Below are 72,089 nucleotides of genomic sequence, written 5' to 3' on the forward strand. Positions count from 1 at the left end.
TCCATCTTGTAGCGGCCCTTTGAACTTTTTCAATCTTGTCTATGTGTTTTTTTAGATGAGGACTCCAGACTACTGATGTACACTCCAGGGTTGGTCTGATGAATAATATTATTATCTTTCTTAGCATGTCTTCATGTGAATGCAATTCTCATATTTGGAAGCAGTGTATACATGTTCCGTACCTTCTCACTGATGTGGTCAGCCGGAGATAGTCTGTTATTGAAAATCACACCTAGGTCCTTCTCTCTTTCTGATGTGTGTAGGGTTTTATTTCCTAACGTATAATCCCAATCAGGTCTTTTTCCACTTTTACCAAACTTGATTACATGACACTTGTCCACATTGACATCCATTTGCCATGTATTACTCCATTCATGAAGGTTATTTAATTCTTCTTGTAGCTCTTTACAAAAGTCTGTGTTAGTAATTCTCCTTTGTATTTTTGCATCATCTGCAAACATATTTAGATAGCTATAATTTCCAGTGTTACTGTCTGTATCATTTATATACACTAAAAACATGATTGGTGCCAGGACTGAGCCTGTGGTACTCCACTAGTCACTTCTTTCCATGATGAGTAATTTCCCCTTAGTACTGTTCTCATTTCTCTTTTTATGAGAAAATCTTGCATCCAGCAAAACAGTTTGCCTCGAATTCCTCCTTGATGGTACAGTTTCCATAAAAGTCCTTGGTGTGGTACTGTGTCAAATGGTTTCTTGAAATCTAAATAGATACTGTCCACCCATCCTTCCCTTTCCTGTATTGTGTCTGTTACTCTGTCATAGTAGCTCAACAGATTAGTTACACATGATTTTCCTTTTCTGAAAACTAACTGTCTTTCTGTTATCATATTGTGTTCTTCTAGATGATTTACCCAAGCTTTTCTTATAAGCTTTTCTAATACCATGCTTACAACACTGGTCAGTGATACTGGTCGGTAGTTGTGTGGATTTTGTCTATTCCCTTTCTTGAATAAGGAGACAATATTTGCTTTCTTCCAAATATCAGGTAGTTTACCTTGACTCAGTGATTTCTTGAAAATTAAAATTAATGGTTTACTTAACTCCTTTGCACATTCTTGTAGCACCCAACATTAAATTTCATCAGGACCATTTGCTTTTCCTGTCCAGTTTACTTAACTCCTCCTGTATTACTTTTTCTGATATTTGCATATCTGGTAGTATGTGTGGGCATGCATGTTCCACATAGTCCCTCTCAAAATTTTTTTCTTCTGTAAAAACTGATTGGAAATTCTTGTTTAGTGCTTCACAAATATCTTTCTCTTGTGTATAGGTGATTCCCTCGTCCGTAATGGATTGTATTATATCTTTTACTTTGGTTTTGCTTCTGATGTAGCTGTAAAATAGCTTCGGTTGATCACTACTTTTATTTATGATATCCTCCTCAAACTGTTTTTGGACTTCCCTCCTTATTCTTGTATAATCGTTTCTTGCCTGTTTGTAATTATTATATGCCCTTTCACTATTGTGTCTTCTGTATCTATTCCACAACAAATCTCTTCTTTCTTTTGATTTTTTACATTCTGTATTGAACCATTTCTGTATATTCTTATCTGCTTCTTTGTGCTGTGGAATGTACTTCTGGACTCCTATTTCATAAAATTCACAGAATTTTTTATATACAGCATTTAAATCTTGTCCTCTAAGCTCATTTTCCCAATCAACTTCTAAGAAACACTTCTTCAGGTCATGATAATTTCCCTTTTTATAGTTTAGGCTCTTTTTGTAACTTTCATTGCTATTAACTATGTCATATACTATCCTGAAGTTGCAATTTAGTACTGCTTGGTCGCTTTTGCCGAGTGGAGGGTGATATATTAAATTGTCAGTATCATTTTCTTGCCTAGTAAATATGAGTTCTAGCATTGAAGGTACATCGAGTCCTCTTTTTCTGGTGGTTTTCCTCACATGTTGCGTTAGGAAAAACTCTTGCACGAGATCCAGGAGCTTTTGGTCCCAACAGCTTTCTTGGCTTATTATATCTAGAGTATTCTAGTTTATATTTGTATTGAAATCTCCAGTTAGTATAATTCTTTCCGATTTCTCTTCCATTTTATGCAGTAATGCTCTTAAACTCTGAATTGTACTCTCTGCCAGGTCCTCATATTCGTCTCTTTCCCATGTGTTTGATCTGGGTGGCATATACAAATTGGCTACAATTACTTTCCCTTCAGATGTGTTGATCCCTACTTCAATCAGTTCTACTTGTGGGGGTATATCTAGTTTTATTTCATTGACTTTTAGATTTTTCTTAGTTAATATTATAATTCCTCCTCCTTTTTTTCAATTTTCTATCTCTTCTCCATATATTATATTCCTCTAAGTTTAGTATGTCATTTGATAACCTTGGTGTTAATTTTGTTTCAGTTAGGCATATTATATGTGGTTCATTTTCTCTGACATAATCATTCATCTCTAATAATTTAGATACCATTTCATCCACATTTGAGTAAATCAACTTAATCATCTTGTTTATATACTTGTGATGACATGGTTCTACTACCTTCCTCCTTTTTATTCCCTCCTGGTTATGTACCACTTTCGTACCTGCAATCTAATTACTTTGTAAAAAAATGTGTTCTTCTCTTCTTCTGATCTTCCCTCATTTTTTGTTTTTGCTTCCTCCCTCTTCTCTTTCAGTAATTCCAGTTCCTCTTGTGTTAGGCATCTTTGTATCCATACATTTTTGAATTCCTCTTTTTCCATAAGATTCTTTGCATTTTTTGGTATCTCCTTCACGGTGTTTACACTGGAAAGTTACCTTTGGAGGTCTTGACTTGCTTTTCTCGTATTTCCCTAACCTTTTGTGTTCCTCTATGTCTTTACTACAGATTTCCTCTGATACTTCTTTCAATAGACTCATTACATTTGCCATCTCCTTTTTGTCTCTTGAGATCTTGTTTTTTACTTCTTCCTCTTCTATACCAGTGATTACTATAGATTTGTTGATATCTACTGAATCTCTGGCTAACTTAGGATTGTTTTGGATTATTCTTTTCACTTCCTTTTTAATGCTTTTTTCTTCCACCCTTGTTTCTAAGTCTTTCTTTACTTTCACCATTTCAGCGTATGTGGTTTCCACATCATTTTTGTAGCTTTGCACAGCTTCATTCACCTGTGTTATCTTCTCCTCAATATCACTGCTCTGGTCTATCAGATTGCTTACTTGCCTAATTGTCTCTGTATCATTTTTGAAATCTTCCATAATACTCTCGTGGTTGACTACTGTACTTGCCATTTTACTCATTTTCCTCCTAAGTGTACTCACTTCCACTGTTAATTCACATATGGTTTTGTCTTTCTTGTTGACCTCCCTTCCTAGTTTTTCTATTTCTTCCTTTTGCAAGTGCATCTGCTTTTTTATTTCATCAATCTCATTCTGGGAGGCCATCTCCAGTCTGTGTACACGCTCCCCCAGTTTATTGTGAGTCCCCATTTCAACCAGTTCTTGGTAGAAATCATCATTCTGCTTTCTACCTTTATCCCTTTTCTTTTCCAAATTTGCTTTACTAAAGTATGTGGTCATTTTCCAATACTAAAAGCACAGAGTACTTACATTCCCTGGGGCAGTTGTAGTCTAAACAAACAATCAGCTGATCGTGCGCATTCTTTCGCTACTCGGTTCTCTTTTCTGTTTGAACAAGTTTTATTTAAACTTCTTTTTCTTTTTTTTAAATAATAAAAAAACATTTAGTCTAACCTGGTACAAAACTTGACTCATATAAAGATACTAATTTAGGTAATGCCACTGGCCGTGCTGGCTCGGTATGGAGCGCTGTCGGCCCGCATCTGCACTCCTTGGTGTCTCCTGTGTGTGTGTGTGTGTGTGTGTGTGTGTATTTTCTATAACACCAAGCTTCATCCGTAGTAGGCATGATGTTTCATAAAGGGTTGTCTCCATTTAGCGTCGATGATAGCTCTCCCATTCGTCATTGTGAGCATCGTCCCATTGCACATTGTTTACATCAAAACCATGGTTCATCCATATTTACCTTGTTTCGTATAACTATGTCCATATGGCTATGTGCTTTCTTTTCATTTCTTTATATACCAAACTAATGTGGATCAGTATCTCGTTATTTCACACACACATACACATAGAGCAACAAGATTGTTTTGTAGTCATGACTATTGGTTACGTGAAACCCCCAAAAATATTTTTCACATTTATTGTGCATAAACACTATAAACATATGTGATTATTGTAGTAACATATTTTGTCTGGGCAGATTTCCACGAGTTATGCATATTTATGCATAGACATTGTAAGCATATTTATGTGAAGTGACGTAAAACCACAAAGTAGAATACCTTGACATATTCCCGAAAGTTAGGAAAGAATATGTATGTGGTTCCAACGAGGTTACACGAGGCGCAATCTCTTCCGCCACCCACCAAAAGGCATCGTCGTGGGCAGAGATTTAATTCCTGAGTACAGGATCCCGAGACAAGGCTGCTACCACGGAGACACCTCGTGCCCCTAGGTTAATACCCTGTCCAACCTCCAGCTACTGCTATAACTTCATGCAATCTGGCGGGCATGGAATCAACCAGATTGCTGCAGATGGTCCGCCTCCTCCTTATTATGTGTGGGTGGGAATGTGTGTGTCTCCTCACCGCCTCCCTCGTTTTCTTCTCAACATCCCATTCAGCAACCATATGCTCCCTAAGATTTTCTATTGGATTACAATCGGCCCCTATAGGGGGCCAGTCCACTAGAATAATCTATGGGTGCGCCTCAAACCAAAGCTTGACTGCCCGACTTATACGCATTGGACTGTGGTCTTGCACCATTAGATAGGCTGCGGGTCTGGGATGGCATATGCTCGCACAAACCATGAATTATGAGAAAGAAGGAATGATCAAATAACGGTTTGGAAGAACAGGCACTCATACATACTCGGCTGACTGGCAGAGCTGGGAGGGCCCTGTGACATCATCACAGCCTAGTGGATGCATGCGAGTTAACCTTATCTTATTTAATCCTGCTCTAGGATGCAGTGCCAGACCGATAAGGTGCCAGATTCGGGCTCACTTCACGAATGCTATGTTTTTGTATTTGATCAGGATTGTAAATAACTTTTTCAAGCAACAGTGCACCTTTCATGTAGGGTATCCCCTCATTACGTCTGTCACATATTCTCAGTACGAGGCATTATGTTTTATATTCTCATGTCTCAGGAACAACCCCTTACGTAGTGATTGGTATTTAAGAAACAGCCTGTATATATAGGGAATCTGTTATGCTCCCCGGTCACCGGTGCGATAATACGGGGTGGGTTGCTGGGAGGATGGCCAGCAGTCCTGTTGTGAACTACCAGGTTGACAAAATAGACAACTCACAATCATACTGAAAGAAAACCCGTGGGTCATTCTAGCGCGTGCAAACACATTACAGTATTTACAGACCTATTTGTCCTTACGAGGCTGTTTTGTTATGCTGTGCTAACTAGTCTATTTCGGTGAGAGAATATATATATATATATATATATATATATATATATATATATATATATATATATATATATTGTAGCCGCCTGCACTCTTGGAGGGGGAAACAGGGCTATGAATCCCGCCCAGCTGGACTCGACTATTTATTTGGTCATACCTGGAATTGCAATTTTACTCTCTCAGTATACTATAATGGCGTCACTCATCGTTGTTATAAACACTTGGTTATACATAGAATTACAGTTTATTCTCAATATGCTATGTTATACCGCAATTTACTTCGTATACATATATCACTTTAAATTCTCATCCTCATTTTCCTACGTTTTTAATAATGTTGTGACATCAACCACGTGCAGATTAATAAGTATTCTAAAGGTAAGCAAGGGCAGCTCACCTGTAACGGGTCCATTTTCTGTCGTACAGTATTAGTGTGTTGATAGGGGGCGTGGGGTAGCAACACCAGCCCCTCACGAAACAAAAATAAGGCGTATCATTAACTCGACTGACGCTTGCCATAACTTACAAAAAGACCTCGATTCATTGTCCAAATGGTCTAAAACTTGGCAAATGGAATTTAACATTGAAAAATGTAAAGTACTTAACGTAGGCAAGATCATTGGAGACACTAAATACAGATTAGATAACAAACAAATTAGCAAATCGGAATGCGAGAGGGATCTAGGAGTCGTGGTTGGTAACGACCTTAAACCAAGGCAACAGTGTATTAATGCGAGAATAAAGCAAATAGGGTCCTAGGATTTATTTCGAGAAGCGTGAGCAATAGATCATCAAAAGTAACACTGCAACTTTATCTAGCATTAGTAAGGCCACATTTAGACTACGCAGTACAATTTTGGTGTCCTTACTATAGAATGGATATTAATTCGTTAGAAAATGTACAGAGTAGAATGACAAAAATGATACATGACGTTCGGAACCTGTCATAAGAAGACAGACTGAAAAGACTAAGTCTGCATTCGGTAGAGAGGCGTAGAGTAAGGGGAGACTTAATTGAGGTGTTTAAGTGGATGAAGGGTATAAATAAGGGAGATATTAGCGACGTACTTAAAGTGAGCATGCAGGATAGAATTGGAAGTAATGGTTTCAAACTAGAAAAATTCTATTTCAATAAGGAAATAGGTAGAAATTGGTTTGGTAATAGAGTAGTAGACGAAAGGAATAAGCTACCTAGTAAAGTAGTTGCTGCCTCTTCCATTGAGAGTTTCAAGCCGAGGCTAGATAAGCATATGACAAAAAAGGGGTGGATATAGAAAAAAGAAAATCTTATAACCAATACTAATTCATTATTTTTCCTTTTCAGGTTACACTATGATAGTCTCTGTTTTTCTTTCACACTTTCCTGTAAAATGTCGCCGCCAGTTTTTCTATACTGCATGAAGTTCTTTCTGACTTTTTCCTGCCGGCATCGGCTGGAGGGTTTGGAGGGCGGGGGAGAGCCTTCTTCTTTACTATCCTTATCTCATTCTAGTAGTTCAGTTACTTTTCTAGGAGCTGCCTAGCATGGACCAACCGGCCTACTGCAGTTCTTCTTACGTTCTTATACTTGTTCTTAATGTCCTTACTGGAATAGCAACTTCATAGGATGGTCGTGGAGTCACACATCTCGTGTGAACTTCACCCTTTGGAGTATCTGTCTAAATAATCCACAGGATCACTGCTGCTTTGTCCTTCACTCATTACGGCTACCCACACACTGACCCACACTCGCCCATACTGTAGTGTCTCTTACAGGGCGTGGTGTTCGCTCTTATCTTCAAGCTAATGGATGTTATGCTTACACTGCCATACCGTATACATAAACATTGTGTCAGCATCCTTCCCCCTTTCTCTCTCCTACATCCTCCCCTACACTTTCCCTCTCTCTCTCTCTTTACAGCGTCAGATGCAGTAAGACTCCCCCCGTTGGTCAGTTACGACCAATACCATACCCTTTCAATTGCCGCTCCCTTCCAGCAGACATAGCTTGTTTGCAGGGTGGGTCAGGGTTTTGCGTGTCGATGTCCTGACCTTCAAGTGTCTCACCACACCATCATCACTGGGATTCGCCTCTACCAGCCTTCCCAGAACCCAGTAATTACGGGATACATTCCAATCCATCACTAATACCAGGTCCTCCACTTGAAAATTACGCTGCCACTTGAACTGCTTCTGGCGTTGTCATAAGGATGGTAGGTACAGCTCCGGACAGATGAAACGGCTACACCCCATCCACCAGCGACTTGGTTTGGGTCTCAGTGGTTCTGGTAACAGTTGCAGGTGGAGGGAGGGGGGATGTGGGAGGGTGAGGAGGGGAGAAATGTGGGCGGAGTTATATAGGGGGCAGTGTGGGAGGGTGAAGAAGCAGCACACTCTGGCTGGTGGAAGGGGGAGACGAATGGTTGGGTAGCGGAGACGAGAGTCTGCTAGAGGGTAAGACAGGTGAGTGTGATTAGATGAAAAGAAATTACAAAAAATGAATTATTATAATATCTGCTGCATATATTGCATTTTATGTACTAAATAAAAACACTGTCTATTATTCACCACCGTATTTGGGTATCCTACTCATTATTATTATCCTTTGGATATTAGGCAATAAATAAAAATATTGGACGGTCTTTCGGACCCGAACCAATTTTTTCATAACTTTTTTCTTCAGCTATTTCCGTATTCGTATTATCCCTCGTGCTTGAAGTCCCCCTTTTTATCACTTTCTCCAACGCCCTACATTTTTTTTAGGCATAAGGCAGTTTAACTTTCTCTTTAAATAACCATATTTGTCAACAAATATTCCTTTCATTAATCTATTTAATTACCTGTTTTCTTTCAATATGCATTTGTCTAATAATGGGTGTTATACCTTAATTGGCGCCGCTATTTGACGTTTTGAATAAATTTGGTCTAAATTTACGCATATATTCCAGTCTCTCTCAAGTAGGCTGGCAACCTCACACATCCTCCCCCCTGCTTTCTCCTTCTCTCGCTACCCGTTCCCTCCTTTCCTTTTGTAGTACTGTTTATCTATTCTTTCTCATATTTTTAACCTCATTCCTTCTTACAAACTTTTAGTGCCATAGGAATTTCTCCCTTATCACCTACAGTCCTACTACATGAAAGTGGAAAAAACTGCCATCGGGAAAAGAATAACTGGAAATTTATGGCGAAGGTTACGATATTAGTTATTTAGAATGAAAGTGTTGGCAGATACGCATTCTTGACGTGATTATCACAGCCACAGCATTTCGCCTTCATAAAACAGAAGGACTATAGGTTTCATGCATTACTTCCTTACGTCCAGCATTACTGTGCAGAACGCCATGTATAACACATTAAGGACCACAAGGACAGTACTGGTAGTCATCGTGATTCTCATGAATCTCTCCATAGGCTATTGAAAACAGTGCTTTATGCTCAACTTCAGACTTATGTTCTCATCAGGGCAATGATAGGCAAAGATAATAAAAACAATATATACAACCAAATTATCATTTATTATACAACAAAGCTCAAACTGCCTCCGTGCTGCAGTCTCAAGGGTGTAACCAGCTCACACAATCACATGTAACCTGAAGAAATTAAATACATGATCCTATATATATATATATATATATATATGTAGATATATATATATATATATATATATATATATATATATATATATATATATATAATAACCATGAACAACAAAGTTTGATCTAAAATTTATTGTGTTGGGTAAAGCAGAGGACACTAACTAGCATGGCAACCTACCACACGGAAACCACCATGTTGCACTACACGCCACAGAAACCGATGCACAGACCATGATATCAGCGAAAAGACCATGAGAAGAGTATTGCACGAAGGAGGGTTGCATCACAGGACCCTAGCAAACGTTATGTTGACAAGCCAGAGGATTTTTGGAAGTGTGTCACTGAAGGCACAACTGCTGGAGAAGGAATAATACTCGGTGAGTATTATTTCTGAGGTTTTCGCTTGTATAAACTAAACTATTCAGTCATACATGACCATAAAAATATATTAATAATTGCTGCAGGGGGACAACCAGTTTCGTTACAACGTCAGTCCATGCAGAGGAAATTACGTATGGCATATAGGGTTACTCGATGTTAAATTTCATAAGTGTAGAGCCTGTATGATTATATATATATATATATATATATATATATATATATATATATATATATATATATATATAAAGTATTTCACGGCGAATTAGGCACCTTAGATGAGGGTGCAACCCCCGGTTTTACATCAGAGTTTCTACTTTCTGCTACGTGATCAGGAACACAGTTGGCTCGGAAAATTGTCCACCTACTCCACCGACCCGGGTATCAGTCTCAGATACGAGATAACCACCTCGTTGCCACCAGTTACATATTTATGATATGACAGTGACAGTTTCATCTGATTTTTCTGTGTAGTTTTCTTTATCTAATTTGTCTTAATAACCGCTCTACTTACCCCTACTCAATTTTTGAGGGCTAAACTAGGGAACGAGGCTTTTGGAAGAAGTAGTCTGGCATTAGATTTTACATGAATCATTCAACACAGTCGCACCTGACTTAATGTAGACCTGCAGTCCTTACCCTAACATTATCCGGGATGCGTGTTTTTTAGCTTAGTTGTCTACACGTTACAAATTTCATCCCTAAACAGTTACAATATATACTGTTTTATTTCGTCAGGCCTACGTGATTGTGGCATTATTTTGTAAATATGACACTATCGCATTGGCAGGTCGTGATTACGGAACATATGTTGATTACGTTTTACTTATTGAGATGAACAATTAAGTTATGCCTTCGTTAACGTAAGTTTATTACTCAACGACACAAAGATTAATAAAAATACATTTATGAAGGCATAAATTTTAAATATTTATCTTAACAAGCCAAGGGTAAAGGACCACATTTGTTCCGCCAATCACGAGCGTGCAATGCGATGTTACCATATTTAAACTTGCGTTGGCCAGACGGAAGGAAATAGAGTAAATGTATTATATAGTATGGTCAGGAAGAACATGATGTGGTGTTATTTCATAAACCTTATGTGTCTTTAACTCCTAAACTGACGGTTATGTTATTTATTATTAGAGGAACTATATCTACACTCACCTTCTTATCCACCTTTGGACAGTGTTGGTGGAAATTCCCAGGGTGTTAGCGATCGCTCGGATGGACTGCCCGGCTTCACGCATCCCTACAATGCGCCCTCTTAAACCAATCCTCCTTTCTCTTGCCTCTCTCCGTCTTGCCTCTCTACGTCTTGCCTCCATTCTGAATCGGTGTGACTGATGCCCCGGGGTGGCTGATACTTCTGTTAACACCTCTGTTCATGGCAGGAAACCTAACGACTTCGCATAGTGTCACGTGGCACAAGTTTGTCCTCTAACTACTATTTTATTTGTTTCTACAGGTAAACAAAGTCATTGTTTTTTTTTACTGTTTCTAAAGAATAACTAGACATGACAATTAATTCACATGTCAGTATGCCACTGTCTCAGTTGACGGAGAGGATCTACCTGATTCGGTTAGAATCATTCATCTCAGTATATACTGACAAAACATGGAACTGGTGGTCTGCCCTGAGTAACGGTGTTTATTGCAGTCCATAGAAAATACAAGTGAACCACAGTCGTTTCTCGTTGATGTATAAATATCCATGTGTTTGTGGTGTATTAGTCATTATGGCGTTATTCTCACCCCGGTACTCCATGTCTGAGTTTCAGGAAGTGGGTGAAGAGGTGGCCAGTTACGAGGATACTATCTGTTTGATAAATTTGAGCTCTATGCATCCTCCATACTATGCCACGAACCGGATCCCTCATAAGAAACACCAAGGTCACCTGCTTCCTGGCATACAGTCTAGAGTATTCATCGAGCTTCAATTTACGAAGAAGAAACACTTCTCATACAGTCTGTGGTATAAATTAGTTCGCTTTACAAATACCCTTCCGTCACAGAAAGATTTACTCTATCAGGACAGATTATCATTACTATATCATACTTATCACGTAATATAGACGATAAGGATATCTCTCTACCCATTTATAAATTTATATCAGTTATATCATCTACCGAAATGTTCCGAGACGCAATAACGGCGACATGCAGATCTATAAAAATTATTGTCAATAAACGGGGTCTCGAATTATTACTGTCCATTAGAATTTACTTCAGGTAGACAAAATTTTCCTTTCATCTCGTTCCCTTGCGACAATTATCACCGTCGTCATCCCTGTTATTCCCTTAAGCGCTACGACATGGCATCATCCCTATATATATATATATATATATATATATATATATATATATATATATATATATATATATATATATATATATATGATCAGGTATTTAAGTTTTTTCAGGTAGCACGGAGGCAGTTTGAGCTTTGTTGTATAATAAATGATAATTTGGTTGTATATATTGTTTTTATTATCTTTGCCTATCATTGCCCTGATGAGAACATAAGTCTGAAGTTGAGCATAAAGCACTGTTTTCAATAGCCTATGGAGAGATTCATGAGAATCACGATGACTACCTGTACTGTCCTTGTGGTCCTTAATGTGTTATACATGGCGTTCTGCACAGTAATGCTGGACGTAAGGAGGTAATGCATGAAACCTATAGTCCTTCTGTTTTATGAAGGCTGTGATAATCACGTCAAGAATGCGTATCTGCCAACACTTTCATTCTAAATAACTAATATCGTAACCTTCGCCATAAATTTCCAGTTATTCTTTTCCCGATGGCAGTTTTTTCCACTTTCATGTAGTAGGACTGTAGGTGATAAGGGAGAAATTCTTATGGCACTAAAAGTTTGTAAGAAGGAATGAGGTTAAAAATATGAGAAAGAATAGATAAACAGTACTACAAAAGGAAAGGAGGGAACGGGTAGCGAGAGAAGGAGAAAGCAGGGGGGAGGATGTGTGAGGTTGCCAGCCTACTTGAGAGAGACTGGAATATATGCGTAAATTTAGACCAAATTTATTCAAAACGTCAAATAGCGGCGCCAATTAAAGTATAACACCCATTATTAGACAAATGCATATTGAAAGAAAACAGGTAATTAAATAGATTAATGAAAGGAATATTTGTTGACAAATATGGTTATTTAAAGAGAAAGTTAAACTGCCTTATGCCTAAAAAAAAATGTAGGGCGTAGGAGAAAGTGATAAAAAGGGGGACTTCAAGCACGAGGAATAATAGGAATACGGAAATAGCTGAAGAAAAAAGTTATGAAAAAATTGGTTCGGGTCCGAAAGACCGTCCAATATCTTTATTTATTGCCTAATATCCAAAGGATAATAATAATGAATAGGATACCCAAATACGGTGGTGAATAATAGACAGTGTTTTTATTTAGTACATAAAATGCAATATATGCAGCAGATATTATAATAATTCATTTTTTGTAATTTCTTTTCATCTAATCACACTCACCTGTCTTACCCTCTAGCAGACTCTTGTCTCCGCTACCCAACCATTCGTCTCCCCCTTCCACCAGCCAGAGTGTGCTGCTTCTTCACCCTCCCACACTACCCCCTATATAACTCCGCCCACATTTCTCCCCTCCTCACCCTCCCACATCCCCCCTCCCTCCACCTGCAACTGTTACCAGAACCACTGAGACCCAAACCAAGTCGCTGGTGGATGGGGTGTAGCCGTTTCATCTGTCCGGAGTTGTACACTTTCAACCATTGCTTCCAGAACTGGTCTGCTAGGAACTGTGCATGCTTCCAACTCTTCTGGTAGATGTCCCCTATACGCTCTTCGGCTTTACCCTCTAACGAGCAGTGGGGTACCATCCTAGGGTGCAGAATATGTAGTGGGGTATGCACTTTGAGGTCGTTGATGTCGTTGGAGATTGGGGTGATGGGCCTCCCATTGACTATCTCCTCCACTTCACAGAAGAGCATGTGGAGTTGCTCGTTGTCCACGACTTGCATGCCTACTATCACTTGCAAGACCTTCCTGACTGTCCGGATCTGTTGCTTCCAGACACTGCCCATGTGCAATGCACGTGGAGGGGGGTTGAACACCCACTCAGTTCTCTTCCTTGACAGTGCATTGTGGACCTTGTCATCCTTTTCCCAGCTGAGGACTGCAGCCTGGAGTTCCTTATCTCTCTAATCATGTTTGTTCCATTGTCAGAACGAATGCGCTTTGGTATACCCATCCTTGCCGAGAAGTGTGTTATTGCATTGAGGAAAGAATCAGCGTCCAGTCCTTTGAGAATCTCTGGGTGTATGGCTCTCGGGTTCAGAAAAGTGAACGGACAACCCTACCGTTTCACCTGTTTCCTACCCTGCTTCGCAGTGAATGGTCCAAGGCAGTCCACTCCAGTATGCGGGAACGGTGCCTTCACCACACATACCCTGTTGGCAGGGAGGGCAGCTTGTCTTTGCAGTGACTCCTTCCAACTGACTCGATGACAAACGTGACGTCCTTTTAACCCGCCCCGTTCCGACCGATTTTCCACCACTGACTCCCCCCAATCCCGATCAATTTTGGAATTTTTTTTTTTTGGCTCAAACCTCCGCTTTTGGTGAGAAACATAGCAAATTCATAGAGAAATCACTCACCTGAGGTTTAAAATAATACAGGTAGCAGTACTCCATACCTTACTGGGTTTTCTGTCAGACTGACTCCAAAGAAAACGAGTCATATGGGAGGGTAACTATTCCACACCACTCATAAACGGTATTTATTTATTTGGTACGAATTTATATGTAGTACGAGAGTATATTGATTTTCACACAGTAATATAGGTAATATAAGCATTGTTTCACTCACCAAACACATCAACATACCTGACCTTTTTTGGCAACATTACCTGATCATCATTATTGACTGTTTCTTCCTCTAATGCTATGTAAACTTTGTCCTTCACATTGTCATTTATTGGGGACTCACTCTGGCCCTGAATTTCGTACTGTGGCATGACATGTTTTTACTGGCCAGGTTACTGGTAACAGGTGAATTGCCGAGAGGATGGCGTGCAAGGGGGGAGGTCATGCTGGGTAAGGCACTGTCCCTGCCTGCCATCTTGTAGAGGAAGGTGTCCCGTGTATATGTACCAAAAATCATGCGCGAAAATTGACAATTGTGCAAATTAGGGACCTTGCAATTGATGCGCGTTTATATACGTCAACAGGACTGACAGTGACAAAACGTATGGACGTATATATACATCACAGGACACGGCAGGTTAACACCCGGTCAATCAGTCTCCGTCCCTTGGGCACCCAGAGCTCCTGGCGCATTACCGCAAGTGTATATTCTCTTTCCGAGTGCCCAGCCTTCTTCTCATGGATTTCTCTTACTATTAGCTCCGTGATATAGCAGTCCCGCGGCAACAGCATGGGGTACTTGCTGTCCATCATCAAGGGAGCTCTCTCTAACCACCTACCAGCACAGAGGAGTCTGTCCTTCCCCAGGTGCGGCTCCAGTGGAAACAGTGGGCCCATCTTCCGAAGCGCACCCCGTTCCTTCAGGTCCTTTATCTCGGACTCATAATATTCCCGTTGTACACTACCCAACACTGCCGCTCGAGATGCTCAGAGCTCACTCACCCTCAGTCTTGATTTGTCAACTTGCTCTGGTCCTCCCCTTTGCATCAGTACAAAACCTTCTAATCCATGAAACTCCTCACAGCAGTTTGTGCCAGGATGAGTATCTGGACCACAATTTCGTCAGTGGGTCTTCTTCTTGCTTAGTCCCCATTGCCATAGTTGTGATATCGCCCTTTACCTCTGGGTCCATCCCCAGGTCAAGTTAACTCCGGGGCTCCTGCGGCCAGTGATCGTTCCCTCGCTGGAGAAAGACTGGCCCCTCAATCCATCTACACTCTCTGTTCAATTCGTAGCAACTCAGTCCTCAGGTTGCATCATCTGCTGGGTTCATTGTTGGACCCACATGCCTCCACTGGGTCACTTCTGACTGTTCGTGTATGGCAGCCATTCAATTGGCCACAAACGCGTGAAATCACCTCTCTGTGTTACGTATATATTGTAATACTATCACACTGTCTGTCCAGAAGACGGACCCTCCCTCGTTGGCTGACAGTTCGTGCTTTAATGTCTCGACAACCTTGACAGCCAAAACGGCAGCACATAACTCGAGATGGGGTATAGTCAGCTGTTTTAGTGGGGTTAAAAGAAAGTGAATGAAGAGTTTGGGAGGAATCTGAGTGTGAAATGGAGGGAAAGTAAGAAATTGTTTTGGAAGGAGGTAAAGATATAAGGTAGTGTGAAAGGGGAAATAGTAGGGGAGTGAAAGATAGGAATAATAGATTGTTGGTGGAGAAGAGAGAGAAACTGAAGAGATGGAAGGAGCACTTTGAGGATCTGTTGAATGTAGAGAGTGAGAGCAGTGCGAGTATAAGTGGTTGGGGAATGGCTGGGAGAAGAAGAGATGAGAGGAGGGAGGAAGAGATCAGTAGGGCGGAAGTAGTGGAAGCGATGAAGAAGATTAAGTTGGGAAAGACCCCAGAAATTGATGGAGTGTGTGGTGAAATGCTTAGGTATGGGGGTGAGATTGTTGTGGAGTGGATATGGAAGTTGTGTAGATTGGCTTGGGAAGAGGGAAGGGTTCCAGAGGACTGGAAATCAGGTATAATTGTTCCTTTATACAAAGGAAAAGGGGAGAGAGAAGTATGTGGTTACCATAGGGGTATTTGCCTACTTAGTGTGACTGGTAAAATATATGGTAGAATACTCATTGATAGGGTTAAGCATATAACAGAGGAGCTAGTTGGAGAAGAACAAGGGAGATTTAGGAAGGGAAAAGGGTGTGTAGATCAGATATTTGTTCTAAGATTTTTAGTGGAGAAGTATCTAGAGAAGGGAAGGAAAGTGTATGCTGCCTTCATGGACTTGGAGAAAGTTTATGACAGAATAGATAGGCAAGGTATGTGGAAGGTATTAAGAATATATGGAGTGGAGGGGAAATTGTTGAGTGCTGTGAAGAGTATGTACGAGGGAGCTAGGGCTACGGTGCGAGTGGATGGTGAGCTGAGTGAGTTCTTTGATCTCAATGTGGGACTGAAACAGGGTTGTGTGATGTCTCCATGGCTGTTTAATATATACATGGATGGAGTTGTAAAGGAGGTGCAGGGTAGGGGAGTGGATGTGGGGGTGGCTCTAATGAATGAGGGTGAGATTTGGAAGCTTCCGGTGTTGCTGTTTGCTGATGATACAGTACTGTTGAGTGAAGATGAATGGGAGTTGCAAGGTTTGGTGAATGAATTTGGGACAGTGTGTAGGAGGAGGAATCTGAAAGTTAATGTAAACAAAAGTAAAGTTATGGTGTTTGAGAGGAATGAAGTCACAGAGTGTGCAGTGAGGTTGGATGGTGAGGATATGGAGAATGTGAGTGCATTCAAGTACTTGGGTAGTGTGAGGAGTAAGGATGGAACTTTGGGGGATGAAGTGCGTGAAAGGGTACAGCAGGGAAGGAAGGTTGTTGGTACACTGAAAGCAGTGATGAGAAATAGGGAGGTGAGTATGGAAGTTAAGAAGTCACTGCATGATAGTATTGTGATCCCTACCCTGACGTATGGAAGCGAGGCATGGACCTTGCAAGAGAGGAACAAGTCAAGAGTGAGAGCAGTGGAAATGAGTTACTTGAGAGGAGCATGTGGAGTGACGTGGAGGGACAGGTTGACGAATGAAGAAGTGAAGGAACGTTGTGGGGTGGATGTGGATGTGGTTGAGAAGATTAGGAGAAATACACTGAGGTGGTTTGGACATGTGAAGAGAATGGAGAATGAAAGACTGACTAAGAGGGTGTATGTAGGTGAGGTGGAGGGAGGGAGAGGGAGAGGTAGACCGAGGATGAGGTGGAGGGATGAAGTTGAGAGGTATATGAGGGAGGGGGGGGTGAGTTGGGGGGAGGGTAGTCAAATGGTGGGTGACAGAGCGACTTGGAGGCGTTTTGTCTGCAGCCACCCTTTGCGGGATTAGGGCATCGGGCTATAGATAGATAGATAGATAGCTTGGCCTTCCCACAGATGAAGGCACATCAAACATCTCCGGTTCCATCTGAGATCCTCAGGTATGATACTATTCCATATGCCACTTGCGACACATCACAGAAGTGATGTAATTGAAATGACGTTCCCTTTGTTCCTCTTGGGACATAGCACCGTGGCATCCTGAAATCTGCGAGGTGAGTTACTTCTATCAGCCACTGTTGCCACCGTACCTCCTTGCTGTCAGATATAGCCTCATCTTGTCTGTCCTTCACCTCAGCATGAGGTTGTACAGGTCCGCTGATGGTCCATCCCAGCTGTGTTCTTATTACAATAGGTTCTCCACTGCTCCCAGCCCTGACCTCCAAGGGCGTCATTGCTTGTGGTGCATCAAGACCAATCAGCAGTTGCACCTCACCTTCGTACATGTTCAGTGGCTCTATTCCCACCAAATGACTCCATCGCACCATGTCCTGTACAGAGGCTACTGAGTCCATCAACGTTGCAGGGAGTCGCTGACTGAATCACCCTAGGCAGCGATATCTTCTGGTTCGGTTTACGGGAATGCCCGCTGCTAACTACTAAGTCTATCTCTTCAGTTTGCTGCACTGTCACCTGAGTTTTAGTGTCTAGCATTACCCATACGGTTCACCATGGTGTCTCCTAGTCTTCTTGCCAATTGGGTTGTACGGAAGGTTCAGTTGCTGCCAGAGTCCAAAAGCGCCCTTGTCTGGACGACAGCATCCATTCCTTTGCTAGCCACCTTTACCTCAACAATGGGCAACGCCATCTTGCAAAGCCACCCATGCATCCATGTTGTCCCTGTCATGGCGGTGAGTCATTCGTTCCCGTCTTTGCCTTACTGGGCCAGTTTGGGTGTATCCATTGCAAATGCTTCCCAGTACAACCCTCTATGTCACACCATACTGAGTCCCGGCACTCAGCTGCCAAGTGGGTGTTGTTCAAGCAAACTTAACGGTATTTGAGCCATCTGACCGCGGCCCTCCTTTCTTCCACTCTCATGGCACGGAATTTCTTGCAACCCACCAGTGTGTGCAGCCCCCCACACAGCCGACACATATCTCTCTCACTTGCAGGTTCATCATCACCAGTGGTGGCCAAGCCAATCACACACCTGTCTGGATTCCTTCTAGCACCAACCTCAATGGCTTGCTTGGTGGACACTTCCCTTTCCTCGGTTCTCCTCCTCACACTCACTCTGTCCGCCTCCTCAGAATAAAGGTTTTCAGCCATTTAACTTCAGGATAATAATCGTATCGTTTGTTGTGGGCAAAGATTTCTTCCTCATATCGCATAAATGCCTTCTTTGGTAACCAACACGACCCATTGAGTGAACGGTGTCCAACTCCTGTAATCTCCCGATGGTCTCTAGACTCAAAATACATAACCCTAACACATCAGCAAATTTTCTAAGGCCGCCTTCATCCTCATCTTTGATTATGGGCCCCTTCAAGTATTCCTTCCACAATCTCTCAGACATACTGATGTCTGTCTCTGTATCTGTCCTCCAATACGGCCATCGCCTTCTTATAACCCTCTCGTGGGTCCAAATAGTTGCACATTTGTAGCATGTTCCTGACAGGCCCTGTACGTGCTTGCATGAGCGTCTGCAGCTTATATTCCTCTGGGACTGTGGCCCTCCCAATGTGCCGTTCGAATGCACGGATGTACTCCCAGTACTCTTTCTGGCTATTTCCTTCGAAGGTTGGTAGTTTGGTCTGTGGCAACCTCATGGTGGCAATCAATTCCTTGAAGCCGGAGGCTATCACCTCAATGCTCATAGGGGTAGCGCATGTCGGCTCTTCCGTTCCCCATCTAGTCAGTTTTGGGTTTTCTGACCTCTGCTACTCTGGCCCTTGCCGCTAACTGTCGACTCTTCTTGAGGTAAAGTCGTGGCCTCTTGTGTCAGTCCTTGCTCCCCCTGCTGGGGTTCCCTAGTCTCCCACATTTGTTTGTCTCCTGTGCCATTACTGTATCCCGGCCTCTTTGCCGGTCCTTCGTGAACCACTACCGTCTCTGGCTGTATGTGTGACCTCATGCTCATTTCTTTCCTCCCTTCCATTCCCATAATGCTCTCTAACTGTGTCAGGCGACCATGGACTGCCTTGTTCTGTTCTTGCATGGTTTGCAAAGCCGGTATGAAGACTCTCATGTATACATTCTCGTGTGCCTCAGTCTGTCTGCCTTCGACTGCTGGCCACTTCTCTAAGCATTTTTGCTGCCCAGATTCGGCCCTGTCCTCCTCCCTTTGTTCCATCATCATCCCCACAGCATCCGTCTCGTACTCCTCTCCCTCTGTTGCTTCCCTGGCCTCTTCGACTATCCTTTGGGCCGTTCCTTGGGTTACGTTCTGCCCGTCATGTTCTGCCTGTTCCTTTCCCTCTGGGTTGTCCATGCTGATATGTTCCACCTGGTATGTTCCGTTTTAGATATGTCCGATAGGTTAGGTTCCGCCTGGTATAAGTTAGGTTCTGCCTGGTACGTTATAGGTTAGGTTCTGCCTGGTATGTTATAGGTGGGGTTCTGCCTGGTATGTTCAGGTTAGGTTCTGCCTGGTACGTTATAGGTTAGGTTCTGCCTGGTATGTTATAGGTGGGGTTCTGCCCGGTATGTTCAGGTTAGGTTCCACCTGGTATGTTACAGGTTAGGTTCTGCCTGGTATGTTATAGGTTGGGTTCTGCCTGGTATGTTTAGGTTGGGTTCTGCCCTGTATGTTTAGGTTAGCTTCCACCTGGTATGTTATAGGTTGGGTTCCGCCCGGTATGTTTAAGTTAGGTTCTGGCTGGTATGTTGTAAGTTAGGTTCTGCCTGGTATGTTTAGGTTAGGTTACACCTGGTGTGTTACAGAGTGGGTTCCACCCAGTATGTTTAGGTTAGGTTCCTCCTGGTATGTTATAGATTGGGTTCCGCCTGGTATGTTATAGATTGGGTTCCGCCTGGTATGTTTAGGTTAGATGCTGCCTGGTATATTTAGGTTGGGTTTCGCCTGGTATTTTTAGGTTAAGTTCCACCCGGTATGTTTAGGTTAGGTTTTGCCTGGTATGCTATAGGTTGGGTTCCACCCGGTATGTTTAGGTTAGGTTCTGCCTGGTGTTCTGGTGCCAACATCGTTTGCCATGTCGAGTTGTAGTTTCACACTATTGTTACGTATTACATACAAAGTTGTTTATTCATAATTAACAATGTGTAATATGGTGTGAATGATAAGCAACCAAACGCCATTTCACTGTAAAGTGTGGCTTGGGATAGGATGCGCAATCAGACAGCCTTTTTCAATCATAACAACCTAGGATAAAGGGAAGACGATAGAGAAATATATTGTATATATGTTTAAAGTTTTGGGGAAAATATTTACCTTGTTGGTATACTTGAATGTAATCAATACTACTTTATTGAGGTGTATAATGTACATAGTAAAGTTATGATGCTTCTATTCATGTATAAATCCCAGTTGTCTGTGGGGTTTGGCACCTCTGAATATGTTGACCTCAACGCCACACCCAGAGGGGACTCCAGCCAGCTAACAGCAGAACGCACTTTATCATTCAAACGAGAGGAACGTATTAACTCTGAGCTCTCTGTGTCACAGTTGTATTTTTCTGTGGCCAATAAAGAGAGATTTAATCTGCTCAGTTTCAGTTCACCTGCACACGCTACCCTCTACAATTCTTTCAACAGGATTCTACACCGATTCCCACCATCTCCAGTGTGTGAGAAGACATTTGGTGGAGTGTGTCAGCCGGAAGTGACTTCAACCAGGCGCAACGTTATAACCTTGCTTGGAACAGAGAGGTTACGTCTAAGCTGATATATAAATTGGTGATCAGCTATGGAGTTCCAATAAGCTGATATATTAGTGACCAGTTGATGGATCCATACAAACCAACACATAATATTGGTCGCAGTGGCGGGATTCCTGCCAGCTGATACACTGGTATGTTTAGGTTGGGTTCTGCCCGGTATGTTTAGGTTAGGTTCCACCTGATATGTTGTAGGTTCGGTTCTGCCCGGTATGTTTATGTTGGGTTCCGCCCGGTATGTTTATGTTGGGTTCTGCCCGGTATGTTTATGTTGGGTTCCGCCTGGTATGTTTATGTTGGGTTCTGCCCAGTATGTTTATGTTGGGTTCCACCTGGTATGTCTAGGTTGGGTTCCACCCGGTATGTTTAGGTTGGGTTCCACCCGGTATGTTTAGGTTGGGTTCCGCCCGGTATGTTTTGGTTGGGTTCCGCCCGGTATGTTTAGGTTGGGTTCCGCCCGATATGTTTAGGTTGGGTTCCACCCGGTATGTTTAGGTTGGGTTCCACCTGGTATGTTTAGGTTGGATTCCACCCAGTATGTTTAGGTTAGGTTCCGCCTGGTATGTTATAGGTTGGGTTCCACCCGGTATGTTTAGGTTGGGTTCCGCTCGGTATGTTTAGGTTGGGTTCCGCCCAGTATGTTTAGGTTGGGTTCTGCCCGGTATGTTTAGGCTGGGTTCTGCCCAGTATGTTTAGGTTGGGTTCTGCTCAGTATGTTTAGGCTGGGTTCTGCCCAGTATGTTTAGGTTAGGTTCCGCCTGGTATGTTATAGGTTGGGTTCCGCCTGGTAATTTTTTTTTTTTTTTAACTCTCATAGTCACACTCTTATTCATGCAATGTTTCTCCCGTCATACACCCAAACAGTCAGACAACGAGCACTGAGCTTAGCCTTTAAAGTACAGTGGCACACCAGAATCTTTTCTATAACACCCTAAGATCAATCACAACTCTTAACCCGCCCCGTCCCATCGACGTATGGGTACGTTGCAACGATTTGCATTTGCCAGTCCCGGCGACGTACCAGTATGTCGTGCAATTGCAAGGTCCTTAATTTGCACAATTTTCAATTTTCGCGCGTGATTTTTCGTATGTATACACGGGACACCTTTCTCTATTCCTCTACAAGATGCCAAGCAGGGACAATGCCTTACACCGCATAACCTCCCCCCTCCCCCCCTCATGCCATTGTCTTGGCAAAGGACTTGTTACCAGTGACCTGGCTAGTAAAGATATTGAGGGCCAGAGTGATTCCCCAATCGATGACAATGTGGAGGACAATGTTTACATAGCATTAGAAGAAGAAACAGCCAGAAATGATGATCAGGTAATGTGGCAAAAAAAGGTCAGGTATGGTGATTAGTTAGTGAGTGAAACAATGCTTATAATGCCTTTATTACTGCTTGAAAACCAATATACTCTCATACTACATATACATTCGTACCAAGTAAATAAATAAATACCGTTTATGAGTGGATAAAATAGTTACCCTCCCATAGAACTCTTTTTCTTTGGTGCCAGCATGTTAGAAAACCCAATCAGGTAAGGAGGAACTCCTACCTGGATTGGGTATTTTAAACCTCAGGTGAGCGATTTCTCTATGAATTTTCGATGTTTCTCACCAAAAGCGAAGGTTTTAGCCAAAAAAAATTTTTTCGAAAATACCTCGGGACTGGGGGATGTCGGAGGTGTGGAAAACCTCGGGACGTGACGGGTTAACATCCAAGGTACCCTAATTAGTTTTAATTCAATACTTTATAGCATAGAAACGATGTCACGATATCAATACCGACTTCCTGAATATATTACACTCACATTTCCCACATTCAATGTGTCACAATTATTTAACAATATCTGGCACAGGCAATAAACTCCTACCCCAGAACGTAAACTAATGCTGTATTTTCTTCACAGCGAACCAGACGTAGCGTATCAGCTCCCTGCTTTCAATCGCCTGAGTAAGTGTTCATCAACACTCACAGTCCTGCGGAGTCTACCCATTCACAACCCAAGATGTCCTGAATGGCGGTGTCGCCGATCGTAGGTAGGCCGCCTCTGTAGACTTTAGCACCGCCCAGCACTGTTGTTGGTCGTGGTCGGCCCACTTCCCCCACCAGCGGACCCCAACTATGACTGTAGCCGCCTGCACGCTTGGAGGCGGAAACGGGGTAATGAAACCCGCCCAGCTGGACTCGACTATTTATTCGGTAATACCTGGAATTGCAATTTTACTCTCTCAATATGCTATAATGGCGTCACTCATTATTGTTATAAACACTTGGTTATACATAGCATTATAATTTAACCTCAATATGGTATGTTATACAGCAGTTTACTTTGTATACATATATCACTTTAAATTCTCATCCTCATTTTCCTAAGTTTTTATCGAGTTATGTCGTGACATCAACCATATGCTGATTAATATGTATTCTAAAGGTAAGCAAGGGCAACTCACTTGTGGCGGGTCCATTTTCTGTCGTACAGTATTAGTGTGGGTAGGGTGTGTGAGGCAGCAGCACCAGTCCCTCTCGAGCGTAATATCCTCACTGGAATAGCACCTTCACAGGATGGTGGTGGAGTCGCACATCGCTCGTGAACTTCACCCTTTGGAGTATCTGTCTAAATAATCCACAGGATCACTGCTGCCTTGGCCTTCACTCATTCCGGCTACCCACACACTGACCCACACTCGCCCATAGTGTCTATTTCAGGGTGTGGTGTTTACTCTTATCTTCATGCTAATGGATGTTATGCTAACACGGCCATACCGTATACATAAACATTGTGCCAGCATCCTTCCCCCCTTCTCTCTCCTACACCCTCTCCTACACTCTCTCTCTCTCTCTCTCTCTCTCTCTCTCTCTCTCTCTCTCTCACTTTACCGCGTTAGATGCGGTAAGATATATATATATATATATATATATATATATATATATATATTTAAGATTATGTCTGAACTTTCTTGTATATGAAATATTATATATTAACCTTAACTACTAAGGGTGACGCCTGATGCTACCAACACACACACACACACACACACACACACACACACACACACACACACACACACACACACACACACACACACACCGCTCGCTGGCTCAGTGGTAGCGCTCTCGCTTGCCATCTGGCAGTCGGGAATTCGCGCCTCGCTTAGGTTACGAAAAGTTTCACTGACGAAGTGGGTGGTTACTGTCCCCCTTGAGCAAGGGGATGGGTGTGTGCGTGTGTGAAGGTCACAGCCTTGCCCTTAGATCGGACTATATGAGTTCTCAGCTCCCTTCCGGGAGGGTAAAAGCTGACAATCACGACCACATTAAAAAAAAGTCACGTCCTCGTGCCTGGAGGTAGTACGTATGGGTGGCGTTGGTGCTGTGTACCGGCGTTATGTGTTGCAGGAGAACGGTCCAGTGGTCAGTCATCTTGTCCGGGTTATAGTGTGGGGCATAAGTGAGGAAGAGGGTGGAAAGTTGAATGGCTGCTTGAAGGAGGCGGAGTAGGTGGTGGGACCCGTGGATGGGGTGTTTTGCCCCAAAGGCTGGGGCCCAGGTGACGCACTTGATCTTCATGATGTGGTGGTGTGGTGGTGGTGAGAGCCTTGGCTGAATGCTTGCAAAGGAGGAGGTGGTGGTGCTTTTATGCCAGGGCAGTGCGCATTGGTTTACCCTGGGGATAGAAGTGAGAGAGGGCTGAGCTTGGTGTATCATGAAGGTGATAGGTGTTGGGTTAGGGGTAAGAGAGGTGGGAGGGGAGGGTGGAGGGGTGGGGGATAGGGTGGTGGTGTATCTTGCGGGTGAGCATGAAAGACGGCCAGAGCAAGTGACGGTGGTTTTGAGGATGGGGGTGGGTGGTGATGTGGGTGTGTGGCCTCATATCATAACAGTTGGGTTTGGGGTGGTGTGTATGACAGTGATGTCAGTGGGTTGGTGGTATGCTGATGGGCGCATGGTCGTATTCGGGAGCTGGGAATGGGTGGCTGAGGGCATCTGGGTCTGGGGTGGTGTGGGCATGTGCAGGGCAGTTAGTGGGTGGGAGGCGGGTGGGGTGGCAGCGAGGGATGGGAGTGGTGGGGTGGATGGATGTTGCGGTGCGAGTGAAGGTAGAGGTAAGGTGTGACGTAGCAGTTGTAGGAATTGGGAGGGGGGTCTGGGGTGGCAGAGGAAGACAAGGTGGGGTTAGGGCAGGTGGGGTCGGCAGGGGAGAAGGCGGGGGCATGGAAAGGGCGGATGTGGCAATTTCTGTATGTGTGGGGAGTGTTTGGGATGTGGGTGACTGTGCAGGGGCCCATGAAACATGGGGCAAGTTTGTGGGGGACAGGCAGCTTTGCCACCATCATGGTGTCACCTGGCTTGTAGATGCTGAAGGATGTAGCATAAGGCTGCATGTCCAGGTTATTCTGCAGGCAGTGAAGGCGTCTCTTAAGATGATGGAGGGGATCGGACGGAGGAGGAGTAGAGGGTGGTTGCAGGTGTTGGCGTAGGGAAAGAAGGAGTGGCGCTTCCCCAAAGACGCATTCGTGCGGGGAGATGCCATCTTCCCTGGGGCAGGAGTTCAATCCCCATCGGATGATCTTAATGTGGGTGGGCCAGTCTTCATTCTTTGTTTCTTCTATTTGGGCCTAGATTTGATTCATTAGGGTACGGTGGCTCCTTTCACATATTCCGTTGCCCTGTTGCCAATACAGAGAGGAGTGAGATATACGATAGCCGAATAGATTGGCTAATTCCTCCCAGATGGTGCCAGTGAATTTGGGGCCATTGTCCGAATGCAGGGCCTGTGGAATCCCAAAGTAAGGGAAAACGTGGTGAACCAGGGCCTCGGCTAAGGTGACGGCGTGGTGTTCTTTGGCCAGGCACGCTATGAGGAACCTGGAATAGGTGTCCACAAAGGTGATAATGTACCGGTAGCCCGCCTTGGGTTGCAGAGGCCCCATCACGTCCACAGAGAGCAACTGCCAGGGCTTATGGGCAGTGATGCTTCCTGAAGGACTGGGTGTGCGGGTGATATCTTCGCCCAGGGCACATGCTCGGCAGGATTGGGCAGTCTGTTTGGCTAGTCAGGAGGGGTTGGGGGTCCAATAGATTTCGTTGAATATCTGCAGGAGCCTTTTCATCCCGAGATGGATCCCATTGCTAGAATGAAGATGTCTCATAGCGTCCTGGGTGGTGTCAGGGGCAAGGACGAAGTGCCCAGACAGAGTGAATAGATGGTCACCCTATTGCTGCAGCTTGGTGAATAGATGGGGTGGGATCCATGGTGGCTGGTCCTTATTATGCCATTGTGCCAGGAGGTCCGATCTGGGCTGAAGTCCGTGGATGGGGAGGCGGGAGAGAGCGTTTACATTAGTATGGAGTTTGCCGGGGCGGTCGAAGATTTTGTAGTTGAACTCTTCTATGGGCTCCCTCCATCTGGTGAGCTGGGCGTTATGAATGTCTGATTGGTGGAGCCATTGGAGTGACTGGTGGTCAGTAATGATGGTGTTGTGGGTGCCCGAGAGGTAGGCCCGGAAGTGCTCCAAGGACCAGATGATGCCCAGGCATTTCATCTTAGTGGCGGCTTAGTTCCGCTCCACCTGATTTAAGGTGCGACTGGCACAGGCGATGATGTGTTCCTGCCCTTGTTGCACTTGGGCAATAACGGCACCAATGGCTATCAGTGATATGTCAGTATACAGCTGGAAGGGTAGGGTATAGTCAGGGAAGGCGATGATCAGGGCAGTGGTGGGCTTGCGCTTCAGTGCCTGAAACGCTTCCTGTCGTTCAGTAGTCCAGTTGAAGGGTTCCCCCTTCTGGGTCAAGTCGTGGAGAGGTTGGCGATATCAACGAAGCCTTTCACGAATCGCTGATAGTAGGAAGCAAGGCCCAGGAGGGCTCGGACTTCATGGACGTCCCAGGGTGGAGAATGTCGGTGATAGCGCACAACTTGTCTGGATCGGGTGCGATCCCATCTTGTGAGATCACGTGTCCCAAGAAAGAGATGGCCCAGGCTGCCAGAATGCATTTGGAGAGCCGGAGTTTCAGGCCAGCCTGCAGGATCTGCTGGAATACTCTTCTGAGGCGATGGAGGTGATTGGCCCATGTCTTGCTGAAGATATTAACGTCATCCAATTATACCGGACAAATTTCCAAGTCTGCTGAGGGCGGACTCTATCGATCGGGAGAATGTTGCAGGGGCGTTGCAGAGACCGAAAAGCAGGACATTGAATTAGTAGTGCTTCACATTGCTAGTGGAAAACACCGTCTTCTGCCTGTCCTTGGGTTGCATGGGGACTTGCCAATATCCCAACTGGAGGTCCAGAGTGAAGAACCAAAAGACTCAGTATAGGGAGTCAAGGGAGTCGTCTATCCTGGAGAGTGGGGTGGCATCCTTGATGGTCACGTCATTAACCCGTCACGTCCCGAGCCTTTCCGCACCTATGACATCCCCCAGTCCCGAGCCTTTTTGGAAAATTTTTTTTTCTTCTAAAACTTCCGCTTAGGTCAAGAAACGATGGAAAATCATGAAGAAAGTGGTCTCTGCGGTCTATAAGTGGTCTGTACAGGTGCGGTTTCCCCCCACAGGTATCGTATTCTGTAATGGGCTGGATATGCGTTAACGTTTTCTATGGTAAGGAATAATGGGACAAACAACACACAACACCTCTACATTTATTGAATTTGAACTAATAAACAATAACAGTAACAATATAATGGATTTCAGACACATATATAGGAAAAATAAGCATTGTACCATCGCGCGAGCATAGCGAGTTAGGTCCGAGTCGTAACATGCTATATGCTAAGTTTCTGGTATGAGTCAACCTATCATTTTTTCTACTTGTATACTTCTGTTTCAATGACAATTTACCAATTACAACTGTTTGTAAGTGTTTTCAGATGTTTTCATTCATTATGATGACATGCAGCATAAGTTTAGCGCACATCAGCTTAGTAAGCGCACTCGCTATGACTCGTATTTCAACATACCAAATTGTTTTATCACTTTCCAATTATTTTCCCATTTACATAGAGCCTTTCCTCCACCACTGTGAAGGTTTTCAATTATTTTCATTCATTACGAGGGCATTTAGCGATATACTAGCGCCTATTCACGTAGCAACCACGATCTCAAACACTCGTGTTTCATCATCTACTTTATTTATTCACTCCAATTATATTTTCCCACTTACATTACACACGTTTACACCCCTAGAATGCACTGTACATACTTACTGCCATTATTTATTCAAGTGAGCGTGAGAATATCGCCTGAAAATACCCTCGCAAGGAATGTTTCGTCATACATAATACTCACACACTTATATACTAATTCACTCACACACTTATATACTAATTATTCACTTTATCACTTGCTGACTTTTATTTTGACTAATACGTGCCTTATTCATTCGACTAAGCGTCAGGAAATCTTATCTTTATAGACACGCTATGAATATTTGACTTAGAATATACATCATCATATACAATAATTTGAACTTATATTATACCCGTAAGAATGTCACATAATAAGAAATATATAATAAGGGGCCGTATTTATTGCACTGAGCGACAGAATATCGCATCAAACAACCCTCTCTATGTAAGTTTCAACTTAGGGCAGATTTATATACTTACACCCAATGTTTTCACTTATGTTCTACCCGTAGGCACTTTATACTGATATTTGGCGATCCACATGACTGATATTTTCACAGAGCGTCTGTCTGTCGCATTTACCTCATAATTTCAGCGTCCTTTCGCATTCACACCATGCTAAAATTGCAGCAACGTGTGATATTCACTAAAACATGGGTGAATACACAGACCCACGTCACACTGCACGCACTCATAGCGGGTGTCCTTCCTCTGTGTCGTGAGTCTCACCTGGGAATTACTGCACACGTGACACCTGCGCTGGGGCCTAGGTCTGTTGGGCTGGGGAGGGATAGGAGTGGGGAAATGGCGGCCGGATATTCTCTGGGGAGTCTGGGTAATAGGGGCAGTGCGGGGGCGCTGTTGGGGCCTTTCAACAGCATACTTAGCAAAGATTTCTCGTGTGAGCTCCCTCACAAACCCTTCAAAGGTTTCCTGAACTCCTGTGGTCATGGCGTGAAGGTGGTGGCAATTCAGAGCAGTGATATCTAGCAAGTGAAAGAACAGTTTTTTATACCACTTCATCGTGGTCCTGGCACACTCTACCGTCGATATCATGGAGTCAGACTGGTCCACGAGGCGCATGTTTATATTGTAATCCATTACACACTCAGGTTTCCAAACACGACGCCTGCTCTCGCTATGGTAATCAACAGGATCAGTACGGTGCATCAAGGGGCGTGAACCGTGGACAAGAGGCTTACTTCTCTGTTGTGGTTCCACATTGTTGCAAGGATGTTGTTTGCTTTGAAGAAGACAACCTCACTCCTTGCAAGTTTCCGCCCTACCTTGACCATGTGACGCCGGTTCACCTTTACGGTTCCACAGACTCCCGTTTCATGTCTGTGAAGATAACGAGCGAGAAGAGGGCTAGTGTACCAGTTGTCGAGGTAGAGAACGTGACCACGATGAAGGTAGTCTTGTATCATCGTCTTTACCACTGCTCCCGAAAGTCCTATACTTCGATCTTCTATTATGTCTGTCTGTGCACCGGTGTACAAGACTATGTCTTGCACGTATCCAGTCCTACAGTCACACATAACAAAGATCTTGAACCCAAAACGGTGCCTTTTGCTGGGTATATACTGTCTGAATGAAATATTGCCTCTCCACAACACGAGACTCTCGTCTATGACGAGATCTCTATAGGGATAGAATGAGGATCGAAAGGTTTGCCTGAGGTGATCAAAGACCAGCCTAATTCGCCTCATTTTGTCAGTGTTGTTTGCATTTGCAGGGTCATTAGCATCATAAAAATGGAGGCGACTTAGAATTTGTTGAAACCGATTACGGCTCATCACTTGACCAAATATGGGGGTAAACATAACAGGGTCCCTAGTCCAGTAAGCAGGAATTCTATTTTTTCTTATTATACCCATCAAAAGGACAAGGGCAAAAAATAAGAACATTTCTGGAATGGAGACAGGGTAATCATAAATCATAGAATGCCTACTCCTTGTTCCCAATCTTTCACTTTCTAGGCGCTGGGCACTTGCAAACAGGTTTGTTTGAAAAATGATCTGATCTACGAAGGCCTCACTGAAAAACAGGTGGAAAAAATCCAACCTGCTTGAATTACAGTGAATACCTGGTGCAATGCAGCCAGATCGCCCTTGCTCAGTGAAGGGGTGAATGAGGGGAGAAAAATCACTCCCATCCTCCCAATCCCATGACACAAATCCCTCGTCCCCATCACCGCCTTCGTCTGGGTGGGGAGGAGATCCTGGTTGGGGAGGTTGGGGAGAAGGAGTACGGAGGGCTTCCCCACTGTCACTCCTCTTCCCTCTGCCTTTACCCTTTCCCTTTCCCTTACCCTTACGGCCTTGAGGAACATTAGGGGGCTGTGGGGATGAAATTGTTGAATATTGGGGAGCAGAAGACATGCTGGGGAATGGTTCCTCCCCACCTTCCCCCTCCATTACCACACCACGTGCTCTTTCACGCAACCTTGCTCGACCACGTGTTAGGGGATATTGGGGAGCATAAGACGTGCTTTGGAGTGGTTCCTCCCCACCTTCCCCCTCCCTCACAACCCCACGTGATAATGAATGCACCCGCACTGGCCCACGTGATCCACTCTGCCGCCTCACACTGCGTAGGGAGAGCAATGACTCACCCACGTCACTCTCACTTTCCCTAATCCCAGGACTTTCCATTTCACTCCCCACTCCCTCCACTTCACTTCCTACCTCCCCAAACAGAATGCTAGGCCCATACCTGCTTAGACGACGTGGTGTGCGCTCTGGGCCACGATGTGTAATCACCTCCCGTCCATACCACGTGGCAGCACGTCCCACGGCTCCGTCCTCGTCCTCGTCCTCGTCCTCGACCTCGAATTCTGCTTCCAAGGCACGCTGGGGATAGGGATATGATATACCACGTGCCTTCTTTGCCTCCTGCCCCTCTCTAGCAGCACGGTAAGTCACGTACTGCCGCTTCCTGGGTGACGGAACTTCCTCGTCACTGCTGGTGGTTTCTTCCTCCTCTGGCTGCACATAATCCTTGTCCATCTCCTCGTCATCCAGTGGGGAATCACTGTCACCGGTAAAGGTGTCCAGGGCGACTTGAATTTCGCTCTCTGAGAGACCTCTCTTAGCCATGTCTGAGCAGGACCGTGGCTACCAGGTGAGTGGACGAGTGGCGGGCTAGCGCGGGTCACACGGGGTCGCCGAGTGTCCCCGCCTGGTGGCAGGTAGGGGAAGGTCAGGCGAGGGTACGTACCGCAAATCAAGCGCGAAATTTGAAAATTGTCGAAATTATGCACATTGCAATTGCACGACGTACTGGTACGTCGCCGGGACTGGCAAATGCAAATCGTTGCAATGTACCCATATGTCGTCGGGACGGGGCGGGTTAAGGTGGTGGTAGTCGACACAGAAGCGGATGGTACTGTCTTTCTTTTGGACGAGGACGACGGTGGAGGACCATGGGCTGGTGGAGGGTGAGATTACGCCAGCATCGAGCATTTCCTGGACCTGCTGGTCTTCCTCTGCCCACTGCTTAGGGTTTTTCCGTCTGGATGGTTGGCGGATTGGTGGTCCAGTGGTGTGTATTTGGTGCATCGTAGGTGGTGTGGCTGATGTTGGAGGGGCCTGACGCAAACAGGTCCGGAAAGTCCAGGAGGAGGTGGTGAGGAGTGTCAGCTTGGTGGGTAGAAGGGTGATCGGGAATGGGGGGTAAGGGGGCAGGGGCAGAGGGGGGGCGGTGGAGCATGGCTCTACTTCCTCCATCTCCCCCACAATGAGCCCCTTTGGTAGCTTGAGAGGGGTCGTGGAGATGTTAGCAATTCTCACTGCTGGGATGTGTGGGGGTTGGAAGGTGGGGGGTAGGAGACAGGCTGAGAGTGTTCCTGGCGGCAGTCCGGGGAGAAGAGGACGGATGTTCCATAGGCCTGTTCAGTGGGAGCCAAGCTTTGTGGTGTGGGGGAATTGTTGTGGTGAAGGCGATAGTGGCAAGGAAGGTGGGGGGTGGAGGTCGGGGGAGGGGGGGGTGGCATGGGCGGGGGCAAGGGGAACACAAGAGGGGGAGCAGGGGTGGGGGTGGGAGGAGGGAAGGCAAGAGGGGGGGTGGGGGCGGGGATGTGGGGGGCGGGGGCAGGGGGCAGGTGCATACTGCTTTCAGGGGTTTCAGGGCAGGGGCTGGAGTCTTGCTAAACTGGAGCTGCCACTTGTGGCAGCCTATCGTGGTGCCTAATTTCTGCAGGAGATCCAGCCCCAGGTATCTGTCATAGTTGTGGCCGGTAGAGTCGAGGATAATAAACTTGTGTTGGGTGGATGTGTGCTGGTGCATGTTGACTTGTAGGGCCCATGCTTCCCCATGGATAGGCAGGGGGCCGTCCCCTACATCTATGAGTTGAGTAGAAGTGGGAAAAAGCAGGCCGAAGGCAGACTTGTGACGGGAGTAGAAGTGGCTGTAGAGGCAGGATCTGGCTGCTCCCGTGTCGACCAGCAGCCTCGCTTTTACCCCGTTCAGTCTCATCTTGTCATAGACTGGGGGCGATACTTGTGAGAGGCGGCCCCCGCCACCATGGCAAGGTGCAGGGGCGGTCCTAAAAATCCAGCTGTTGGGGTGTGTTTTCTTCCTCTGGCTCCAGTTCCTCTACGTCGGAGTTTTCTATGGGTGGGGTGTCATCTCCAGAGTCCTCGTCTCCCAGGGAGGATACCTTGCATCGCCCTGGGATGTTCTTTTCTGCCAGGCAGCCTTGAGCTGCTCCCGTATGTCATGGAGCAGGCATCTGTGGCTACATGTGGAGAATTCCCAGGGGTTGATCGATATCAGGTTCTGGCTTTCTCTTTGGCCATGGCGTTTGTTTGGAGGATAGGCCCTGGGTGGGGGAGGTACCAGCATGGGGCTAATGCGGGTTGGTGAGGATCAGGGTTTGCCGTGCAGTGCTGGGTTGTGGGTTGGGAACTTGCTCACCGCGTTAATTTGTTGGGAGGTGGAGTGGGAGGTTAACAACCGTCAGATCGGCCGAACGTTCCTGTCTAGGTCCCCCATTGGGTCGTGAATTGTGAAGTGCTCTTTGACCGTGTTGGGGAGGACTCTAATCGGGGTATTGAAAGTGTGTTGCTCACGGATCTCTGCGCCTGCTTCCGGGTATGCAGTGGTGACAAGCAGCCTTGCCTGGATTAGTGTATCATCCAAGTTCCCGTCATATGTTAGGTCATCCAATTGTGACAATGCTATGACTTTCCCAAGAGAAGGTGTGACTGCTTCTGTCACTATTGTCTTGAAATTTTCCCAGGCTAGGTTGGGGACGACTTTAGGGACAATGCTGGCTGCTGCTCTGTCCAGCAGTGGTAATGTTACAGCAATTTTCTCTCTATCATCCTCAAACCCAATACCGAGCAGTGGCTTGATGATCGATATATATGTGTGGATATTGTATTGCTCTTGCTCGAATTTAGGTAGCTGAATATGTGGTTTGGTTGCTATTTTGGTATTTTCCCTGTTTTTGTTACTCCTTTCATCTAACTCGGCCCAGGTCAAGAATCACTGCTGTCCACCAGTGTTATGCTAGGTGTTTTTAGGGCAGCTTCCCATTCTAAGAACGCCTGGCCTAATATTGGGTTCTTTTCAAGACCGGGGCGATACTACAAATATAGGAGGAACAGGACATAAAAACTCCAGGCAACACCTTACACGTATATTCACTAAGGGTCTACAAGGGCAATAGGATTTCTCACAGTATTATTGACGCATCAATTCTGGGGCTGCTAAATAGGGGTTAGCATATCTCGCAGGATACTTGACAGACACAGTTCCCGATTCAGGGTGGTACAATTCACAGTACAGTTCACACTGTAGGGTGATACAGTCCACAGTATAGTTCACAGTACAGGATGATACAGTTCACAGAGCAGTTCACAGTGTAGGGTGTTACAGTTCACAGTACAGTTCAGAGTACTGGGTGTTACAGTTCAGGAACACTGGCTCCGGGTTACATGAGGGTCCATAAGTCCAACCTCGTGATGATCACTGGGGGGGAGGCACTGACTTGACTTTGTTGCAGGGAGCACACGGAGGGGGGGGGGAGAATCTAGGTTGGCACAAGTGCAAGGGAGGGGGAGTTTGTTGAATCTTGATGTCACTACTTCGGGTATGGGAGCCTTACTTCTATCACACTGCACTTTAAGTCACTGTTGGCATTTTCACTATGTATCCTCGTACTGTTACACACCTGAATCACTTTACAGTCCAGGCAGGTTGAGGTCGTCCTCCGTTGGCGTGATGAAAGGCCCCGGGTGCTGGGGGCTGGGGACAGAGGTGTGGCTTGTGGGATAGGGGCCAAACAAATCCTCCAGATGGCTTCTGGGCCGCTGGGTGGAGGATCTACTTTGCTTCGGCCAGAAGTAGGGTGGTTCTTGCCCCGGGGAGCCAGGGGCACCATTGGGGGCCCTGGGGCTGTGGTCTGCGCTGGGGTGCTTTGCCATCAGGATGGGGCTGTGGTCTGCGCTGGGGTGCTTTGCCATCAGGATGGGGCTGTGGCGTTGTTCTGGGGAGGGATCCGTCTGGGGCAGGTCCTCCTCAGGGGCTGGCTGCAGGGGGAATAGCCCCGGTGACACTACAGGGCCTTACCACCAGGTTGTCAGTGGTGGACTCCCTGGCTGGAGGCTGGTACTACAGCAGGTGGACGCGGGAGGATGACGTGCGGGCGTAGAGCGGCAAGAGGCTGTCTCTCGTCTGCGGGTGCAGCTGGAGGCCGTCGCCGGTGTCTTGTCCTCAGGACAGCTACTGACTGTGGGTAGTCCTTGTGGAGTGGCTTGAGGCCATCTCAATAGTCGAGTGGCTTGGGGCTGTCTCAATAGTCAAATGGCTTGAGGCCGTCTCTTTAGTGGAGGAACGGCTTGAGGCCGTCTCTTTAGTGGAGGAACGGCTTGAGGCCATCTCATTAGTACAGCAGCTTGAGGCCGTCTCATATGTGGAGCATCTGGAGGCCGTCTCGAGTGTGGAGTGGCTTGAAGCCGTCTCGGTAGTGGAGTGGCTTGAGGCCGTCTCTAAAGTGGAGCGGCTTGAGGCCGTCTCTAAAGTGGTACGGCTTGAAGTCGTCGCTGTGCGGCTATAAGGAGTGTAGGATTCAGCTCCATCCCGGTCCTAGTGCAGGCTGGGCTGGCGAGAAGGTAGTGTGCCCGGGCTGAGGTGTATGGGTCAGGTCGGTTCCGGGGAGTAGGGGCGCGTGGCTATCCAGGACTTGTGCCAATATGGTACGGACACCCCGTGCACTGCATCTACTCCTGTGTTGTCACCTCCTGGGGGTGTCATGTCATCTTCCACTGTTATCATGTCATCTGTTGTTATTTCAAGTACTTTACATTTTTCAACGTTAAATTTCATTTGCCAGTTTTTAGACCACTTGGACAAGATATCGAGGTTCATCTGTAAGTTATGGCAAACGTCAGTCGAGTTAATGAACTGTCACTGGTAAAGTTTCTAATGCAACTAGCGATTCCTGAGTCTAAATCATATATATATATATATATATATATATATATATATTGTTACGCTGTCCGCCTGTCCGTTCCCACGGGTGCAGCCGTTACAGCTGGGCTAGGGGATTATGCAGTATCCGTGTCATTCGCGGAGTTTAAATTAGCAAGTGTTACAAGTTCTTTTGTTTCTTTCGTTCCTGCCACTGAGGGCAATTTTATTTAATACCATGCTGAGAATGCATTTGATTATTTTGATTGTCTTATGTGAGCTACCAGTATATTTGATGTTTTGCTTGCATTAGAAGTACCAATTCATTGTATAGAGAGAGAGGGGCACGAATTTAAGTTCCTTATTAATTAATCTGATTCATGCGTTCACGCTTGGCTGCACACGAGCCTAGCATCAGGGCAGTGTCTTCCCAACCAGCTTCAGTATCGGGTGTATGTGTACACTCTCTCTCTCCCCAGTCATTTTTGTGCCGAGCTGGCGTTTTCATCTAAGTTCATTTTATTCTTTTGTTTGCTGACTGAGGGAAGTAGCTATTTTATTTGATTTTGTGACCGTGTTGTCTTTGGAGGGGCAGGCTGGCTCACCGTGGTCCTCTCGCTGCCTTTATTAACGTTCCCCAACACACGTACATACACACACACCCCTAACCCCTACACAGTTCCATCCCATCTCCTTGCACAAGGCTAGTGAGAACTATCGTGAGCTATCAACTGCGTTCCCCCTTGGACACGGGTTAAGTAGAAATTCGTCACCACCGGAAATAAGTGGGAGGTGTTCCTGTAGACTGTCTCGGGCGGTATTATTTCCGGTAGTGACGATAGTAGGCTAGATCCGTAGGTAGGCTGTTCCGTTTGTTACTATCAAAGTACAGAGTGTTGCGTACTTAAATGATAATTCTTCCGTTGCGCAGTTTTTTCTCTAGTTTACGGAGTGTGAGTGCCGGGGTCTGCGTTATTTTCACAACGCAGTGGAGGCCGATCATCTAAAACTGCATTGTTATCTTTTTGTAATAGCCCCGGGCTGGCGCCACCGTAACAGTGGCGACCTCGCCAGGATATCCTAACAGTGCCTTCTTCTTGCTAGGATATCGTTACCTTGGCGTTCTCTGTGCTTTGAGGTGAAGTTGATGAGTGTGAAGTTTCTCAGTCAGCATTAGTTATTTCATTATTCAGTACTGCCATTGAATTGTCGCCATGGAGTCACGCGTGCCTACACCAGAAGGCGTACGTGCTGAGTCACCTGTGGATAAGGAAAATATGGAACAACGAGAGGCACATAGCAAAGGTACTCCCCGTGTGAGCCCTGAGTTTAACTATGGTGCTGAGCTGCCTCGTTTCGCTACCCCACCATTACCATCTATGATGCCGCCGAGCCAGTTTAGAGCAGTTCCCCCAGGTATGTCTAGTGCTTTCCCTGGAGTTGTTCATTCCACTCCCATATACCCTGGAGTCTTGTCACCGGAGGCTCAGTTGCAGTTGGAGTTGAAAAAGATGGAGATGGAAATGCAGCGTGCAAGAGAGAAAGATGAGATGGAGATGCAGCGTGAAAAAATGCGATTTGAGCTGGAGAAGACTCGCTTGGAGGTGACTGCTAAAAGGTCTACTTCAGATACCCAAACCTCAGGCCGTGCAGAGGATAGGGAGAGTTGGCTCTCAAGGAGTCTGAAATTAGTGCCAGCATTTGATGAGTTGAAGGTGACAGAATGGTTTGTCAGGTTTAAAAAGAAGGCTAGGGAGTTTGAGTGGCCCAGGCAGCGCTGGGTGGGCTTGGTATCTAATGTGCTGAAGGGATAAGCTTTGGAAGCGTATAATAGGATGAGCCCTGAGGATGTAGATGATTATGATGAATTTAAAGCAGCTATTCTGAAGGCATATGAACTTAGACCAGAGGCTTATCGGTTGTTGTTCCGTGGTGCTCGGAAAAGACCTGCTGACACCTATATGGCCTACGCCAGGTATCTGGAGGAGACGTTAGACGAGTGGTTGCTGAGTGAGAGCGCCACTTCGTATAACGAGGTGCGTGAACTGCTTTTGATGGAACATTTTACCAACATGGCTGACAAAGAAATTGGTGTTAAAATTAGGGAGAAGAGATTTAAGACCTTGAAGGAAGCAGCGACGTGGGCTGATGACCGGGTGTTGGCCTTGCGGAGTATGGGGGTCAAGTATGCTAATTTTCAGCATTCCAGGGAGAGGACTGTGAGTGGTCTGGCCTGGGATAAATCTCCCGTGAATTAGTCCAAGGGAAGTACAGAGGAGAAAAAGAAATTCAGGGAGAAAGAGCCCCGTATCCAGTTCGAAGCTACTTTGTTACTTTTGCAAACAGAGTGGGCACATCAAGCCTAACTGCCCTTAGTGGAAGGCCTCCCAAAATGCCAAACCAGTGGCACTAATTGTAGGTTCGAGTCAGGTGAACGAGAGGAGTTGGGAGAGTGGTAACGGTGAGGGAGAAGTCTGTGGAAAGCTGGAGTGCAGCCGGCTGTGCTCGCTGCCAGCTCTGGCTGAAAAAGTTACCCAACATGCTACGCCACCTCCGGATGAACTTCCTCAGAAATCGTCCCTAGACTGGTGTAAACCTTTTTTGTGTCACGGCACAGTGAAAATTCATGGGATCAGTTATCCAGTTACTGTGGCTCGTGATACCTGTGCACAACAGTCCGTGTGCAGAAACGTGACTGGAGGGCCTGTAAACTCAGGGAAGTATGTGCTGTGTAGAGGCATGAACGCAGATGAATACTATGATTATGTTCATGTGGAACTCGATTGCCCCATTGTTCAGGCTGCAGCTCAAGTAGCTGTTGCTGATGTAATGCCAGTAGACGGGGTTGATTTTCTGCTGGGGAACGACCTGGCTGGGGAGAAAGTATTTCCATCTCTTCCCCCACCAGTTGTTGTGGCAGAGAAGTGTTTTGACGCCCCAGAAATTGGTATTGAAGTTGATGCAGAAGTGGAAGCCATGTTCCCGGTCTGTGCAATTACAAGATCTATGGCACAGGTTGCAGCCTGGGAGGAAGAACTGGCGAAGTCACAGGTTCTTGGGGTCGACTGTGATGAGGCCGGGCCACCAATGGAGGAACCTAGTGAGCAGAGTGTTGCTGTGGTGGGTGAGGAGAGTGGGAATGCGTGCATGGGCGCCGCCCCACTTCCCACTCAGGACACTAGAGGTGTTGCTGAGTGTGTCTGTGTGGAGACTGAACCCAGCCCACCGACTGAATTAGAAGAATTTCAGGACGCTGGGGTTGACTGCAGGGATGCAGGACCACCGTCAAATGCGCCTGAGGAACAGAGTGTCATTGTTGAGGGTAAGGGTGATGATGATGTCAGTGTGGAGTCTGACATTCCTCCCCCTGTCGAGTGTGCTAGAGGTGGCACTGAGATTGATCCCCCTTTGCAATCCAGTGTCCCGACCAGTCCCTTATCTCAGTCCTCAGTAGAGCTGGCGGGTGTTGGGCCAGCAGAATTGAGGGTGAAGCAACAGGAGGATGTAACATTAAAGCCCTTGTTTGCTCGAGTAGGGGAAGAAAGAAGTATGGAGTGTGGTAAGGAGGAGTTCCTGATTAAAGACAATGTTTTACATCGCCGATGGACGCCCACTGGCGCCACGGTGGATGGAGGAGTGGGTGAGTTAGTGCAGGTGGTGGTGCCTGTGCAGTATAGGGTGCCGTTAATACAGTTAGCACATGAGGGACCTTTAGCAGGTCACCTGGGAAATAGAAAGACAGTGCAGCGCTTAAGATATAACTTTTGGTGGCCAAGTATGCCGGGACAAGTAGCTGCGTACATCAAGAGCTGTCACACGTGTCAGATAGTGGGCAAGCCTAATCAAGTTCTTCCTGTGGCCCCTTTGACTCCCATTCCTGCAGTTGAACCTCCGTTTACCCTGGTAATCATTGATATCGTGGGCCCTTTACCTCCTACTTCTGCTGGAAACAAGTATTTGTTAACCAAAATGGATGTTACAACGCGATACCCAGAGGCTATACCAATCAGAAGCATGCAGGCGAAGTCAGTAGTCAAGCAACTTATCCTGTTCTTTACTCATTTTGGCCTGCTCAAGGAGTTGCAGTCAGACCGTGGAGTGAATTTTACATCTAATTTGTTTAAGCAGACAATGACAGAGTTGGCCATCAAGCACATTTTGTCCAGTGCCTACCATCCGCAGTCACAAGGTGCCCTGGAAAGGCATCATCAGACCTTAAAGACAATGCTGCGCACCTTCTCCTATGATAGTGGAAAGGATTGGGACCTAGCGGTACCCTTTGTTATGTTTGCAGTGAGAGAGGTACCAACTGAGCCATTAGGGTTTTCACCCAATGAGTTAGTGTTTGGACACAGAGTTCGTGGTCCCTTGGATGTGGTGCGAGAGGCCTGGAGTAACAACAAATCTGGCAACCAGGAATCCATGCTTGACTATGTCTGCCGCACTCGGGAGAGACTGCATTGCGCTTTAGAGCTTGCCCGTGACCATCTAATCGGGGCTCAAGCGAGAATGAAGGGTCATTACGATAAGAAGGTCAGAAGTCGTGAGTTTAAGCAAGGAGATGAAGTTTTGGCACTGCTGCCCATGCAAGGAAAACCTCTGGTGGCTAGATTCAGTGGTCCTTATATTGTGAAGAAGAGAGTTGGGGAACTTGACTATCTAATTGTTACCCCAGATAGGCGGAAGAGTATTCAGTTGTGCCACATTAATATGTTGAAGCCATACTACCGCCCAGTTGATTCTCATTGTGGGATGACTGCTGATGTCTCTCACCTGGGATGTGAAGGACGGGGAAGGGAGGAAGTGGCATCAAAGGAACGTGCTGTGGAGGGAGCTGTTGGTGCTGGTGATGTGAGTAGTGGACCAGGGTTACAGCCACAGTCCCTAGAAGGTGACTTTGGAGTGGACGTTGAAGGAACCAGGGATAAGAGCGCTCCTGTAGTTTTGGCGGTTGGTAGTGAGTTGGAGGAGCAGGAGGAAGTGCTTAGTCATGGTGAGATGTTACCAGCTGACCTATGGGAGGGCAATGGTTATGCAGCTCTGGTGGAGAAATTGCGACACCTTGATCCAGTAAAGCGAGAAGAGCTGTGCAACAGATTATGGAAACATCCGAAAGTTTTTGGAGATTCACCGGGATTGACAACTTGGGCTACTCATGACATTGACGTTGGGGATAATAAGCCTGTAAAATTAGCTCCCTACTGCATCAACGGTATCAGACAGAAAGCTCTCGATAATGAGATCAAGTATATGTTGGACCATGGATTGATCAAGAGGAGTTTCAGTGAGTGGAGTTCACCAGTTACCTTACAGCCGAAGCCAGATGGGAAGGTTAGGCTGTGTATGGACTTCCGGAAGGCTAACTCACTGTCTAAGACCGATGCTTATCCCGTGCCTCGGGTCGATGACTCCGTGGACAAGGTGGGAAATGCCACTTATATCACCAAACTTGACTTAGTAAAAGGATACTGGCAGGTCCCGCTGACGGAACGGGCTAAACAAGTGGCTAGCTTTGTTGTCAGTGGTGCAGTATATCAGTGCCAGGTGATGCCTTATGGACTGAAGAATGCTCCAGCCACTTTCCAGAGGCTTATGGATAAAGTGGTGGATGGCATACCTAATTGTGTCGTTTACATCGATGATGTCATTGTGTATGACACCAAGTGGGAGGAGCACCTTGATCATGTGAAAACGCTCATTAAGCGGTTGGAGGAAGCTGGCTTAGTAGTCAACTTGGACAAGTGCGAGTTCGTACGTGCTAAGGTCCAGTACCTTGGATTTGTTGTAGGACATGGGCAAGTGGCTCCACCTCGGGCTAAGGTGGATGCCATTTCCAACTTTGCAGCACCCCAGTGTCGCCGTGCCCTCCAGCGATTTTTGGGCATGATCGGCTATTACAGAAGATTTATTGGAAATTACTCCACAGTGCTTGCCCCTCTTACTGACTTATTGCACAAGGATAAGAAGTGGCAGTGGACAGCCGAGTGTGAGCAAGCTTTTACTACTGTTAAGTCTCTGCTGTGCCACCACCCTATATTGCGTGCACCAGATTTTGACAAATCTTTTGTGCTGGCAGTTGATGCTAGCCGAGTAGGGGTAGGAGCAGTGTTGATGCAGCCGGATGAGGGCCAGGTTGAACATCCCATATCATACTTCTCAAAGAAGTTTAATAGAGCCCAGAAGAACTATTCCGTCATAGAGCAGGAGTTATTAGCGATTATCCTGGCCCTGCAACACTTTGCTGTCTACCTGCCCCCTTTTGGCCCTGTGATCAAGATTTATTCAGATCATCATCCCCTGCAGTTTTTGAACAAGTTTAAATTTAAGAACCAGCGTTTGACCCGCTGGAGTTTGCTTTTGCAAGAGTACAATTTAAAAGTTAGGCATATTAAAGGGATTGATAACGTAATTGCTGATTGTTTATCCAGGGAGGGGTCAGGGTCTTGATTCGAAAATTTTGATCCAGGGCTCAAAATTTTCCCTTGGGGAAGGGCGTGTTACGCTGTCTGCCTGTCCGTTCCCACGGGTGCAGCCGTTACAGCTGGGCTAGGGGATTATGCAGTATCCGTGTCATTCGCGGAGTTTAAATTAGCAAGTGTTACAAGTTCTTTTGTTTCTTTCGTTCCTGCCACTGAGGGCAATTTTATTTAATACCATGCTGAGAATGCATTTGATTATTTTGATTGTCTTATGTGAGCTACCAGTATATTTGATGTTTTGCTTGCATTAGAAGTACCAATTCATTGTATAGAGAGAGAGGGGCACGAATTTAAGTTCCTTATTAATTAATCTGATTCATGCGTTCACGCTTGGCTGCACACGAGCCTAGCATCAGGGCAGTGTCTTCCCAACCAGCTTCAGTATCGGGTGTATGTGTACACTCTCTCTCTCCCCAGTCATTTTTGTGCCGAGCTGGCGTTTTCATCTAAGTTCATTTTATTCTTTTGTTTGCTGACTGAGGGAAGTAGCTATTTTATTTGATTTTGTGACCGTGTTGTCTTTGGAGGGGCAGGCTGGCTCACCGTGGTCCTCTCGCTGCCTTTATTAACGTTCCCCAACACACGTACATACACACACACCCCTAACCCCTACACAGTTCCATCCCATCTCCTTGCACAAGGCTAGTGAGAACTATCGTGAGCTATCAACTGCGTTCCCCCATGGACACGGGTTAAGTAGAAATTCGTCACCACCGGAAATAAGTGGGAGGTGTTCCTGTAGACTGTCTCGGGCGATATTATTTCCGGTAGTGACGATAGTAGGCTAGATCCGTAGGTAGGCTGTTCCGTTTGTTACTATCAAAGTACAGAGTGTTGCGTACTTAAATGATAATTCTTCCGTTGCGCAGTTTTTTCTCTAGTTTACGGAGTGTGAGTGCCGGGGTCTGCGTTATTTTCACAACGCAGTGGAGGCCGATCATCTAAAACTGCATTGTTGTCTTTTTGTAATAGCCCCGGGCTGGCGCCACCGTAACAATATATATATATACAGTCTATATATATATATATATATATATATATATATATATATATATATATATATATATATATATATATATATAATAAGGGACCGAGTACTGGTCCCTGTGGTACACAGCTAGTTACTAGTCTCCAATCCGACTGAGTTCCATTTAGTAATACTCTCTGTTTTCTTCCCCTCAGCCATGATTCTATCCATTTTAAGATATCGCTGTTTGTACCATGTGCTCGAACCTTTCTACCTAACATTTCGTGTGGGACCCTATCGAAAGCTTTACGAAAGTCGAGATAAATAATATCGTAAGCTTTATCGCTATCTACTGCCTCATAGACCTCTGAGAAGAATGACAAGTTTGTGAGGGAGGATCGTCCTTGCCTGAATTTGTGCTGACGATCATTCATAAGATTAAATCTTTGTAAGTGTCCCCTAATTTTATTTGCTAATACTGACTCTAGCATTTTTCTTATTATTGACGTTAGACTAATCAGATGATAATTCGACGAAGCTTCTTCATCACCCTTTTTAAAAATGGGGACTACGTTTGCGGACTTCCACGCCTTTGGAACTTCTGAAGTTAAAGAATCATTAAATAACGTTTAAAAGTGGCTGACCCAACTCTTTATTGCTTTCTTTTATAATTTTTTGCATATAAATATCTCCCGGACCTGGCAATTTTTGACATTTTAATTTAGTAATTTTTTTCAGTATGGCCTTACTAATAGTAATTTTACTATGAATGTTGTTCACATTACCATCGTAAAAATTTGCTACTTGAGGGACCAGGTCTACATTTTCCTTGGTAAACACTGATACGAAAAAGTTATTTAGGATGGAGAACATTTCTTTGTCTTCACTGTGAATGTTACCTGACTGTACTGAGAGGTCCTATCCTATCAGAAAGTACTCACTGTCGCTCCTTTCATTTCTCATGTGGTTATTTTGCATACATATCTTCACGGTGAAGTGAAGTTTCAACAGATATATACTTACATGTTGTAAGCTTTGTTAGTGAGTTTAATGACCTGTGAAAGTGTTGTGTTAGTGTGTTGATAGTGCTGTGCTAGTGACCTGTGATAGTGTTGTGCTAGTGTGTTGTAGTGACCTATGCTAGTGTTGTGCTAGTGTGTTGTAGTGACCTATGCTACTGTTGTGCTAGTGTGTTGTAGTGACCTGTGATAGTGTTGTGCTAGTGTGTTGTAGTGACCTGTGACAGTGTTGTGCTAGTGTGTTGTAGTGACCTGTGATAGTGTTGTGCTAGTGTGTTGCAGTGACCTGTGACAGTGTTGTGCCAGTGTGTTGCAGTGACCTGTGACAGTGTTGTGCTAGTGTGTTGCAGTGACCTGTGATAGTGTTGTGCTAGTATGTTGTAGTGACCTGTGATAGTGTTGTGCTAGTATGTTGTAGTGACCTGTGACAGTGTTGTGCTAGTGTGTTGCAGTGACCTGTGACAGTGTTGTGCTAGTGTGTTGCAGTGACCTGTGATAGTGTTGTGCTAGTGACCTGTGATAGTGTTGTGCTAGTGTGTTGTAGTGACCTGTGATAATGTTGTGCTAGTGTGTTGTAGTGACCTGTGATAGTGTTATGCTAGTGTGTTGCAGTGACCTGTGATAGTGTTGTGCTAGTATGTTGTAGTGACCTGTGATAATGTTGTGCTAGTGTGTTGTAGTGACCTGTGATAGTGTTGTGCTAGTATATTGTAGTGACCTGTGATAGTGTTGTGCTAGTGTGTTGTAGTGACCTGTGATAGTGTTATGCTAGTGTGTTGTAGTGACCTGTGATAGTGTTGTGCTAGTGTGTAGTAGTGATCTGTGATAGCGTTGTGCTAGTGACCTGTGATAGCACTGTGCTAGTGTGTTGTAGTGACCTGTGATAGTGTTGTGCTAGTGACCTGTGATAGTGTTATGCTAGTGTGTTGTAGTGACCTGTGATAGCACTGTGCTAGTGAGTTGTAGTGACCTGTGATACCTTTGTGTGAATTTGTGCGTGGAGGCTTCCTCTACGGAGAGTTGTGTCCCCAATGCAAGTTTTGAGAAGGACTACCTTGAGTTAAAGGAAGAACTTTAAATTTAAACGGGAGGTACAGGTTCTCAGGCAGGATAAGTCAGCAATGAGGGAATTGTTGAAGGAAATGTTGGAGGAGAGAGAAAAAAGGGCTTGTCCACAAGGGTGCAACAAAGTTCACCCTTAAGGAACAAGCGGAGATAAAGACCACAAATGCATTTGATGCATTACGGGATGAATGTGTAGGGAAGACAGAGAGGGAAGTAGAGGAGAATAATGGTGAGAGAACTTCCCGTACTGAGATCAAAGGTAGGAAAAATGTTGCCATTGTTGGAAACTCCCAGGTAAGATATCTTAACAGAGCAATTTATACTCCACTCACTAAACATGTGTGTCTTCTGGGGTCCAGGGTGGGTAATGTGACAGGAAAAAATCCAAATATTATGAAGGATAATGGAGACAAACTCAAAGTGTGCTGCAGTGTAGGAGGCAGTGATATAGGTAGGCATAAGAGTGAGGTAATGTGGCAGCAGTACAAGGTTACGTTGGAGAAGGTTAGGGATAGGGGAGAGATCCCTGTAGTACTCGGTATTTTGCCTAGGAGGGGGATTGGGAGGGAATGGTTGAGCAGGGCGGTAAGTTTTAATTGCCGCCTTGAAAGGTATTGCAAAGATAATGCAATACCTTTCATAGACAGTGGGGATTGGTTTTATGGACTGAATTCCTTGTATGGCTGGGATGGGACTCATCTTAGTAGGCAGAGAGTTACTGTTTTAGCTGGAATGATAGATAGGGAGTTAGATTTTTTTTCGATGTTGAGAATTAGATGTACAGGAAGTTACAGCTACTACACTCAGAAATCATTATCATCAAGTTTGGATAGATGCATCAAGACTTGCAAAAGTAAGAACAATAGTTTAACCATTAGTGTAGATACATCCACCCAGGCACCTCAAAATGAGCAGGCGATGATAGAGGACAGAACAAGTGAAGATGGAGGGGCGATAAGTGATAGTACAAAAGATTTTATATTAGTAAAGTTTCCCAGTTATTAACAAAATAAAACAAAGTAAGTCCCAAGGTAGAGGTATAAATACTCGTAATAATCTGAAAGTGTGCTAAACAAACAGCAAGAGTTTACGTAATAAAATGGATGAACTGAAGGATTCAATTTGTACAGAGAAAATAGACATTGCAGTTATTAGTGAAACTTGGATGAATAAGGACACTCGAGAATTTTTGGCAGAATATCAGATAAAGGGCTATTATATTTTTGTGTCAAACTGTCTGGAAGAAAGGGGGGCGGGGTAGCTATTTAAGTAAAAGATTCATTAAACTGTTACAATAAAGTCGACATTGACCCCCTGGCGCACCATAAGTTTCCAGTAAATTTCGGTTCCATGCACAGAACCTCACTCAGGCTGGCTCCGTGCGCGGCAAGGGAAAAATTTCTATGGCCTAATTTACCCTCGGAAAGTGCTTATATTGTTATAAATCGCTTCCCATCATCTTCGTTGATGTTTATATTATAAGAAAAAAACATAAAACAGGTGAATTAATGTACAGACATGAAGCCTGAATAAACCTTATTTACATAAAAACTAGCTTCTCATAACTTCCCAACATCACCGTGAAAATTTTTTCCCGTGACGCGCAGCTGCAAAGGACATGTCTAGATGCAGAATTTCACGCTCTTTCATCTGTGAAAGTTTCAAGTTGATATTTCCAATATAAATCGAAAAAAAACTACGAAAATTGCCTAAAAAGTCTGATTTGTTTATTATTTCGTATGTTGTTGGTGACACTGTAACAAACATATATGTAAATTCTATCCAGTTTTGTAGCTCAAAGGTTGAGGAAGCCCATGATATAATTCACAGTGTTATAAGCCTTATTGTTATTGGGAAAATGATTTTTGAAAGGTTATGATGGGTTGCGCACGGTTTTTGTGCAATGACAGCACGTGTGCTCAGGCCCGTAGGCTGAGTATTATGTTCATCTTTCGTAACTTTTCCCCAATTATTTTCACACATAGGTTACTTTGCTTTACAAAAGTATGCATTAGAAATCATCAGCTTGATCAAGCTTACTTCAGATTTTTTATGCGACCTATACTTTACGAGTAAAATGACTAAGAGAATAGCAATGAAATCCACCACATTTTCGCTTTGAGAAATATATAGTAAACACATATTTTATACCTTACAATACAGTAGTATAAAAACTTGACAAATAAGTTGGTTACTCACGTCTTCCAGCAGTGTTGCAGTGTTTCTTGAGAGGAGATGGAGTTGCAGAGAGGAGGGCAGGTATGATCAAAGCCTGTGTGTGTGTGTGTGTGTGTGTGTGTGTGTGTGTGTGTGTGTGTGTGTGTGTGTGTGTTTGTGATGTGATTTACTGCTGTATGCTTTCATCAGTATGATACTGATGAAAGCACAGTCCTGTGCAGAGCAGCACGTCGCAAACAGGACATATATAGCTGGTGTCCTTTCTCCTCTTGTTGAGGTAGCACAACACACACTGCAGTCTTTTCCTGTCAGGGATTCTCTCCAGAGTGTGTGCAGAGTGGAGTCCAAGCTTGTCCTATCGTCGATATATCGACGGAGCTTGCATTGCGGTGCTCCTCCATTTCCTCACCTCCATATTCCTGCTAGAGGTGCAGTGGGAGGAACTGGCCAAGTAACTCCTGACGGACCCACTACTGCGGGAGGTGGAGCAGTTGTGGCAGTAACTGGCAGAGTTACTCCTGATGGGCCAGCTACTGTAGGAGGTGGAGCAGTCGTGGCAGTAACTGGCGGAGTTAGTCCTGATGGGCCAGCTACTGCAGGAGGTGGAGCGATTGTTGCAAGAGGTGGAGCGATTGCTGCAGGAGGTGGAGTGATTGTTGCAGGAGGTGGAGTGATTGTTGCAGGCAGAGCGAAGGCTGCAGTTGATGTAGTGGTTGCTGCAGGTACAGGTGGTCATCGTCGTGAGGGAAGGTCAGGGGCATGGTGAAGGGCATGACCCAATGCTGGCCACTCCTCCTCCAGAAATGTCAGGAGTTTGTGGCATATGTGCTCCTGGAATTCCAGGAGAGTCATAGGCCTGTTGGTGCTCTTCTTGTAGAGGGTGTAGGCATTGAATAGGACCATGTGGATGAAATAAAAGGTCATTTTCTTGGTCCACTTGACCATCCTCCTTTGGGTGGGGTAGTATTGGATCATCTGATCAAAATGACCCACCCCTCCCATGTGCCTATTATAGTCCTCCACCATGACAGGCTTGTTCACTATTTTCAGAACATGGTGGAATCTCCCGTCTGGACCCTTGACTTTCCTATGCACCTGCTTAGGGACGGTGGTGTCACTGTGGAAGGTGGACACCATACTTATGATACGTTTGTCCATCCACAACAACACCATTACATTGCCCTTGTGTCTAGCTTCCATTCCATCTTCAGGAAGGCATTTAGCACTGCTCCCTCAGTGCTCCCCTTGCCAGTCCTACTGTGCCACACACATACACGCCCTCTGCAAAGAGGTGTTCGCACAGTGATATAGGGTTGTAATAATTGTCCATATACAACTTGTATCCTTTGCCCTTCAAAGGTTCAGTGAGGCCCCACACTGTGTTCTCTAGAGACTTCTCCCCCGTGTATACTTCCAAATTCCAAATGCAACCCTTCCTTACCTCAGCCAAGATGTATAGTTTTATGGCATACTTTTGGGGCTTCATAGGGTTATATACAGGGAAGGAGAGCCACCCCTTCCAACCCAGAGATCCCTCATCCAGGCTAAGATGTTCGCCTGGGATGTAAACCTCCCTGAACCTCTGCGGGAGATACTCCATCACTGTGCGAATTCTTATCAGCCGGTCCTGATTGCCCTCAGGTATGGCGAGACTATTGAAAGCATGAAAGTGCTTCAGGATGGCCCTGAAGCGCTTTCCACTCCTAGCTGGCCGAAATATGGGTATTCGTGAACCTTTGATGAACGCCAATAGTGTCTTATGGTTGGCAGTTCACAAATCCCCATAAGAAAGTATAATCCAAGGAACCGAGCCATTTCCTCTTCGTTGCTGAGGTACCAAACATCTAGTGCAGTCCCCAGAAACGTGGCATATTTGTTTGTTTCAATCGTCAGATAGGTGAGCAACTCCCTGGTAAAAAAAAAAGTTGAAAGTGTTGGAGTGGTGTTGCTGGTGCTGCCACTCTCAAACCTGGGGTTTCAGTGAAGGGGTCAGCATTGGGTGTAAATGACCCAGAACTCCAAGCTTCCTCCTGATGGTCACCACTTGGGGAAATGCTTGGCTGTGTATGTGTGTGGCACACATGACCCCGAGACAGACGACTACCTCTCGGCCACCTGCCACTACCTCACCTAGGCCCACGCTGCCCTCGTTTTTGTGGTGGGGAGGGAGATGGTGATGCTGACTGTGTTGATGATAGCTGGATGGATGAAGGTTCAGGTGATCATGGTGATGGAGATGGTTGTAGTGATGGTTGTGATGAAGATGGTTGTGGTGGTGATGGTTGTGGTGAAGATGATTGTGGAGGAGATGGTTGTGGTGGTGGTGCTGCTGTTGCTGATGATACTTGCTAATATTCAGAGGGAATGAAGTCTGAAGGGGACAATGACTTTCCAGATTTAGCTGGAGAAGATGATATGGAAATATCTTGGATGGTTGGTGAGATGCAGGCAGGTTGAAGTGTAGTGAAAGTGTAGGGTGAGTCTGGGGGGAAAGAGGTCGTGTTCGCAGTGGGGGGGTGGAAGATAGGTGGCGATAATGCAGCTCAGTCTCGAGGGTTGGGGTGGTTCCAGTGGTGGCAGGCCTGACACAAGTGGTGGCAGGACTGGTGGCAGTGATGGCAGTGGTGTCAGGGGTGATATGACTGATGGCAGGGATGGTGGTTGTTTCCAAAGTGATGGCAGAGGTGACAATTGCCGTCAGAGTGATGGCAGTAACAGGAGTAGTAGTTATTACACCAGTGGTGTCAGTGGTGAAAAGAGTGGTGGTAGTGATGGTGCTGCTACTACTCTCTGTTGTACTTATTGCCGCGACCTTGACTGCGGGTTTGTGCTTATCACCCCTCAAGTCAGATTTCCTCCTTGCTTTTCTGCTCCTCACCCTCCTGCTCCTCACTCTCTCCTCCTCAACATATTCACTGTCTGTTTCACCATCACTACTTTCCTCACTCTCACTGCCACTGAACAAGTATTTCATAATTATATTCTTTTTCAGATAATACCTTGCGAGGCATTTTTCCGGTAGTGTAAAACTGCATTGGAATGGTAAAATTCAGTTACGAATTTTCACATCTGGCTTTCTCTGAAAATTTATAAGAAACACTTATAAACGTTCTTCACCGGCACCCCACACTATATATAACACAATATCACTATACACAAGTAAGGTATGGATGGTGAGGTAGTAGGAAACATGGGTTTAAATGCCCAGCCGCACACTCACACACTCTTCGAGCCTGCCTGCCGAGAGGATACTGAGCTAAATATAGGCCACTTGCCCCTCTGATAAGCTCCCGGGTGTAGCCATTATTTCCCCTAGACATGGCTACCCTCAGCTTTGACTCAACCAAATTTGACACAAATCCATCCACAGGAAAAGTTTTATGACCATTTATAGGGAAGTTGCGCCATGTTGCATCATCGGTTACTCTTCAGATTACAAGGATTATGACTCACATTGCGTCATCTTGCACAAGGGGGTTAAAGCAAATAGGGACACCGAAAGTGCTGGGTTGAAATTAATAACAACAGGGAGAAATTAGTCTTAGGAGCTATTTTCACATCTCTAAGATTAGGTAGTGCAGACAGTAAATACCTTTTTTGAGGAAATCAATAAAGCATCACAGTCCAGTGTAGTAATAATTATAGGGAATCTTAATCTGCCAAGGACAGGTTGTCGCAATCAGATAGGGGATGCAGAGTCAGAGAAATTGCTAGACTTAGTACAGGATAATTTCCTTTATCAGTATATCAGGGAGCCCACCGTTGGTAATAATATACTATAGTCCTTCCAAAATATCGAGATCGTTTGGGCATTGTCCTTCATGGGAATTCCCCTTCACGCGATGCTGCTGAATCTGTACCAAAACACACCTCTCTGTCTCATGTCAGCCATTTACTACTTCTAAATTAAATTTATTTACAGTATATATATATATATATATATATATATATATATATATATATATATATATGGGGCATTCAAAAAGTTTTGGCAACAGGGTAATAAAAGCAAAATTAATAGAGATACACATTTATTGAAGTTCACACTCCTTCAACATACTCTCCTATAAGGTTTACCCACTTCTGGAGCCATGTCATCCACTTAACAAAGCACTCTGAGTACTCAGAAACGGGTATACTCTTCAGTTCTGAATTTATCCTCCAGGCAAGGTCCTGTTCCCTTCGAAAATGGATCCCAGTAAGTTTTTCTGACAACTTAGGGAATAGCCAAAAGTAACACGGTGCCAGGTTAGGATGGCACCCTGTGATTTTTGGCTATTCCCTAAGTTCAGAAAAACTTGCTGGGATCCATTTTCGAAGGGAACAGGACCTTGTCAGGAGGATAAATTCAGAACTGAAGAGTATACATGTTTCTGAGTACTCGGAGTGCCTTGTTAAGTGGATGACACGGCTCCAGAAGTGTTTAAGCCTTAGAGGAGAGTATGTTAAAGGAGTGTGAACTTCAATAAATTTTTATCTCTATTAATTTTGCTTTTATTACCCTGTTGCCAGAACTTTTTGAACGCCCCTAGTAAATATATATTTAACTCATTGGAGCCCAGTGTCCGGAATATTGGACAGAATTGGGATCTTTCAAGTCTTTATAAAGTAGGGAAGCCCCGGGTAGGGACCTATGAGCTTCGTGACTACGAGCCGATAAGCGGAGGGCGGTACGCTTAGTACCCACCCAGCACCATGCCTCGCCCAGCACCCCTGGGATCCAATGGGTTATTGACTGGCAAACCTATCAGTCTCTTTAACCCATTGGAGCCCAGTGTCCGGAATATTGGACAGAACTGGGATTTTTCAAGTCTTTATAAAGTAGGGAACCCCCAGGTAGGGACCAATGAGCTTCGCGACTATAAGCCGATAGGCGGAGGGCAGTACGCTTAGTACCCACGCAGCGCCATGCCTCGCCCAGCACCCCTGGGATCCAATGGGATATATATATATAATTCTCTAATAAGGCAATATAGTGTAAGAAAATGCCTGTTGTTTTTAATAATAACAATTACTTTTTATAAATACCTCAACACTTGGCAACGTTGCTTTCCAACACTGTCACACTTGAAGGTGAGTCAGTGAGGATGGGTCAGGTGTCAATCTGCAAGTCACATCCTCTCTGACTACCATCAAAGACGAAGTCAGGAGGCTTTTCTTCAAATTATAATAACTCATAAAACCTTATAGACTTTTTTTTTTTTATGTCCGACTCTGGGCAAAGGCCTCAGGGCCTATTTCTCGGGGGCAGTGACCTATCCCAAGGCCCAGTAGTCCTCTTACACCTCCACATGTCACCACTTCGGCACTAACACCACCATCCATATTGAATACATGCTAGGGCTGTCTCATACAGGATTGGTGTATCGGTATTAGCAGGGTTATTTTTACGACATGTCGGCGGGTAATCTGTTAGATCAGGAAAGTCTGCTTTTAGGAAATTCAAATCCTGAAACTGTTCCCTGCCCCAGCCGGGATTCTATCCTGGGTCCGTTAGGACTGCAGGCCGCCTCTCTACCGATTCAGCCACCGCCTCCATAAAATGTAAATTTTATATGCAGAGAGAGAGAGAGAGAGAGAGAGAGAGAGAGTCAGGAGGCTTTTCCTCAAATTATAATAATTCATAAAGCCGTATAGACTTTTTACACAAATAAATCTCCATAAAATGTAGATTTTATATGCAGAAAGAGAGAGAGAGAGAGAAAGAGACAGAGACAGACAGACAGTCAGCATGTTTTTCCTCAAATTCTAATAATTCATAAAACCGTATAGACTTTCTATAGAAATAAATCTCCATAAAATGTTGATTTTACATGCAGAGAGAGAGAGAGAGAGAGAGAGAGAGGTAGTGAGCTGGGAGTGAGGGTTGTCCCTTGGGGTTTGTCTCTAATCCGATAATTGGCCCAGTAGAAACTGTGGCAATGTTGCACGTAGGGGAATTCCCGTGAGGGACAACGCCTAAACGATCTCGATATTTTGGAAGGACTATAGTTTGGTTTTAGTTAATACAGAAAATGTCATTTGTCATATAGAATTTGGTGGACAACTTGTTAATAGCGATCATGAAGAAATTAAGTTTAAATTTATTTGGGTGGACTGTTCCACTGAAAATCTCTCCACTGTTCCTAATTTTTGTCTAGGAAATTTTGATGGATTAAGAGTTTATTTTGGAACGGTATTCCATAGGGAGAATAGCTACTTCAGGGAGAGTCAGGTCAGTGGGGAAACCCTAGGTCATAGTTAAGGGGCAGGAAACGGGTAAGAATGTGCACCAGGTCTCAGGGGAAGGTCAGGTCATAGGTGAGAATGTAGTTCAGGTGACGGGGATTAACTCAGATCCAGTGCCAAGCAGCCGTTCGGCCAGTGAGAAATACAGTGAGTTAGTAAATGTAATGCATGGAGGCCAAGATAGATATATCCCTTCAAAACCATTTAGAACGAATAATTCGGAACCACAGTGGTTAAACAACAGACTAAAATCTCTCATACGCCAAAGGAAAGGAATATACAGAAAAATAAAACGTGAAGAAGAACACTTACGTAACAGGTACGCGATTTTGAATAAAGAAGTGAAGAGGGAGATACGGAAAGCAAGGACAAGTTATGAAATTAAGGTTGCTAGTGAACTGAAACAAAACCCGAAGGATATTTATCAAATGTAATGTACGAAAAATAAAGATAGGTTGGGACCTGTCAGAACAGAATCAGGTGATATTACCAGTGAAGATAAAGAAATGTGCTCCCTCCTAAATAATTATATCTTATCAGTATTTACCAAGGAAAATCTAGACCTGGTCCCTCAAGCAGCAGATGTTTACGATGATAATACGGAAAATACTCTTAATAAAATAACCATTAGTAAGGAGGACGTATTGAAAGAAATTAATAAGTTAAAACCTCAAAAATCGCCAGGTCCGGACGATTTACATGCAAAAATTATAAAAGAAACCAAAGAAGAATTACGTCAGCCACTTTTAACGTTATTTAATGAATCTTTAATTTCAGGAGAAGTTCCAGAGGCTTGGAAGACCGCAAACGTAGTGCCCATTTTTTAAAAGGGTGACAAAAGCTGCATCGAATAATCGTCCGATAAGTCTAACGTCAATAGTAGGAAAAATTCTAGAGTCATTTACGGCAAATAAGATTAGAGAACACTTAGAAAGATTTAATCTCATAAATGAAAGTCAGCACGGATTCAGGCAAGGACGATCCTACCTCACAAACTTGTCATTCTTCTTGGAGGTCTGTGAGGCAGTAGATAGCGATAAAGCTTATGATATTTTTTATCTAGACTTCAGTAAAGCTTTTGATAGGGTCCCACACGAAAGGTTAGTTAGAAAGGCTCGAGCATACGGTATAGAAAGCGGTATCTTAAAATGGATAGAATCCTGGCTGAAAGCGCGAAAGCAGAGAGTATTAATAAATGGAACTAAGTCGGATTGGGGATTAGTAACAAGCGGTGTATCCCAGGGTTCAGTACTCGATCCCTTATTATTTATTACATATATATAAATGATCTAGGCTTGGGAATCACTAGCAGTAATAGCAAATTTGCCGATGACACAAAAATAGGGTTTATCATTAACTCGACTGACGACTGCCATAACGTATAAAAGTACCTCGATATATTGTCCAAATGGTCTAAAACTTGGCAAATGGAATTTAACGTTAAAAAAATGTAAAGTACTTAACGTAGGCAAGACCACTGGAGATGCTAAATACAGCTTAGATAACAAAGAAATTAGTAAATCGGAATGCGAGAGAGATCTAGGAGTTATGGTCAGTAAAGATCTCAGACCAAGGCAACAGTGTATTAATGCTAGAAATAAAGCAAATAGGGTCCTAGGATTAATTTCAAGAAGCTTGAGCAATAGGTCATCAAAAGTAATATTGCAACTTTATCTATCATTAGTAAGGCCACATTTAGACTATGCCATACAATTTTGATGTCCTTACTATAGAATGGACATTAACTTGTTAGAAAAAGTGCAGAGAAGAATGACAAAATTACACATGATGTTCGGAATCTGTCATATGAAGACCGACTAAAAAGACTAAGTCTGCACTCACTAGAAAGGCGTAGAGTAAGGGGAGACTTATCTGAGGTGTTTAAGGGAATGAAGGAATTAAATATGGGAGATATTAGCAAGGAATTTAAAGTAAGCGTACAGGGTACAACTAGAAGTAATGCTTTCGAACTGGAAAAATTCCGTTTCTGTAAGGAAATATGTAGAAACTGGTTTGGTAATAGAGTAGTAGACGAATTGAATAAGGTATCTACTGTAGTATAGTACTTTCTGCCTCTTCCATTGAGAGTTTCAAGCATAGTCTAGATAAGCATATGACAAATAAGGGGTGGATATAGAATAAAAAAATCTTATAACCAATACTAATTCATACTTTTTCCTTTTCAGGTTACACTACGATAGTCTCTATTCTCCTTTCACACTTTTCTATAATGTCCACGCCAGTTTCTCTATACTGCGTGGTGTTCTGATTTTTTCCTGCTGTCTTCGGCTGGAGGGTTTCGGGGGGGAGGGAGAGTCTTCTTCTTTGCTCTCCTTATCTCATTCTAGTAGTTCAGTTACTCTGCTAGGACCTGCCTAGCATGGGCCAACCGGCCTACTGCAGTTATCCTCTCTTCTTATGTTCTTATGTTCATCATGCGGGCCCGGCCTACTACAGTTATCCTCTCTTCTTATGTTCTTATGTTCATCATGCGTCCCCCTCCCCTTTCACATTACCTAAGTGCAAAAATCCGTAGCTAGGATTCCGGGGGCTTGAATAGTGAATGATGGATGTGTGGACAATTTATTATGCGTGCTGTTGCTTAGTTCTCCCATTATCATATTTTTTCACTTTTTCTTGCCTAATGGGCCCTACCTCATCCCACCAGCAGGTGTGAGGGGGGGCACCCTGCCAGCGAAGGGCAGGGTGTTATGGAGGGAATTCGTTTGTGGCCACCCCTTCCAGGACGCGTGTCATCTAGTCATATTGACAATTATTTTGTTTGAGGGGATGACGAAGGTGCGACGTTGCCAAGTCTTCCCCCGAGGCACTTGATCCGACCTTGCCAATATGACTGCATGAACACTTATAACGCCCCCCCCTCAAAAAAAAAAAATAATAAATAAATAAATAAAAGCTTCCGGTATTAAGGTGTCAGACTTTATAATATTAATAATTACATATCCTTCCAAAGTTGAACAAACTCGTCTGTTAAGTCAAAGCCTAAAGAGGTCAATTTCGAGCTAAAGTCAGCCTTTCACTTTAAGTGGGCGAAGAATTACAGCGTCTCCATCTTGAATGTTGAGCTATAGCAAGAGATGTACGACAGATTATGATGCTAGTAACGAAAAAGTGCTATGGAGAGGATGTAGGGCCGTAGCACTGTCATACGAAGCAAGAACTTGCCAATGTTATAGCTTAAGTGCTGGTAATAATTTAAAAGTGTATTATATCAACAGTAGGAGCTTACGTAGCAAAATGGACGAACTAAAGGCTATAGTTAGAACGGAGAAAACAGAGATTGTTCTTATTAGTGGAAGGCGGATGAATGCAGAGATTAGCAATATTTTGGCGGAGTATCAGATCCAGGGGTATAGCATTTTTCAGTCTAACCACTTTGGAAGAAAGGGGGGAGGGGTTGCCATTTACGTAAAAAATCCTTGAAACTGTTACAGTAAAGCAAATATTAAAGTCAGTCGGGAAACTGAAAGTGTTTGGGTTGAAATAAATAATAACAAGGAGAAATTAGTCTTAGGACTATATACAGACCTGCAAAATTAAGCAGAGAAGACAGCAAATACCTCTGGGAGGAGATTAAGAAAGCAGCACAGTCCAGATCAGTAATTATCGTAGGGGACTTTAACATGCCCACGATAGCTTAGCAGAATTTGACAGGGGATGCAGAGTCAGAAGAATTTCTAGAAGCAGTGTAGGATAATTTCCTTTATCAGTATATTAGTAAGCCCACTAGAGGTGATAATATGCTAAACTTGGTTGTATCCAATAGAGAAAACATTATTAGTGATATAGAAGTTGGCGGACGACTTGGTAGAAGTGACCATAAAGAAACTAAGTTCAAATATAGGATTTAGGTGTGAGGATGCGTCAGGTCAATGCGATCACTGGTGCAGCTCAGGTCATAGGTGAAGGTCACGGATATTAATTCAGGGCAGGTTCCACGCGGCCATTCTGTATGTAAGAAATATATTGATTTAGTAATTATAATAAACAGAGGCCAGGATAGAAATATCCCTTTAAAAGCATTTAGAACGAACAATTCAGAACCGAGATGGTTAAAAAACAAATGAAAATTTCTCATAGGCCTAAGAGAAAAAATATATAGAAATAATAAAGAGTCGAGGAATACTTACGTAACCGGTACGCGATTTTGTAAGAACGTAAGAAGAGGGAGGATAACTACCGTAGGCCAGTTGGCCCATGCTAGGCAGCTCCTACAAAAGCAAATAAACTACTTAAGACAAGTATAGCAAAGAAGAAGGGTTTCCCCCACCCTCCGAATCCTCCAGCCGATGCAGGCAAGAAAAAGTCAGAAGAAACACCACGCAGTATAGAAAAAACTGGAATGGACATTGTATAGGAAAGTGCAAATGGAGAAAAGAGACTATGATAATGGTACCTGAAAAGGAAAAAGAATTACTATTGGTTATAAGATTTTTTTCCATACCCACCCCTTGTTTGTTATATGCTTATGTAGCCTATGCTTAAAACTCTCAATGGAAGTGGCAGCAACTACATTACTAAGTAGTTTATTCCATTCGTCTACTATTATGTTAAATCAATTTCTATTTCCTTACTCAAACGGAATTTATCTAGTTTGAAACCATTACTTCTGCTTCTATCATGTATGCTCACTTTAAGTACATCGCTATTATCTCCCGTATTTATACCCTTTATCTGCTTAAACACCTCAGTTAAGTGTCCCATTTCCCAGTGGTTCTTAACCATTTTTTGAGTCACGGACCCCTTCGAGAATCTGGTGAAAGCTATGAACCCCTTCCCCATAAAAATGCACATAAGCACATAAACACAGCATTTTGCATGCAACGAATATACTTTATTTTACGGAAAACTACCTCACGCTGTATATGACATACACAAAGTATAAAACAGTCTTTATAAAGAATTATTTTCTTACTCTTTTTCATGAAAAAACTAATGGCCACTCGACGAAAAAAATGTAATACATCCAACTTATGCAAATTAAACAAAACAAAACTTTAATTCTGTTCAAAAGTTTATTTCAACGAGAGCGTTGTTGTTTGGCTTGAACAAGAAGATGACATTGTGGAGTGGTCTTTGACAAGGAAACACTTATGTCATCGCTGACATCCAGTTGATTTCGACTTTTCGTTTTGATAGCAACAAGCGCTGAAAACCCTGACCCACAGAGGTATGTAGTAGCAAACTGAATCAGAGCACCTAGCTCGCGTTGCTAGACGAGGGTAGACCAGACGAGGGTAGACTTGTGTCAACGAACACTAGAACTCAAGACTCTTCGTTTTTTTTTTTTTTTTTTTTTTTTCAGCTAATGATGTCAAACGGCATCACACAATATCGCTAAATTGTTCTCAATTATCCTGACCTTCACGGACTCCCTGAAGCCCATCCATGGACCCCAGGTTAAGAACCCTTGCTCTAACCCTTTCTAGTGAGTGGAAATTTAGTCTTCTTAGTCTATCTTCGTATGACAGGTTCCAAACATCATGCATCATTTTAATCATTCTTCTCTGTACATTTGCTAAGGAATTTATATCCATTCTATAGTACGGACACCAAAATTACAGTGCATAGTCTAAATGTGGCCTTAGTAAAGGTAGATACAGTTGCAATATTACTTTAGATGTTCTATTGCTCACGCTTCGCAAAATAAATCCTAGGATCCTATTCGCTTTATTTCTCGCATTAATACACTGTTGCCTTGATTTGAGGTCTTTACTAACCATAAATCCAAGATCTCTCTCACATTCCCATTTATTAATTTCTTTATTATCTAAGTTGTATTTAGTGTCCCCAGTAGTCTTGCCTACGTTTAGTACTCTACATTTTTCAGCGTTAAATTCCCTTTGCCAATCAATATTTAAACCATTTGGAGAATATATCGAGGTCTTTTTGAAGGTTACGACAGACGTTAGTCGAGTTAATGATACGTCCTATTTTTGGGTTATTGGCAAATTTGGTAATACTGCTGATGATTCCTGAGTCTAGATCAGAGAGAGAGAGAGAGATGTATATAATAAAGGACTGAGTACTGTTCCTGTGGTACACCGCTAATTACTAATGCCCAATCCGACATAGTTCCATTTATTAAAACTCTCTGCTTCGTTCCTTCAGCCAGGAATGAATCCATTTTAATATATTGCCTATTATACAGTACCATTTGCTCGAACTTCCTATTGCTGCTAATGCTCGTCAGCGATGAAGTGAAAGTGCGGCCTTATTCCTCACAAACATCCGCGGCCTTACCACAAATTTAAACTCAGTTCATTTTTTCCTTCAGTCCATATACCCTCTGGCCCTTTTCCTCACAGAACCACAAATCTCACCCTCTACTGATATATCCCCATTTTGTTTTCCCGGTTACCAGCTCTTTACAAACTTCCATAACAAAGGCGGCACCTGTTGTTATATCAAATCCCAATATGCAGTTGACACTATTTTAAACTTCACTTCATCCAGTTTTGATTACTCGTTGCATAAACTAAATTGTCAAAATATTACCAAATATATTTGTGTAGTTTATCGCTCCTCCAATGCTTCTTCGGAACCCAGTGTATTTGATTCCATATCCACACAGTTGAGTAACCTTAACCTTGTCCTTAGCACCGAAATAATCATTTTGGGTGATTTTAACGTACATAATGTTGAATGGTTATTGCATTCTGCCAGGACTGACGACGCTGGTCTAGAGAGCGAGCTGCTTGCAGAATCGTTTAATCTCATCCAGCTGGTAAAGCAACCAACCAGAATACCTGATAATCCTGACTATAATGCCCATCTTTTGGATCTGTTCCTGACAAATAATCCAGATCAGTACAGGATAGAGGTATTGTCTCCACTTGGATCCTCTGACCACAATCTCATCAAAGCCTCATTAATTAACCCCCCCCACACCTCCCCGTTCTGAACCTGTCAGGGTGACCTGATGGCACTTTGATAGGGCAAACTGGGATGGATTTGGAAATTATCTTGCTGACATTCCGTGGCAGTCTTTCTTCTCTAGTGATCCTAATTCCACCCAGTCCCACATTTGCGACTTAATACTAGCTGGTATAGATTTATTCATACTATGTCAAAAGTTCACTAAAAGATCGAACTCTCCAAAATGGTTTGATGGCAACTGTGCCAGAGCAACAGCCCAAAAGTCATTAGCATATAACTCATACTTAAAATCAAAAACATCTAAATCACTCTCTCAATTTAAAATTGCTAGAAATCATGCAAAAGCTGTATTAAATCTATCTAAATCAAACTTTCTTCAAAAGCAAGCATCAAAACTACTTAACAACCCTAATGACAATAGAATATTTTGGTCAACTCTTAATTCTTTCAATAATAACTTTAACAATTCATCTTCCATTCCCCCACTAAAATCTTCAGATGGCAACATTACAAATGACCCGCGTGGGAAAGCGGATATTTTTACCAGTACATTTGCCAGAAATTCTACCATAGACGGTACCAGCCAGAATGTCCCAGTATTAGAACTTGATTCTCCGGAAACTGCCCCACTTAAAATACAGAGAAGATACATAAAATCCATCCTAGACAATTTACCTACCAACAAAGCTCCAGGCCCAGATGGAATTCCGCCAATTGGTTTGAAAAAGTGTTCCCCTGAACTTGCCTCTTTTCTAGCTAAATTATTCAGACTATAAATACGTACCTCTTTATTCCCAAATTCATGGAAAGAAGCCAATATCCACCCAATTCCGAAGAAAGGAAGTTCCTCTGACCCCTCTGATTACAGACCAATAGCTGTCACATCTTCTCTTGGTAAGGTATTTGAGACCTTAATTGATAAGCACATTGTTAAACATCTTGAATCCAACAACTTAATTAGTGATGTTAGGACTCCATATTATAATTACAAATCGTAATAGATAGATAGATAAATAGATAGATAGAGACAGATAGAAGCAGGAAGTCAGATGATGAGAAGGTACTGTGTCTGCAAGAATCGAGCAATGCTAAACATGCTTACACACTCTTAACTCAAGGAATGCTTTATAGGCACACGACAGCGCCTAGTGACCATACACACACATACTCACACACAGGCTTCTAGAACTTTCCAACCACAGGGAACACACGTGATACGACTCCTGTTTCACCAGAATTTAGGAAAGAGAGCTCAGATGGAGGCTAGCCATAGAACAGGCAGGTCGTAGGGAGAAGGGCTTAGCAACTTGGAAGAGAGAGAGATAGAGAGAGAGAGAGAGATAGGGAGATAGCTAGCGGGACTCTACTTTATACTTCGCTCTGTGTGAGAGACTTGTTAATATTTCCAAGACAAAAATAAAAAGTCCCATTCTATTCTTTACCTCTCCTTGTCATTGAATGACAAATGGGAAAGAAGATTATCTACTTATAAAGCTACTCAAGTATAACAGCCGCTCGTCCACAAGTCTAATATATATAACTTCTCTACAAGTAACTACAAAGTTTTTTATGACATTTGGTAGCAGCGAACGTTTACGAACCTCGTCTACGAATCAACAGTGAATTCCTACAAAATATCAAGATTGAAAAAAAAAAAAAAAACTCTCACAACCAACAACTTACAACCAGCTCCTGACAGTTCTCTCCAACCAGCCCCCTCCGTCTCCCCGATCATCACGCTGATGTAGAGGTGAAGAGGTCACAGGACGCCTTGCAAGTAGTTTAACAAAGTACTGATACAAACAAACATGAAATTTCTACGACGAACCAACGAACTACAACCATCTACAATCAAATACAAGTAACAACTCTACGAGTCGTCTGTATAATCTTCTACACGCACCTACAAGTAGTGGCAGTCTTCATCCTACAACGAGTAAATCACAAGAAAAAAGGACCACGAATACCTCGACAAAGAAAAACAAAACAAACAAACGAAGAATGAGACACGACTCATAACTCATAACCACCAGACCTCACCCTCCTCTCTCTGCTACATCCACCCAACCTCCAGTGCTGACGCAGGAGTGAAGAGGTCAAGACGACGAAGCAAATACCAAGTCCATATTCACAACTCATCTTACTCACTCGTCTTCACTCAAGTTACTCATTCACTCACCACAGCTACCAGTGTGGGAAGTCGACGTCATCATGCGTGCTTGCTGAAAAGACGCCACGTCAGCCAACTCACCACCTGCACCATCACTAACATCATTCCCACCACGGTAAAAATTAGTGAGTTACATAGTTACTTCATTTATACAATACACAGTGATAGACAATAAGCTTCTGCACAAACATATAAAACGTGCTGTATAGTTACAGCTTAAATACACATACTTACTACAGTTATCTGCATAACTCAAACACTAAATAATCACCAACAATAAATATTCTACACTGTATATATTCATTCATTTATTATAACATTTATTTACTACCAACGAGTGTTACCATTTATACCTACATAAAATACGTGTTTCATACATACAGCTATACATTATTACATCTACAAAGTAATAAAGAAAATATACCATCACAGTTACTCAGTGAGCGGTTAAAAGAACTGTATTAAACATTTATTAATTAAAGCTACCTAGTGGAAACATATAAATTAAATTATAAGGAAAACCAGAAAAAAAAAATATATGGCCAACACAAATGACGTTAGCAAGAATGAACATCTTCAACACAATCGTGAAGACAAAGATTTCCACACAGTGCTGACACACATATTACCCACGATAGGTACAAGTGAACAACAAGTCAGTGTATATAGTTGATACTGTATATAGTGTATGTATATATTTTTTATATAAAATAACAAAATATAGGGCTATATAATATCATTTTCAGTAATACTTGTGCAATATAAACTAAACTTTAAAAAAAGTATCCCAAGGAAATTAGCCAGTAATTATGCAACCATGAACAACATAGAAAAAGCGTACACAAGCGAAGAAAAACAAACTATAGAAAATCAATACATACAAAAAAAAAAGAAAAAGAAATAGAGTAAGATCACAAGACAAACAAATGAAAATAAGTGTAAGTGTTACTACATATGCCAAAATACCACATAAACTACAAACAAAAAAGCAAATTGTTGTCTCCACAAGCAAGTGGCATGGCACATTATCACTATCATCAACCGCAGCATGACCGGAATCATATGTTAGGACTGCAGTTATTACAATTATGTAACGACAAACGATTGCAGTATGTTACACTTGCTACAATTATGTAACTACAAACGATATGTAACAATTATGTAACTCCATATTATAATTATGTAACGACAAACGATTGCATTATGTTACACTTGCTACAATTATGTAACTACAAACGATATGTAACAATTATGTAACGACAAACGATTGCATTATGTTACACTTGCTACAATTATGTAACTACAAACAATATGTACCAGTTTATGTAACAGTTGCATTAACAAGATGTAACTTTTATGTAACTTTAACTACAATTATGTAACTACAAACGATATGTAACAATTATGTAACGACAAACGATTGCATTATGTTACACTTGCTACAATTATGTAACTACAAACGATATGTAACAATTATGTAACTTCATATTATAATTATGTAACGACAAACGATTGCATTATGTTACACTTATTACAATTATGTAACTACAAACGATATGTAACAATTATGTAATGACAAACGATTGCATTATGTTACACTTGCTACAATTATGTAACTACAAACGATATGTAACAATTATGTAACGACAAACGATTGCATTATGTTACACTTGCTACAATTTTGTAACTACAAACAATATGTACCATTTATGTAACAGTTGCATTAACAAGATGTAACTTTTATGTAACTTTAACTACAATTATGTAACTACAAACGATATATAACAATTATGTAACGACAAACGATTGCATAATGTTACACTTGCTACAATTATGTAACTACAAACAATATGTACCATTTATGTAACAGTTGCATTAACAAGATGTAACTTTTATGTAACTTTAACTACAATTATGTAACTACAAACGATATGTAACAATTATGTAACGACAAACGATTGCATTGTGTTACACTTGCTACAATTATGTAACTACAAACGATATGTAACAATTATGTAACGACAAACGATTGCATTATGTTACACTTGCTACAATTATGTAACTACAAACGATATGTAACAATTATGTAACGACAATTGACTGCATTATGTTACACTTGCTACAATTATGTAACTACAAACAATATGTACCATTTATGTAACAGTTGCATTAACGAGATGTAACTTTTATGTAACTTTAACTACAATTATGTAACTACAAACGATATGTAACAATTATGTAACGACAAACGATTGCATTATGTTACACATTGCCAATTATGTAACAGTTGCATTAACAAGATGTAACTTTTATGTAACTTTAACTACAATTACAAGGCCAAGACACTTATGTAACAGTTGCATTAACAAAATGTAACTACAATTATAAGGCCAACACAATTATGCATTACCACAATATTTTGTAACAATTCATAAAATGCTACAATTATGTATTACTACAATGCTACTACAATGTTATAAGTCATACAACTATACCACAATTCTGTATTACCAGTATCATCATACAAGTTAGGTGAAATATTAGACATTACTAAAGGGATAACCCAATATGTAATGTGTAACCTAGCAGTATTGCCATTGCACAATTATATGCGTACGTCTGTTGTACATGCACGTCTTACAAGGTGTTATACAACAACCATTGCATTTATTCAAATATGTATACAACTTGTTTAAAATGTAATATTACTGAATAATCACTATTTACTATGAATATTATATGTATACAATATTCATACAATTATGTTACTTTTACAATATTATGTATTTCACTTAATTAGCTTATAAGTTCATTATAATGTGTATATAATATGTATTAATATATTATAACTATTAACTGTCGATGGTATGCCATTTTCGCGTGACCGAGCATATGTTAGGACTCCATATTATAATTACAAATCATAATAGATAGATAGATAAATAGATAGAGAGACAGATAGAAGCAGGAAGTCAGATGATGAGAAGGTACTGTGTCTGCAAGAATCGAGCAATGCTAAACATGCTTACACACTCTTAACTCAAGGAATGCTTTATAGGCACACGACAGCGCCTAGTGACCATACACACACGTACACACATACTCACACACAGGCTTCTAGAATTTTCCAACCACAGGGAACACACGTGATACGACTCCTGTTTCACCAGAATTTAGGAAAGAGAGCTCAGATGGAGGCTAGTCATAGAACAGGCAGGTCGTAGGGAGAAGGGCTTAGCAACTTGGAAGAGAGAGAGAGAGAGAGAGAGATAGGGAGATAGCTAGCGGGACTCTATACTTCGTTCTGTGTGAGAGACTTGTTAATATTTCCAAGACAAAAATAAAAATAGTCCCATTCTATTCTTTACCTCTCCTTGTCATTGAATGACAAATGGGAAAGAAGATTATCTACTTACAAAGCTACTCAAGTATAACAACCGCTCGTCCACAAGTCTAATATACGAGGGGTGATTAGAAAGAAATGACAGTGAGTCCATAAACTTTTATTAGCATGAAGAACTATCAAACTATGACTCACATTCCTTCAAAGTACTCCCCTCCAACCTCTATGCAGCGTTCCATTCTCTTTCTCCACTTCATGAAGCAAGCGTGGTACTCTGAAGACGGTATACTTCGGAGTTCTGAATTGACGGTCCGTGCCAAGTCTTGGATGCGATGAAATTGCTTCCCAGCGATGGCAGATTTAATTTTTGGAAACAACCAAAAGTCACAGGGAGCCAGGTCAGGGGAGTAGGGTGGGTGGGGGAGCAGAGTTATACCTTGTTGTTCCAGGTCCTGCATAGTGAGGCGAGCTTTGTGGGGTGCAGCATTGTCGTGGTGCAGCAAAAGGCGTGACCGACGGCGGGTTGGTGCGGTGTTGGCCTTGTGTTCCAAGACTTGTGGAAGGACCTGGTCTGTGTAGTATTGGGCTGCGATAGTGGACTTTTCAGGCATCACATCCACGCATATTGGTCCTTGAGAATTGAAAAAGATGGTGAAAAGGCGCTTCCGGCTGCGAAATCCTTCCTTCAAAATCTGAGGTTGAGGGTCTTCATCGCCCAACCACACCATGTTTGACTGCTTGTCACGGGTTGTGAAGAATGAAATCCAACACTCATCTCCAGTAGCAACATCTGAGAACCGTTTTGGACCATTTGGTTCAAATTCAGCAAGCCAGACACGACAAATCCTCACCCGTTCAGCCTTTTGCTCATCAGTCAACAAATGGGGTATCCATCGACTACACTTCTTCCTCAGGTGTAATTGTTCATGCACGATGTCATATGCACTCCCATAACTGATATCAAGCTCCAAGGCTAGAACCTAAAAGTTACAGTTGGATCCTCGTCAATGATGGACCGTGCACGGACAGTTGTTGCTTCGGTCACGGATGTCCGTGGGCGTCCACAGCGTTGTTCATCTTTCAATTCAGTTTTTCCTGCTGTGAAAGCACGAATCCAGCGGGAAACAGTTTCCAGGGAAGGAGTAGTGTCTGGAAAAACTTGTAATAATTCCCCTCGAATCTCTGTTGCTTTCTTTCCCAGTTTCCACCTCGTAAAAATGTAGAACCTGCAGCCTTCTTTCGAGTAATCCATGTTTCTGGCCAGAGAGCAAAAACAAGAGTGAAGCATTCACTCACAACAATAAAACAAGAAAAGTCAGGCATACGGCGACAAGTTCAAACTCGTAAGGACAGGCAACTCTGCACTCTCCTTGCTCCCCTACCTCCCATCATTCAAGGTTTTCATGTTATAGCACGAACTGTCGTTACTTTCTGATCACCCTTCGTATATAACTTCACTACAAAGGAGTTACAAAGTCGTTTTATGACAGTGATAGACAATATGGTTTTCACCACGAAAGATCCACCATTGACATACTCAATCTCTTAACTCATATCATCCATCAATCAATTGATCTACATGGAGAAACTCATGCAGTAGCTCTTGATATTTCTAAAGCTTTCGACAGAGTATGGCACCATTCCCTGCTGTCCAAACTCCTTTGCTATGGACTACCGTCTTTTGTTCCTTTGATTTCTTCATATTTTAGTGACAGGAATATAAGAGTATAAGTAGATGATGTACATTCCAATTTCCACTCAGTTAATGCTGGCGTGCCGCGGGGGTCAGTTCTGGTGCCAACCCTATTCCTGGTTCATATTAACCCGTCACGTCCCGAGCATTTTCGCTCCTCCGACATCCCCCAGTCCCGACCATTTTTGGAAAAAAAAATTTTTGGCTAAAACCTCCGCTTTTAGTTAGAAACATCGAAAATTCATAGAGAAATCGCTCACCTGAGGTTTACAATACTCGATACAGGTAGGAGTACCTCCTTACCTTACAGGGTTTTCTATCAGGCTGGCTGCAAAGAAAAAGAGTTCTATGGGAGGATAACTATTCCACACCACTCATAAACGGTATTTATTTATTTATTTGGTACGAATTTATATGTAGTACGAGAGTATATTGGTTTTCAAACAGTAATATAGGCATTATAAGCATTGTTTCACTCACTAACTCATCACCATTCCTTACCTTCTTTTGCCACATTACCTGATCATCATTTCTGACTGTTTCTTCCTCTAATGCTATGTAAACTTTGTCCTCCACATTGTCATCTATTGGGGAATCACTCTGGCCCTGAATGTCTTTATTAGCCAGGTCACTGGTAACAAGTGAATTGCTGAGGCAATGGGGGGGGAGGTTATGCGGTGTAAGACATTGTCCCTGCTTGGCATCTTGTAGAGGAATAGAAGAAGGTGTCCCGTGTATACGTACGAAAAATCATGCGCAAAAATTGAAAATTGTGCAAATTAGGGACCTTGCAATTGCACGACATACCAGTATGTCGTCGGGACTGGCAAATGCAAAATGTTGCAACATACCCATACGTCGATGGGACGTCTCGGGTTAATGATCTCATATCTGTCACCTACAATCCCATCCATTCATATGCAGATGACTCAACACTACATAATTCATTCACACTCAGACACCCATTTACAAAGTCTAATATCTCTACCTCTCAGCTCAGTACAGACATCTCCATAAATCAAGATCTATCTACAATCAGTGAATGGGGACAAAACCTTGTGTCTTTTAATGCTAGTAAAACTAAATATGTACAGTTTACTAATAGACAGATATTGCCAGATTCATACATTACCTTCAGTGCCACTAATATTCCCATCTCCAAAAGTATTAAAATTCTTGGCATCTCACTTAACAATGCCCTCACCTGGACCTCTAATATTAGATCACTTGCTAAAACCGCCTCAAAGAAACTTGGATTATTGTACAGAGTCCGTAACTTCTTGCTGATGAGCAGTTAGCTATAATTTATAAAAGTCATGTGCGCTCTCAGCTTGGATATTGCTCACCCTTGTGGAATGGATGTTGAGTGGTTGCATTAAAACAACTAGATAAAATTCAGAACAAAGCTGTTAGAATTATTAACAACCATGCCATTACCAATAAACTGCCTCCCCTGCAAGTAAGAAGGAATGTTGCCTCCCTTGTAGTATTTTACAAACATTTTTTTGGCAAATGCTCAGACGAAGTTGCGTCCATGGTGCCACCTCTACATGCCTTCCCTCGTGCTACTCGGGCATCTGGTAGTGCTCATGACTGGAAAGTCACTCAGCCATATTGCAAAGCTTCTGCCTATCAGAATTCTTTCATTCCCCGAACTGCATCTCACTGGAACTCGCTTCCCCAGAGTTGTTTCCCTCCAAATTTCAACCCACAGTTGTTCAAGTCTAACTGTTACAGATATTTTATGAACAGAGGACACCAGTAATCTGGTGTATGGATTATTATTTTTTTTTATTTGCTTTTCCTTCCTCCGTTCTGTTATTTAAAAAAAAAAAAAAAAAACGAACCCCTCTATTCAGACCCCATTAAAAACATGACTAAAGTCCATTCCTTGACCAACCACAGTGCAGGAACCCACCCACGCTTCCCACATTTTCCCGCTCTTCTTTGTTACTCTGTTTTCCATAACCAAACAAGGTACCTCATGTACATCCTCCTCCACCCTACGCTACATTTTATATACATAACCAGAGCCACCCACACAACTTAAGCCAAAATATCATCCTTCATGAACCACCACCAACATGCAATTTATTTGTCAGTCTACTTAGCTGTCTTTCTTTATGCAAACTTGGCCTAGAATTGCCATTTCTCTATGATGTATGCTGAGTTGTAAGAATACTTTAGCACCAGAATATGATGCTTGTCATGAAGAAATATTTGGAATGGATGTAGCCTAGATCCTCAGTATTGTCTTTTTCTCTCTTTAAGTTATGTGAAATAAACTTCAAAAGAAAAAAACTGAGGCCAAGTCAGAGCAAAGGGAATATGTCATATCTCTATCGCCAAGCCATGATCCTGGAAGGGATGGCCACAAACGATACTCATGTCACCCTCACCCTCTCTCGACTCCATCCCTCCATCTCATCATGGGTCTCCCTCTCGCTTCACACCACGCAGGTTCGAAAATGTATAGCTAGGATTCCGGGGGCTTGAATGATGAAGGAATGGATGCGTGGACAATTGTATTAGGCATGTGGCTGATTAGGTCAACCAGTATACCTTTTCCTTGCTTTATGGACCCTACCTCACCCCACCTGCAGGTGGTTCAGAGGGCAGCCAGACAGTGGGGGACAGGGTGTTATGGAGGGAATTCGTTTGTGGCCACCCCTTCCGGGTTACGTGTCATCCAGTAATACAGGCAACGTCGGAGTGAGTTCAGCAAGAAATGATTCAGCATGTCGCGCCTTTGCTCTGGAACAAATGAAACAATTCGGGGAATCAGAGAAGAAAATCATCAGAAAAGCAATGTTTTGACAACCAAGCAACCTATATCTGGCCTACTTAGGCCTAACCTAACGTTAACCTGCCATAATACCTTATTTTCTTTGAGGGGATGACGAAGGTGCGACGTTGCCAAGTCTTTCCCTGAGGCACTTGATCCGACCTTGCCAATATAACTGGATGACTAATTTCACCCCGCCCGCCCCCCCCCCCACCAAAAAAAAAAAAAAATCCGGTTGTAAGGTGTCTGACTTTCCAAAGTTGAACTAACTCGGTTAACAACTTAATAAACTAAAAATTAAGTCACAGCTTCAAAGAGTCAATTTCGAGCTGAATTCAGCTTTTCACCTTAAGTGGGCGAAGAGTTAGTCTCTCTATCTTGAATGCTGAGCTATAGCAAGAGATCTACAATAGATTATGATGCTAGTAACGAAAAAGTGCTATGGAGAGGTTGTAGGGCGGTAACACTCTCATGTTATATTTGTGATTGTTTATTTTTTGCATAAAGGAAGGCAGTTGTTTTTATATAAGCTAGTGGGAATCGTCATGTACAGAGTGTTGATTACTAATGAGAGGAGAGAATTTTTGAGAAAAGAAAAAAACTTGTTAGTCAGTTCCTATGACAGGTCTTCAGTTTCGCTACTGAAAATTCTTCTTACTTTCCTGTTTTCTCCTTCCCTGTTTTTAGATTGTACCTTGTCCCATAAGTAGGTGGGAGACGAGACAATTAAAATAATGATAATGGGGATTATGGAATTTTTGCTATCAACATTCTTTTTCTCATTTGTATGAGGTCAGGCAGGTTGTTTTGTAGACAACAGAGTAAGAGTAGATGGTTACGAGCGAGCGAGCGAAGTTAGCGAGTGATGTTTACTCTCAGTTTGGAAATGAGCGGCCCTGCCCGACCAGATCGTTACGCTAAGCAGAAGCTAATGATTTTACTCCTATGTGAAGTAGAGTTGAAATTCTGTCTGCGTGTGATGCAATCATTTAATAAATTTTATTAACTAAAAACTCACCCATAAAGGCGTAGGAACCCCTTGGAATCTGGAGTTTTCCAAGGTTGTGTTCGGCTCTGATCGGTGAACGCCTTACTTACGAAATCGTATTAAAAAAGACTTTTTATAGTAGCATTTTTTTTTTCCTGACATCAACAGAGTCAATTAAATATCGGAGATTTTGCCTATAATTTTACATTAACGTTGTTGCTAAGCTTTGATGGTTAAATTACCAAGGGAAAACTCCCCAATTCTGGCGTTATTCATCTGGTCAGTAACCAAGTCTTTATCGTTTCAGTTTCGTCGACACGGCAGGTTGGCAGCGGAGACTGTAGAATTATTCAGCCATGGAGCTACGGATAATAAGCTGCAAAAAGATGAATATCTACGCCTATAGTTCATTCCCTTTAACTAGACGGAGATTTGTTTTTATAGCTTA

The sequence above is a fragment of the Coenobita brevimanus genome, chromosome 105 (genome assembly GCF_032717465.1).
Source record: "Coenobita brevimanus isolate Jiangsu-jjx chromosome 105, ASM3271746v2, whole genome shotgun sequence".
NCBI classification, from domain to species: domain Eukaryota; kingdom Metazoa; phylum Arthropoda; class Malacostraca; order Decapoda; family Coenobitidae; genus Coenobita; species Coenobita brevimanus.